The sequence below is a fragment of the Zea mays genome, chromosome 4 (assembly GCF_902167145.1).
Source record: "Zea mays cultivar B73 chromosome 4, Zm-B73-REFERENCE-NAM-5.0, whole genome shotgun sequence".
Taxonomy (NCBI): Eukaryota; Viridiplantae; Streptophyta; class Magnoliopsida; order Poales; family Poaceae; genus Zea; species Zea mays.
Window position 1 is genome coordinate 176,104,756 of NC_050099.1, and position 66,865 is coordinate 176,171,620.

At 51.7% G+C, this 66,865-nt stretch overlaps 3 protein-coding genes across 6 annotated transcripts; 2 read left to right on the forward strand and 1 right to left on the reverse strand.

Annotated features, from left to right (window-relative positions):
* Positions 1-6,859: 6,859 nt before the first annotated feature.
* LOC100279292 (uncharacterized) lies at positions 6,860-11,328 on the forward strand. 3 transcript variants are annotated; one of them, XM_008678857.4, is made up of 5 exons: positions 6,860-7,524; positions 7,878-8,248; positions 8,847-9,104; positions 9,290-9,412; positions 10,324-11,328. In XM_008678857.4, exons 2-5 carry the CDS (start codon positions 7,880-7,882, stop codon positions 10,852-10,854), a joined length of 1,281 nt encoding a protein of 426 aa, XP_008677079.1. In that variant the 5' UTR covers positions 6,860-7,524; positions 7,878-7,879; the 3' UTR covers positions 10,855-11,328. The 3 variants fall into 3 exon arrangements, with proteins under 3 accessions (XP_008677079.1, NP_001310985.1, NP_001145785.1); NM_001324056.1 differs by having other exon boundaries at positions 6,865-7,172; positions 10,324-10,907; NM_001152313.2 differs by having other exon boundaries at positions 7,011-7,172; positions 9,290-11,242.
* A 1,530-nt stretch (positions 11,329-12,858) lies between these two features.
* On the forward strand, positions 12,859-17,415 carry LOC100279125 (P-loop NTPase domain-containing protein LPA1 homolog 1). 2 transcript variants are annotated; one of them, XM_020551474.3, is made up of 7 exons: positions 12,859-13,692; positions 14,314-14,597; positions 14,851-14,932; positions 15,162-15,575; positions 15,687-16,433; positions 16,558-16,674; positions 16,783-17,415. In XM_020551474.3, exons 2-7 carry the CDS (start codon positions 14,338-14,340, stop codon positions 17,059-17,061), a joined length of 1,899 nt encoding a protein of 632 aa, XP_020407063.1. In that variant the 5' UTR covers positions 12,859-13,692; positions 14,314-14,337; the 3' UTR covers positions 17,062-17,415. The 2 variants fall into 2 exon arrangements, with proteins under 2 accessions (XP_020407063.1, NP_001145638.1); NM_001152166.1 differs by having other exon boundaries at positions 12,891-13,403; positions 16,783-17,272.
* A 436-nt stretch (positions 17,416-17,851) lies between these two features.
* LOC103654114 (pumilio homolog 3) lies at positions 17,852-23,786 on the reverse strand. The gene is made up of 11 exons (XM_008680937.4): positions 23,422-23,786; positions 22,228-22,926; positions 20,981-21,806; positions 20,330-20,888; positions 20,105-20,246; positions 19,872-19,979; positions 19,547-19,759; positions 19,360-19,470; positions 18,765-18,959; positions 18,463-18,637; positions 17,852-18,356 (listed from the first exon to the last, which is right to left on the reverse strand). The coding sequence occupies exons 2-11, from the start codon at positions 22,873-22,875 to the stop codon at positions 18,325-18,327; spliced, it is 3,009 nt and encodes a 1,002-aa protein (XP_008679159.1). The 5' UTR covers positions 22,876-22,926; positions 23,422-23,786; the 3' UTR covers positions 17,852-18,324.
* Positions 23,787-66,865: the final 43,079 nt, after the last annotated feature.

The window sequence follows — 66,865 nt, forward strand, 5'->3', positions numbered from 1 at the left end:
AACATAGTGGAAGGCTCTATCTGTCATACTGACAGATCTGAGCAAACGGAGGAAGGAGTTGAAATAGACTCCAAGCCTAGGTGTGGCTAACTCCAACGAGGACTAGGCAAGTATTTCAGGCTTGGCCGAACCTCGGGATAAATTCTTGCGTCTGTGTGCTTCGCTCTGTATTGTGTGCTGACTCTCTGTCTTACTCACTTTTTATATCTGCACTTCAACACTTATCTGTGGTACAAGTTATATTTGAAGTGCAGGGCATTTTGAGACAGGATCTTCTATTCCGCTGCAACCTACTCGAAGGATCTTTCATTCCACTGCGATCTGGTCTTTGAGTAGAGTAAGAACTAAAGTTTTAAAGTGATAAATTTTTATTCGCCTATTCACCCCCCTCTAGGCGACATCCAGATCCTGTTCCCGGGCAAAGGGAACTTTCAGGACTCCACGCAAAAACCTCGGCGTTTGCGCGGAGAAAGTCGACGAGCACTGCTTCCTATTTGGGGTCGAGCTCGGAGCCGATCCGGACTTGCTTGGAGGCGTCGTTGCTAGGGTCGAGAGGGACGGACTTAACCACCTCTGCTGGCTCGAAGTTGCTGGCGTGGCGTTTCGCATCTGGCACCTCCTTGGAGAGGCTCTCCAGGTCGGCGACGAGGGCCTCAGACTCGGCGAGGGCCTCAGCGTACTCCACACACTCCATGTCGCATTCGTACGCGTGTCGGTATGTGGATCCGACGGTGATGACCCCGTTGGGGCCCGGCATCTTGAGCTTGAGGTAGGTGTAGTTGGGGACGGCCATGAACTTGGCGTAGCATGGTCTCCCCAGCACTACGTGGTAGGTTCCTCGGAACCCGACCACCTCGAACGTGAGGGTTTCCTTTCAGAAGTTGGAGGGAGTCCCAAAGCAGACGGGCAGATCGAGTTGTCCAAGGGGCAGGACGCGCTTCCCGGGAATGATCCCGTGAAAGGGCGCCGCACCGGCCCGGATCGTGGACAGATCGACCTGCAAGAGCCCGAGGGTCTCGGCGTAGATGATGTTGAGGCTGCTGCCTCCGTCCATGAGGACCTTGGTAAGCCTGACGTTGCCGATGACGGGATCGACAACGAGCGGGTACTTCCCTGGGCTCGGCACGCGGTCGGGGTGGTCACCTTGGTCGAAGGTGATGGGCTTGTCGGACCAGTCTAGGTAGACTGGCGCCGCCACCTTCACCGAGCAGACCTCCCAGCGCTCCTGCTTGCGGTGCCGAGCCGAGGCGTTCGCCACCTGCCCACCGTAGATCATGAAGCAGTCATGGACCTCGGGGAACTCTTCTACCTTGTGGCCCTCCTTGTTGTCGTGGGCTTTGCCACCTTCCGCCGGTGGCCCGGCCTTGTGGAAGTAGCGCCAAAGCATGACGCATTCCTCAAGGGTGTGCTTGACGGGACCCTGATGATAGGGGCACGACTCCTTGAGCATCTTGTCGAACAGGTTGGCCCCTCCGGGAGGCTTCCGGGGGTTCCTGTGTTCGGCAGCGGCGACAAGATCTGCGTCGGCGGCATCGCGTTTCGTTTGCGACTTCTTCTTGCCCTTCTTCTTCGTGCTGCGCTGAGTGGACGCCTCGGGGACGTCTTCCTGCTGGCGCCCTTGAGGCTGCTTGTCCTTCCGGAAGATGGCCTCGACCGCCTCCTGGCAAGAGGCGAACTTGGTGGCGATGTCCATCAGCTCGCTCGCCCTGGTGGGAGTCTTGCGACCCAGCTTGCTCACCAGGTCGCGGCAAGTGGTGCCGGTGAGGAACGCGCCGATGACATCTAAGTCGGTGATGTTGGGCAGCTCGGTGCGCTGCTTCGAGAATCGCCGGATGTAGTCCCGCAGGGATTCTCCTAGCTGCTGGCGGCAGCTTCAGAGATCCCAGGAGTTCCCAGGGCGCACGTATGTGCCCTGGAAGTTGCCGGCGAAGGCTTTGACCAGGTCGTCCCAGTTGGAGATCTGCGCAGGAGGCAGATGCTCCAGCCAGGCTCGGGCAGAGTCGGAGAGGAACAGGGGGAGGTTGCGGATGATGAGGTTGTCATCGTCTGTTCCACCTAGCTGGCAGGCCAGCCGGTAGTCCGCGAGCCACAGTTCTAGCCTTGTTTCCCCCGAGTACTTGGTGATGGTAGTCAGGGTTCGGAACCGGGTCAGGAACGGCGCCCGTCGTATGGCCCGGCTGAAAGCTTTGCAGACCGGGTGGTTCGGGCGAGGGACTCTGATCCTCCCCGTTGTTGTAGCTTCCCCCACGCCTGGGGTGGTAGCCTCGGTGCACCTTCTCGTCGAGATGGGCTCGACGGTCGCGGCGGCGGTGCTCGTGGCCGAGGCGGCCCGGGGCTGCAGGCATTGCGTCCCGCATGCACCCGGTGTGGACCGAGGCTTCCCGCATGAATCGGGAAGTCGTGGCGCGATGCTCCGGGGGGTATCCCTGCCTTCAGGAGGCAGAGCTTTCGGCCCGTCGGACCGCGGCATCCTCCAGGAGATTCTTGAGTTCTCCCTGGATACGTCGCCCCTCGGTGGTGGATGGCTCCGACATCGCTCGAAGTAGTATTGTTGCTGCAGCCAGGTTCTGGCCGACCCCACTGAAAGTCGGGGGCAGCCTTGCCCTGGCATCGTCAGCGATGCGGTGCTGGACGTCCTGGGGCAGATGACGCGCTTCTCCGGCCGGTGCTCGGCCTGCCCACTCCTGCCCGATGTTCTGCCGGAGCTGCACAAGTTGTCCTGCTTCCTCGTCGAGCCTGGCCTGCATCTCGCGGATTTGCTCGAGCTGTGCATCCTGACCCCCCGTAGGGACTGGGACCATAGCTAGCTCCCGAAGGATGTCAACGCGAGGCGCAGGCCTAGGGGGATCGCCGTCCTCCGGCATACCAAGGTGGTTGCCTTCGTCGAGACCCCCTAGATCAACGTGGAAACATTCGCGACTTGGATCACAGTCCTCGTCGCCGAGGCTGTGGCTACCATCGGAGCAATCGGAGAGGCAGTAGTCATATGCGGTCATGAAGTCCCGCATGGCACCAGGGTTATCGAGCCCGGAGAAATCCTAACCATAGTTGGGCTCGTCATCTTCCTCGGAACCTGGGGGCCCGTAGGTTGAGACGGCCGTCAGTCGGTCCCAGGTTGACCACATATGGTACCCCGGAAGGTTTGGATATGCCTTTATGAAAGCATCCACCGAAGCGGGGTTGCTTGGTGGATCGAAGCTGAATCTAAAAGGCACAGGGTGGAAAACGGACGGTACCTCTTGATCGACGGATGGTGACGGAGTCGTGTAGGGGATGGACTGCACCGTTATCTCAGGTACGAGGCTAACGCCCAGCAGGTCCTTCGCGAGCGTCCTGGCATCATCCGTCCGCTTGGGGTTGGCGTGTTGCGGGGAAACGACGCCCGTCTTCGTCTCAGACGCGAGGTCGACGCCCGACGTGTCCCCGCTGGGGCGCCGGCATCGTCGACTCGCTCGACAACCGACGAGGTGCCGCCTCCTGCTTGGCCATGGTTGCCCCGCCTCCTCCTCCGTCGGCAGGGAAGGTGACGGGACAGGCCCGGATGCTGCTCTTCCGCCACGGGGGGAAGACGTCGTCGATTCCGCCACCGGCGGGCGGGCTGAAGGCCGCCATTGTCGTTGTCACACGACGGAGGAAGGAGTACCATGTCATAGCTGCCGTCGAGGGACATGAACTCGAGACTCCCGAAATGGAGCATTGTCCCGGGCTGGAGAGGTTGCTGGAGACTACCCATCTGGAGCTTGATGGGAAGCTGTTCGTCAACACGCAGCAGGCCCCTACCTGGCGCGCCAACTGTCGGCGTTTCGACCCCGGGGGGTCCCTAGACCGACGAGTAAATTGTCGCTGCGTGTCCCAGCCCAGATGGGTCGGCGCGAGATGGAACACAAGGGGGAAAACCGCGGCTTCGTGTTGTCCTGCGCCCAGGGCGGATGCGCTTGCAGTAGGGGGTTACAAGCGTTCGCGTGGGAGAGAGAGAGTGAGCCTGTCCGTCAGCCCGTCCTCCCGCGCGGCCACCTTCTCGTACGAGGGCCCTGGACCTTCCTTTTATAGTCGTAAGGAAAGGGCCCAGGTGTACAATGGGGGGTGTAGCAGTATGCTAACGTGTTTAGCAGAGAGGAGCCAGAGTCCTATGTACATGCCGACATGGCTGTCGGAGAGGTGTTGGAGCCCTGTTCATGTGATGTCGTGGCCGTCGAAGGAGCGCTTGAGCACTGTAGAAGCACAGCTGTTGGGGCTGACGGGACCTTGCTGACGTCCCCTTGCTTCCGTAGGGGGCTGAGAACCGTCGTCATCATAGAGCACGCGAGGTGTCATCATTAATTATTTTACCGGGGTGAGCCAGATGGGACGCCGGTCTTGTTCCCCGTAGCCTGAGCTAGCTAGGGGTAGGGTAATGATGTACCCCCCTGCGACGTGGTCGGTCTGAGCCCAAGGTCGGGCGAGGCGGAGGCTCCTCCGAGGTCGAGGCTGAGTCCGAGCCCTGGGGTCGAGCGAGGCGGAGACCGTCGTCCGAGGTCGAGGTTGAGTCCGAGCCCTGGGGTCGGGCGAGGCGGAGACCGTCGTCCGAGGTCGAGGTTGAGTCCGAGCCCTGGGGTCGGGCGAGGCGGAGTCCGTCGTTCGAGGTCGAGGTTGAGTCCGAGCCCTGGGGTCGGACGAGGCGGAGTCCGTCGTCCGAGGTCGAGGTTGAGTCCGAGCCCTAGGGTCGGGCGAGGCGGAGCTTCCTATGGCGCCTGAGGCCGAACTTGGCGGCTGTCAGCCTCACCCTGACGGGTGGCACAACAGTCAGAGCAGGGCAGGCGACACTGTTTTCCTGCCAGGTCAGTCAGTGGAGGGGCGAAGTGACTGAGGTCACTTCGGCCTTGTCGACTGAGGAGCGCGCGTCAGGATAAGGTGTCAGGCGATTCCTGCATTGAATGCTCCTGCGATTTGGTCGGTTGGCGAGGCGATCTGGCCAAGGTCGCTTCTCCGTGAAGCCTGCCCGAACTGGGCCTCGGGCGAATCGAGGGTGCGCCTGTTGCTTGAGGGGGCCCTCGGACGAGGCGTGGATCCACCTAGGTCTGCTGTTCCTGTCCGAGGCCAGGCTCGGGCGAGGCGAGATCGCGTCCCTTGAGTGGACGGAGCTTTGACCTGTAATGCGCCCATCAGGCCTTTGCAGCTTTGTGCTGATGGTGATTACCAGCCGAGTTTAGGAGTCTTGGGGGTACCCCTAATTATGGTCCCCGACAAATGTATTATTTTGATATATGTTTAATCTTTATGGATAATGGTAACTCGATGTGTGACCCATATCCATATGAGTATAGATATGTGGGTAAATACATAGCCATCAGTAAATATGGGTGATTCAACAGTTTTTTTTATCGCGGGTATAGATATAAGATAGTAATAACCGATGAATATTTACTCATTACTATTTTTAACTGCAGACTTATTATTTACTAGTCGGTTGCCCGTGCGTTGCAACGGCTTACAATAATACCCACGTAAACTATCCACTAAAAACATCTCAAGATTTTTTATTGATTGTCTCCGCTCTCCGTATAATAATTTTTTTTGATTTGGCTAACTAATGTTATTGTTTGCTACATCCAATATGTCTTGATACAACACGACCAATAAAGTGAGCGATTAGAAGAGAGTTCACAATGACTAACTTAACAAACAGAGGTTATAGAATGACATAATTCCACCATACAGATACCAAATAAGAGAAAGTTTGTGAGCTCAAGTTTCTAAAATAAGTCACATGAATTCAAACTTATAAGAAAAGATAGATTAAAATATGGAGTGGTTGCTAAAGTAAGGCATCAATAAAAATTGGATGCGCTCCATATAAATTATGCTACTTTGTAGCAATTACTAACGTTTAAAACCAACAAATAACCTTTCATTTTACTGTTAGTGTAACAGATCATTGTTGCTCCATCCAATTCAGCAACCTCAAACACCATGGAGTACATTGCGCCAATGTGGTCTCAGAAACGACCTAATGCTTGCAAGAGCCAAGAACGCGGTGCCGTGCTTGAGCTGTAGCCTTGGCCCGTAGTGTTGGCCCGGTCCGACACGATTATATATTTTTATTTTACAAAAAACGTAAATACATATATTCAATTCATATTCCATATTAAAAACATTTGAACATGATGTTCTACTGGTTAGACAACTTCACCCAGTGTCTCTCGCCCTTTTTTCATCAGGACATGGGTTCAAACCCCACCTCCTGCACTATTTTTTTAATATTTTACGTTGATTTAATCAAATGGACCGACGGGCTAACGGGCTGGCCCGACACAGTCGGCATGACGTGTCTGGGCCAGAGTTGTGGCCCGTGCCGGGTCGCCGTTTGGCCATCTATAGGCGTGCATCGGATTAATTTGAAATAGCTGTGAGTGGTTATTTGTAAAACATTACGCTGATTTAATCAAATGGACCGACGGGCTAACGGGCTGGCTCGACACAGTCGGCATGACGTGTTTGGGCCAGAGTTGTGACCCATGGGCGTTTGGCCCGTGTCGGGTCGCCGTTTGGCCATCTATAGACGTGCAGCGGATTAATTTGAAATAGCTGTGAGGGGCTATTTGTAAAAAATACGCTGATTTAATTAAATGGACCGACGGGCTAACGGGCTAGCCCGACACAGTAGGCATGACGTGTCTGGGCCAGAGTTGTGGCCCGAGGGCGTCTGTCCCGTGCCGGGTCGTCGTTTGACCATCTATAGCGGATTCATTTGAAATAGCTGTGAGAGGTTATTTGTAAAAAAAATGACGTATGACGACCGTTGAAACTGGTGCTTTAAGTATACTATATATATATAGACTATAGATATAGATATTAGGTGTGTCCCGGTTTTCTAGCTATGCTGGATGGATCAGACCTATCTAGGCCGAGCTTCATCTGGCTGTGCCGGACCGGCGGCGTTTGAACATCACTATCCGGAGCCCGAGCCTCAGTCTCACAGGAGGGAGAGGGACAGCGGAGGAGAAATCGCCCTTCTTCCAGTTTCATTCAGACAAATTCCTTCCCAGTTTTGACTGTCGTTGCTCCTGCTGCTTCCGTGCGCTCCCTGAATCCCAGTCTCCTCCCCCGTCGCGTCCCGGATCGGAGCTCCCCTCCGGCACGGGCGTCTCCACTCCCCTCGGATCGGCCAGCCCCGTCGCCGCAAGATAAGCAAGGTCTGTTGCTGCTGTAAAGGCCTCCTCCCTTTTCCTCCACGCTTCCCTTCCCTGCTCCAGTTCTCCTCGTGCTTCCTCGTGCCCTCTCCGTTCTCACCGGTTTTCGTGGAGATCAAGCGCAGGCTCCAGGCTTGGGGCTAGTTAAGGTTGATTCGGTGGGATTTAAGGCTGCTCGTAGTTCCTGGTTTGACTCTTAGGGTTGTTTCATGACGGATGCTATTGCGCTCCCCTCGTGCCTGCTGTCTTGCGCTGCTCTCCCCTCTTCACGGTTGCACAACTCCTGCGCATAGATTCTGCTACTTCAGTCCAAATCAAAGGCGTGTTTTTGGGCTCGGCGCTGTCTGAATTTGAGGTTTGTTTGGGCTTTGTACTGATTATTAGAGGCTCCTTTTTTCTTATCAAATATGTTATAGCTGAACAGCCATGGGTCGCTGGCTACAGAGCCAGTTAGGTTCTCACTTCAGCTTTCGTTCAATTGCGAATCACTAATCATGTTAATTTGTCTCCACTTGCTGCATCTAAAAATTTCCATGCATGTTTATCATCTGGGGGGGGGGGGGGGGGGGGGAATCTGCACTTGGTTGCCTGTTCTTGTCCCACAACACCTGTTACCAAAACATTATTTTGCATGACCCCAATTATGTAATCTGCATTTGCGTTTTATGCCTGGTTTTGTTTCCCTAATTGGTCCCCACTGCATTGCAGCTATGAGGTGCCTGCCTTTCTTGCATGGAGACGTCAGTGAGAAGGATCCTGTCACTAAGTCGGCCTCTGTACGGTCCATGAGCACAACATCGCGCTCCCGCTCCGGTTCAGACTTCACCTCCTTGAATGTTTCCGACATGAGCGCCGAGTCAATAAGGAGGACACAGTACCCCAGCTTCACTGACTGCCCGTCTAACCTGAGGGTGTTCTCCTTTGCTGAATTGAAGAGTGCCACACGCAACTTCAGCCGATCTCTCATGCTTGGCGAGGGTGGCTTTGGCTGTGTGTTCAGCGGCATCATCAAGACCTCTGACAAACCTAATGAACGAATTGAGATTGCTGTTAAGCAATTGAACCGTAAAGGACTTCAGGCAAGTGATTCTCGCCATGTTTCCTTTTTTTTGTCCGACAATATGTATGAGAGCTCGACATCTTTGTATTCGGTAGAAAATAATTAACAAAAGCTGCATTACTGCATGCCAGTTCTCAAATCTTTCCATTCCCTACCATTTCAAATTAGCAAGCTAGTCTGGTTGCTGTTGAATGTTCTTAAAGTTATTAAATTATATCTATACCCAAATGCTATTGTTGGTGTCATTCCATAGAAGGTCTAACAGCAATCTTATTTAGACCTATTTATGGATTGTCAAACTTGGCATAGCGAAAATAAACCAATTTTGTCAGTCATCCATTTCTTCAGAAAAGAAACCATCCAGTAGGTTTAGCTGTTTCAGGGAATGCACAATAATTTATTTTACTTTTCTTGCATTTACAGTTCCATTCTTTTGTTCTAGGTTTGGTGAGTCAAATAGTTGCCATATAGAAAACACTAGTAGAAAAAAAATAAAGCCAAGCATACCTCGAAATCCTTTTAACCCCACATGCTCGGTGAGTCATTTTGAAGTCACGTGTGCTGGAATATAGATCTAGCTACCTGTATTGATTATAATAATATTGATCTTTTTCCAGGGGCAGAAGGAGTGGTTGACAGAGATGAATGTGCTTGGAATTGTGGACCATCCAAACCTAGTTAAACTAATAGGCTACTGTGCTGAAGATGATGAGAGGGGAGTACAACGCCTTCTAGTGTATGAATATATGCCTAATGGAAGTGTGGATGATCACTTATCAAGTAGGTCAACTACTCTGTCATGGCCAATGAGACTAAAAGTAGCTCTTGATTCTGCTCGGGGACTGAAGTATCTGCATGAAGAAATGGAATTCCAGGTAACTCATTAGCTTCATGATCACCGAGACCATCACACTTGTACGACTTGAAACATCTGTGGGGCAATAGCATCCCTCTGCATCTGTACCTCACACGACAAATAAATGGAATATCAAAGTATCAAACGCTGCAGTATGCTTTAGTTGTTCTATATCTCCCCTCTAAATTTAAGGTATGCATGCAGGTTATTTTCCGAGACCTAAAAACATCCAACATTCTGCTGGATGAAAACTGGAATGCTAAGTTGTCAGACTTTGGTTTGGCTAGGCATGGGCCAACAGAAGGTCTCACCCATGTCTCCACCGCGGTATGCACAATTACAAGCCGACTGTTAGTTTATTACATTAGTGTGTTTAGATTGAATAGTGTTTTGTATCCTTTTGGAAAGTAGATACTAGTATCCTGACAGTATTCAAGTGATGAAAGGCATATTACTTGAACAAAAAGAGAATTATGGTGAAGAAAAAATAGACAATTAGTGAGCTCTTTTAGCTGTACTTCTATAACATTATTGACTTTTTATGCCATTGAATTTGGATACTGAGTTGCTAGGCCTCCAGAAACAGAATTATTTTTGTTTACTACTTGCACAAGTAACCTCTTAATGCATATGTTTAGTTTCAGTACCAGACATGAAGAACAGAGTCAAAAATTGAGAATGGGAATTGAAGTAATGGAGAGGTTTGACTACTTGAAAACATTGCAAGTGATATTCATTTCCTGACCAGCTTCAGAATGTAGCATGCCACTGTATTCTAGCCAAAATATTCGAGGAAAAAAAAACCCAGAAGTCACCTCTTTTCCTGATCGCAGGTGACAGGAGGGGTTGCCCCCTACTGATTGTATGTTTAAAAGGAGTTGTGTGCAGCCAAAAAGGAAAATAAAAGCCCAAGATTACACAAAAACCTTTATCCATCATTTTGTAGCAGGAAAGTTGGATTTCATTGCTCAATGGGTGATCAGAGCAATAGTATTTCTAGGAAGCTCTCTGCATCGTCAAACTTTCAAAGACATGGCACACCTCTTAATAACAAATAGAGAAGGACACTATTAAGTACTTTTTTTTTGCTAAGTTACCAGCTGCCATATGAATTTGCCACAGACAGTTTTACATCTATGTCCTCTCCATGCCATCTCACTAGTTCGTTCCTAGAGCAGTCTGAAGTTACCATTCCATGTAACTACGACCCTCTTTTTGTTATGTTTCATTTTGAACAGGTGGTTGGAACTCTAGGCTACACAGCTCCAGAATACATGCAGACTGGACACCTCACGGCGAAGAGCGACATATGGAGCTACGGAGTCGTCCTGTACGAGCTCATCACAGGCCGCCGCCCCATCGACCAGAACCGTCCAAAGAGCGAGCAGAAGCTTCTGGACTGGGTGAAGCCATACATCTCGGACGTGAAGCGGTTCCCCGTGATCATCGACCCGCGGCTGGAGGGGCACTACAACCTCAAGTCCGCGACGAAGCTGGCGAGCGTCGCGAACCGGTGCATGGTCCGGCTGCCCAAGTCCCGCCCCAAGATGAGCGAGGTGTACGGCATGGTCCAGAGGATCGTGGACGGCGTCGGGACCGGCCCGCCGCAGCCCCCGCTGCTGCACTACCACCATGGCTCGGCCTCCGAGCCGGGTGCCAAGCGCGCCGAGAAAGGGTCGCTGAGGAGGAGGTTCCGGGAATTCAGGTCCGGCTGCCGGCACGTTGTCCTGCGGCGGGGCAGGAAGCCTGAGGTCGTGAAGGACCTCTGAGGGAGGGAGGCGGTGGTGGATCCGGTGCTGCAAGTATATGGTAGTAGTAGGTGTTCATAGAGACGGTGGTATCAGTTCCACCGTGTAGTGCTTGGGTTGGTATAGGGTGAGTTCATGCATGCATACCAGTCTTGAAGAAGAAAGAAAGAAAGAAAAAAAGAAAGAAAGACAAGGTGCACCGTTGAGCGGTGGCGTTCGTGTAGAGTAGTGCTAGCTGTGGTTTTGACCTCCTGTGTGGTTTACACAATGTGTGAGCTGCGATAAGGTGATCTACAGCATAGGGACCCCTTTGTGTTTACAGTGCAACTTCTGCTGGCTCTTTCGTCTTGTTGAGAATCCTTTCAGTAGAGTTAGAAATTATAGGAGTGGTCTTCGGGAAAGCCTGCTTCCGTTCTGTTCCATTGATTCAGATTCTCACTCCCTTCTTCGAGTGTTTATTTGATTTTTTATATTAAAGTTGAGATTCTTCGAAAAGTAAGAATGAACAAAAGGGTGAAAATATGTGCTGTCCTCTCAATATAATGCAAGGAACCGGTGCCGGGGCGGCGACCGTTGTGTTTTGGCGCGCCACTGACGCCGTCGGTTACTGCCGGCGCCGGGTGGGCTGGGCTGGGCAGGACGGGAGGGGTGGGGTGGGGACTGGGGACCCCGCCAAGCATCCACCACTTGTAGCCGCCCGGCTCCACCTCCATCGTCCATTACTCGATGCCACGCACCGCAGAAAGCAAATGGAAACAGTTACAACCATGATGAAACAAAACATTCATGAATCATCTGTCCCTATTGTTGTATTAAACTAGGCTGGGAAACAAACAAGGGTGATCGCCACGTTGTGCTGCCGCCTCCTAAGCCTCCATCTGTACCACTAAGCCTCACATGACAGTTGATTGCCAACATAAAATTCTATGCAGTGCCTTGGGAGTTTAGCCAAAGCAAACAAAAAAAAACCTTGTTATATTTACTTAAAGTAGAAATGAGACAGCCGCGAAACTAGCTATGCCTTCCTTGTATGTATGCATAAGGTTAAACATCTACTTTTCCTAAACTATGCACCATATGGATAACCGTACGGGTATGGAGGAGAATACGAATGATCAGCCCAACGTTGAAGAGAAGGAGCATCGGTGGCAGGAGATTCAATGAAAATAGAGAGAAGCGTCAATAGTACAAGGTTTAGTGGTACAATAAGGATATGATCGAATATGGATACGAAGCTGGAGTATATGAATATGAAAACAGAGGTCTTGTCTCTTGAACCTTTGAAACTTGTCAGCAAGACTAATACTATTCTCTAAAAAAAGCTTCAAGCCGTGTCGATTATCTCTCTCTTTTACTTAGCCGTGTTGGTTAGTATTATTTAAAGAGGCCTTGTCTCTTGTCCCTATCGTTGTATTAAACTAGGGTGGTGGTCAGCTGCACTGCAGTCGCCACGTCCTAAGCCTATGCTCCATCTGTCCACGCGTGTTGACCTCAGATTGCCAACATACAATTCTATGCAGTGTTCCTTGGGAGTTTAGCCAAACCAAAACCTGCGAAACTATCTAACCTTGTCTCTTTGCCTGTTTGTACGTATGCATAAGGTTAAACATCTACTTTGCAGAGTAGTTCCTCTGTTATAATTTTCAAAACTTTGCTTTTAAGAAAAATTAAACCTAACATCTAGTAAAAGTGCTACTAAGATTTTTTTTGTAACCACTAACCTAACTTCTAATAAGAAGATGCTACTAAAGATTTTGTAACCACTGATATTATACTAGCTAATCGAAGAAATTTGTTCTCTTTTCTACGTTCAAACCTTGTACGAATTCCTGAATTCCAAAGGCGAAGTACAAACATATAACAACCGAATACGATTCATCGATTTTATGAGACCAGGTCTCTCATAGTCGTTGCGTTTTTTTCAGCAACGAAAAGACGACGTACCAAAAATCACGTGCCTTGCAAGTACATCCGCCTAACCAGCTGTATATATATAGGTGTGGCAGAAATTCGAAGAACCTGAGAAAAAAGAAAAGCAATTCCCGTTCCCGTCCTTCCTGAGACGAGAAGGCTAGGCTAGCTAGAGAAAGGGGGGGGGGAGGGGGCGACACCGAGGCGGGGGCAACGGGAGCAAGCAAGGCAAGGCAAGGCAGCAGCATGGGGGAGAAGCGAACAAGACCGCGGGGCGCGCGGACGCCCATGTGGACGCCATGCGCGGACGCGGCGCGGACGTCGTGACACCTGCAGCCCCCCGGCACCCGGCCTGCACCGCCATGGCCCTGCCGCCGCCGCCGCATTGCGCCTCAAAACCCCCCTCCGCGCCTCCCGCCCTCTAGGCTCCCCGCTCGCCAAGGCCAAACCCCCCACCGTTCGGTTCCTGATCCGGCCTCTCGGCCTCTCCGCTGGAGGTAGGGGACATGGCGGAAGAGGCATCGCCTCCGCCTCCGCCGCCCAAGCTGCTCTACATTGCCGTCGCCGACGGCGGGGGCCGCCGGGCGTTCCGGTACACGCGCCCCGTGCTGCAGAGCACCCTGCATCTCATGGGATGCAAGCCTCGCCATGCCTTCAAGGTCCCTCTCTTCCTCCCTCTCCCCGCTCGCTCTTGCGTGTCATCCTGCTTTGCTCCTATAGCTTTGTTATAAATAAATAAATAAAAAGAAGCTCGGGTTGCTATATTATGATCGAGGGAGGCGGGCTGTCTGGTCCTCTAGCGCGGTGCGGTAGATCCCTGCATCGAAAGCTTAGCTTTCCGCTCAATTTCTGCGGGGGCTTGGGCGTGAATCACCTCCTCCGGCTGCATGTCTGCTGTGTTGGCTGGCATGTGTGTGGTTTGTGATCGCCGATTTTGACAAGAAAAAGGTGAGCTTCCTGCCGCCGATGCGCAGATTTGTTCCCGGCTCGACCCAAAATCCCCACCTCCAAACGCCCTATCCTTTTCGTCTTTGATGAGGGGCCTCTTTCAGGCTTGAGCTGAACTCCCATCCCAAGGCTTCCGAATTCCGCGTTCTTTGGAAACCCGAAAAAGATTCCACCTTCAGTTCTTGTTCTTGTTTACCACCAAGTAAGTGATACCACTTGCTTGTTTGTGGGGTCGCTATCATCATACCACTGTTGCCTGTTACTTACTTCGGCTGGTGTGAATTACTATTGCTTTCTCGGGATTATTATGTTCGGTTGACAAAGACAACGCCATGTTACGTGATGTAGAGTTGTAGACGCGTTTTTCTTTGATGGGTACACGATTCTAGACAGTATCTGGCAATTGACTTGAACGAGTATCAGGTTCCCACTCGATGGTGCCCCCCCCTATTTTTACTCTGATTTGGTCATGGTTGACATCTTCTGTTCCTGACGGTCCAATTGGGCTGAGTGTGAGACCAATTACAAGACTTGTCATACCTACTGGTCTGCAGAGCATGTTCCTTTCTAGACTTGCGTTGGTAATAATCTTTTTTTTCCCGATCCTTGTTGCCACAACAGATTAGCAAGAGAGTATTCGATGTAATGAAGAGTGAATTCTTGGCTCAATCAAAGTCAGACGGGGCAGGCAAACAAGAAAATTATCCTGCTCTTGGCCTTGGAGATGGAACAGATACTCAAAAAATGCTGGAGAGAAGCGATAGCAGCATACCGTTTGAATTATACAAGAACCAGACTACCGTTGTTATCTCAAGAGAGGAGTTTGTAAGTGTTGTATGCGATGCCCTCTCTTTGTACAAGTATGTTGGACCCAACCAGAAAGCAGACCTGCTCCTCGCTTGCAGGTAAAATAAACTTGCTTATCACTGTATTTCTTAATCCGCACGAATTTAAACGATAACATATATCTGTCCATTTAATGCACATGTCCATCACATCAATTTCCATGCATGTTTGGCATGCCTTATTTAAGTGAAAGTTATCTGTTGTAACAGAATTGATGTATTTAACCATCAACAATTTATCACAGCCACTCCCAAAACAGCTTGAAAGGAATTGATAACATTTCCTTTTTGCCTTCCCATATGTTCCGATCAGAATTAAAGAGAGAAAGGAATCGGTGACAATACTCTTGTGTGGGACAAGCGGATGCGGCAAGTCCACTTTATCATCTTTGCTGGTATGTTTAATATAATCTAGAATAGTTGTCCATTTCTGGATTAGCAGTTTCTGTGCCATATCAGCAATCCAGTAAATCTGCTATGAGTCGCTCGTGTTGGGTTTCAAATCTAGCCTGCCTGTCCCATCTTGCTTGGAACTAAAATGCTTTGTTGTTGTATTTTTCATCAAATAAATGGGCGAAGTGAACAATTGCTGAATCCTTGGTTTATTATTTTTTTGTTCACCAGGGTAGTAGGCTGGGTATCACGACAGTGGTTTCTACTGATTCCATACGCCATATGATGAGAGGCTTCGCAGATCAAAAACAGAATCCTCTTCTCTATGCCTCGACCTACCATGCAGGCGAATATCTAGATCCTATTGCAGTTGCTCAGGCGAAGGCAAAGCACAAGGCGAATAAACCCACGGTTGTTTCTCATCCAAATACCTGTGGAGGCACTTCTTCAGACGACAAATCACAGCAAGGGTCCTCGGAACTACCTCCTAGAGCCGAACTGATTGGCAGCAAGCAGATGGCGGTAGAAGGCTACAAGGCGCAGAGCGAGATGGTGATCGACAGCCTGGACAGATTAATTACCTCCTGGGAAGAGCAGAAAGAATCCGTGATCGTCGAAGGAGTGCATCTAAGCCTTAACTTCGTGGTACGTATCAGTCAAGAAACGAAAATGAGATTGTTCGTTTAGCCTATGCTTTTTTTTTTTTTTTTTTGCAGATGGCACTGACTATACGCTACTTCTACTGTTGACCGACAGATGGGATTAATGAAGAAGCATCCTTCCATAATACCATTCATGGTATACATCACAAACGAGGAGAAACACATGGAACGGTTTGCTGTGCGTGCGAAGTACATGACACTAGACCCAGCGAAGAACAGGTACATCAAGTACATCCGAAACATCAGAGCCATCCAGGAATACCTGTGCAACCGCGCTGACAAGCACCTCGTGCCGAAGATCAACAACACCAACGTCGACCAGAGCGTGGCCGCCATACACGCCACGGCCTTCAGCTGCCTCCGCCGGCGAGCGGCCGGGGAGCAGCTGTACGACCTCAACACGAACACTGCTGCCGTAGTGGACGAGGAGTACAGGAACCAGCGTGCGGCCAACACCTTGGGTTCCAAGGGCATGTTCCAGCTGATCCAGAGGCAGGGGTCTTCGAGGAACCTTATGGCGCTCCTCAACACCGACGGCTCAGTCACCAAAGCCTGGCATGTAGGTGCCACTGACGGCGGTGGGGAAAATCTTGGTGGTAATACAAGCAGCGGCAAGAAGCCCGATGAAAATCGTGTGCTGGATGCCTCGCAGATTGGGAAGGCAGAGGCGGTCAACCTCCAGTTCGGTCCTTTCGGGATCAGCGCCTGGATGAGCGACACGGGTGGAACCAGCCATGCTGGAAGTGTGGAAGACCTGAGGGCTGATGGCGTGGAGACTGGTGGTAGGAATTACTCGTCGTGCTGCAGTTCGCCGAAGACGTCGGATTCCACTTCGAAGGAGGTGTGCCCTGATCTACCAGCGTTATGATTTGAGTATTCTGTTGCTTAATTGCTGTAGAGGACTTCAGATTGTTTGCATGTTATGGCATATACCTGCATGCTAACAGATGCTTTCACCTCGCCAGCTTATGGAGGACTATTCGGTCTATGTCAGCGAAGAAGAGGAAGAGGAGGAAGCTGACGACCCTTGTGATGCTGAAACTGATGAAGATCTATCCGATGAAGAAAGAGACATGCACGAGGTACGGACGATCTATCTCAAATGTTCGACAACCTGGTTTGGTTTTGTTTTGCTTTCCTTGTCTAGAGAAGGCACTGAATGTTCTTCCGCGTCACGGGGATACTTGCAGATAGATGCAGGCTCTGTGGACGAGCACTCGACCAAGTCAGACGAGGAGTATGAGGACCTAGCCATGCGCGATGTGATGGAGAGTGGCGACTGGTCCGACGATGAGCAGCAAGGCGTCAGCAAAACCAAGAACTCACCTACCCTGGAGTGCAGCATTCATGGGAGTGGGGCAGCTGAAGATGATGGCATAAATGGCCGGTACCACCACAACCTGGACCTGTTCCTGAAGATGTCCAAGGAGGTGGTAGCCAGCAACAGAATGCCTTGCGCGTCGTCATAGCCCCACCGGCCGGCGACACGCTGCCCTGGTCCCGGCGGGTGATACGTTTCTTGGGCTGGTGCTGTAGAGTGGTGGCTGTGTCTTTGTAGCGTGTACCTGTGCAAACTACAAGATGCCCTCACCTGGATGTAAAGAGAGACCCTGATGCTTTGTCCAGGCAACCATGTTCATCCATACCATGTAGTAGTAGGAGTATTAGGGGGTGTTTGGGAACAAAGTTTTTCTGCAGTTTTGGAAGAATACTGCAGTATTCTCAAATACTGCAGTATTATATACATAATGGTGTTTGGTAAGCTGGGTAAAATCTCTGTTTTCAAAACTGAAGTATTGCAAATACTATAGTTGTTTTAAGGCATTCTAAACTTAGCTCTGGACCTCAGTTTTCAAAACTGCGGTATTATAAACTACGGTATTGTCATAACTAAAGTATAGTATAGTATTTCAAAAACTGTGGTTTTCAAAAACTTTGTTCCCAAACAGGGCCTTATCTTCGGCAATAATGTTCCGGCCAAGGGCAAATATGTATTCTATCCCTGTGGGGGAAAAAATAAAATCCCTGCTGTCAATAAAGTCACCTCTCGTGGCTAACACACATGTCCTTCGGTTTGACCAACATAGTGACACGGACGAAAAAAAATGCACCAAGTTCTGAACGTATTCTAAGCATGAACTACTCTTTTCTTGGTCCATGATGCATCACATATCAAGGTCAGTAGTAGCTACAAACATTTTATGAACATTATACGAAAGTTGAGTGGTTGGAAACAAGTAATATTTGAAGAACTGCTCAGATGCTGGCACTTGGCAGGCACCAGAAGAGAAAAAAAAGATTCAGTAAACTGAAGGCAGTCTTACAGAGATTAACATCAGCATGGACATTAGTACTTATACACTGACTGATGAAACCCAAGGAAAAAAGGAGAATCTACAGCAGTCCTTCCCATCATCTATGATCCTAAAACCTTTATCCTTCTAGTAACTGCTTTGCTTCTCGACAAAATATTTAAAACTTCTTTATCCTGCTGCTTGCAAGAGGGGGGAAAAACAATACAAATATACAAGTCTTTCCTCGAGGACAAGTAAAATCTCATCTTTTCTCATTCTTATTTATTTCCAGAGGCTCTCCTTTATTTACAAAGGATTTGGGAGCCTTTCTTTTTTAACTTCTGCGGTTGTACTTGCTCAATATTAACGACTACTGGTAATGGTAAAAAGCTAGGCCTCGCTATCTTCTGCTGTACAGGTGACCTAACCATTGCCATCTCAGCAGGAGGGTAGTGCGCCAATGCGCCGTTCTGAAAAGGATGATAAGAAACACAAACAAAATGCAAACGCTCAGTGGTCAAATGACAAGGATAAATGGTTTTCAGTATATAGCTTTGGGTCTTGGGATCTATTTACCTCCTGCGGCAATAAGCTTCTCAACACGTGTCACAATATGCTTCCCATAGGTGTACCTTTTCAGTGCATTCAAGTGGACCTTGATACGGGAAAGAATCAATTCACGGTTCTGGTCATCACATGTCTCCAGAACCTTCTGCACAACATAGTTTGCGAACTGGTCTTTCATCATTGCCTGGAGGACATAAGTTTACATTACAAGTGTTGCTAGAATGCATCGAGTCCAATCCTGCAGCAGCAGACCATCGAACTACCGATTCTAAAAGAAAAAGGCAAGATGAGACTGAATGTTGAAAACAAACCTGTAACGGCTCGTTCTCATCAGTTGTGCCAAGCATTTCATTGATTAGAATCTGCCGTTGCTCAGGAGAACCAAAAGTAAGACACTTCTCAACAACATTGGATGCAAATTTCTGCTGGCTCATCTTCACTATCTGTCCAGCGAGTTGTGCAATTATAGTAGAACGCTCTTCTGGTTTCCCATATTGCAGGACATGCTGAAAAACAAGAAAAGGGATTATAGAGGTGTTTTTCTCAAAACAATGGGATGGACAAACATGAAGGTATAGGGAACAGTTAAGTCAATGCAGAACATTGTAACATGATACAACACTTAGAATACAATAAATGAATGAAAGCCAAATGCCACTTGTGAAACAATAACAAAGCCACTTCCAAGTATCATACATATTCTCAACAAGAAGCTAGAAAACTTGGTCATGATAGACAAGATTTAAACCACTAGTTGTGAGATGCTTAAGCAGGCACCGAACAATAGATAGTGCTACAATGGATGATTGACAGAAGAATGATTCAGTGCCTTCAACACGGAAGGCATATGGCTGGAGTTGAGGTCTAACTCACAGAGTACATCAGAAAAGAACAGGAACCAGTTACCTGGATTACATAATTACCATACTGGTCCTCCGTTAAAGTAACCACGGACTGCATGATCTCTTCCATCATGGCATTTTGAGTGCTTTCATCGTCACAATGCTCCAAGATCCTCTGTGATATCCAAGAACACATTTAGGAAAATCTATATAAAAAAGACGGCAAAACCATAGGAAGGTTGATGTAGCACCTGAATAACACGACAACCATAAGGATGCATAGAAAGCTCCACGACATGTCCGTAAAATGCAGAAATGATAAATCGTATCCTCTCCTGAGGGATGCATTCTATACATTTTTGGATGACATGGTTGCCATTCTGATCACGAACACATCTCATGATAGATCCATCAAGCTCCAAAGCCATTTGTGTTTGTTGTTCCACTTCAACAACTTCCAAAGCCTACAGAAAAAAACAAGTACCCTCCTAAGCGTCCACAGAAATTATTTAGATCACTAGATGATCGGGATCTAAACTAATAGGGAGGAAACGCTGCTTGTAGCAGTGTACAAACCTTCTGAATCACCCGGCAGCCATACATTTGAAGACTCAGCTGTAACACAAAACCCTTAAGCAGGGTTGCCAGTTGCTTCGTTTGCGTTTCAGTTCCGTATTCAAAGAACTGCCAAAACCCAAGCAATCACTAATTTAAAAACTGAGCTCCCATAAGCTCTCAATTATAAAATGAATACGCAAATCATTAAAAAACAAACCAGATTTGTTCTAATGTAAATGAGGGTTTCTCACCTTCTGTATAACATAGTTTCCAAAAACATCAGTCATCAAAGTACGTGCCTGGGGAAGGATCTCAGGAAAAATCATATTCTTCTGTTCAGTAGAAGCAGTTTCTAGTTTCTGCTGTATAAAGCGACTCCCATACTGATCCGAACTGAAAGGTAAGAGAGAGAACCATAGTAGATTCATACCAAAATAAATGAACTTGACTACGTTAGAATTTCAAGGAAATAATACCTGAACTCTACCACATGGCCTACAATATCTAACAGCTCAAAAGATCTAGTTTTGTTACTTTTGAATTCCTCCAGCAAGGAGGACCCATAACCATTATCCATCAGACCATTCTCTGAATTCCACGATCCCATGGATCCTCCAGCGGTGTTCCTCACCACTGCTGGAAGTCGAGTCAGACGGTTTCCTTGCCCAACATGGCCTTGGGGAGATGAGATATATGGAGTAGATGGCGGGCTTGTTAGATAAGTCATTCCAATGCCAAAGGCAGAATCATTGCCATAGATATTTTGATTAAGAGCACCAGAATTGCCCAGGTATGGCATCCCATATTGTAGCTTTTGCTGGCCAAATAATGACCCAAGGTAAGCTTTTTGGTATCCAGGACTATCCAAGTGTCCTGAACCAGTAAAACCCCTCCCTTGGAAAGGGCTCATGCTTGCAGCTGCGCCAAGGGGTGAATCAGGGTTTGCCTGCAAGCATTGTGCGTACATCGTCTCTGTTGGTTGGCCCTGATAACTCGATCCACCATGATTCGAAAGAACATTGCCATAGTCACCATCTGGAATGAAAACATGGTTCAAAAGGTGAGTGAGTGAACAACAGACAGGTAGTGGGGAGAGGAAGAAAGATGGGGAAGGGGATTAAGGATACCAGGATTCAGTTGATTGTTCAGCATGGATGAAGTAAAACCACCTGTATGAGTATGCCATCCAGATACATCAATGTCATGGCTATCACCATTCAAGTGCTGGTACTGAGAAACTGATCCAGCTGAGCTCATCAAAGATCCTTTCTTGTTGGCATTACCGTGTGGTGATTGCATAGGGAACTTGCTATTGCTATGAGATGCCACCTTACTAGCATGCAAATTACTGAAGTTACTCCCCCCATTTGGGAAAACTGCATATTCAGGGGCATTAAGCAAGTCTTCATCAGTTTTTTGAGTTAAATTCCGTGGTGAAAATTGCCTATGTTCCTTTGGTACATTAAACAACACATCAGCCTGATCACCAAAGTTCTGGTAAGCATGAGTCTGAACTTCATTTTCCACATTCGACATCTTATTTCCAGATAGGCTTAAGCTAGACAGAGTTGCCACAATGTCAGCACCATCATGATTAAGTGAAGAAACAGAAGCTTCAACTTTTTTATCAGAACTCCCCATCCGAACTCCAACTGGAGGAAGGCAAGGACTAGGAGTTCTCCGTATCAGCTGGGGGTCAGGGGTGGTGCTTCTTGAGATAGATGAACCAACAGCAGAAGCGAAGGTATGAGACATCGAAGAACCAAGACTTTGGACCCTGACCAGACTCGGTGAAGTGGATCCAGATCGCAGGCCATTCATGGATTCTGACCTATTCTGCAGTTGTGGCTTGCGTGAATCAGATGACCTGATTGGAGTTGGGCCCTCAAGAACATTACGGCTATTAGAACGTGAAAGATGACCGGCTATAACAGCAGGACGGCTAATATTTTCCTGCCATTGAAACAATTGCAGATGAGAATAAAAAACAAAACAAAATGAAAAACGCAGTAACAAATATTTTGGGGATAAATTATAGCAGTAGCCTATCAATATCTGTGCACGAAGTTTCATATGGTAATGTCAGGCACCAAAAAAAATATCACCATACCAGCCATCAAGTTCAGCAGTGAAGATACCTCTGGTGGATTTTATGTTACTAAAAGTATGATTTGCAGGCAAAGTGAATAATCTGCTAATTTCATATAAGCATTCCATCCCAAAGAGTTCAGAAGAGAATTTCACTTAATCCAAATGTTTGGTTATACTGAAGATGGGTAATATAATTTCATTCAACTACAATGTTTGCTTCTACTGAAAATGTAACTGCAGCGACAAAATGAAATCAAAATCAACAGTGAAATATGCTACAAACCTGCAATGCATCAGCAAAGCTCTTGCGCGGAGACCCAAGGGCACTGGCATCTGACAAGCCGATGAGCCCATCGGAGCCTCTCCCAAGCCACTCTGAAGACTGCTGTCGTGCGAGCCCATTCCTTCCACTCCTCTCCATTCTATCACTCAGCAGCGCCTTCTCTCCACCAACCTCGTTTGCCCCTGGCTGCACCGAGAACAGGGAGTTTCCACTCCCGACCTCCGCAGGCCTCCTCCTCCTATCCCCAATACCTCCAGACACAGCCTGGAACCACTGCGCTGCACGCCAGTCCTCTTTGGAAACCATTGGTGGCGGAAGCCTTGGGTTGAGGTGCTCATTAGAATAGTAGTACGACAGATACGCTGGGTGTGACCGTATCTCCTCATCAGTGAGCACGTCAAGGCCAGAAGCAGTCCCACCGCTGCCGCCGCCGGCGCCAAGGCTGTTGGCGTGAAGCGGTGGACCAGAGAAGAGTGCGCCAATGGCCGTGCGAGATCCCTCGACGGTGGGGGGAGCGCTGCCGCTGCGAAACATGCCGAGGTCGTCCACTGGGGACATGTGGTTTTGGTCCATGAGAACTGCCTGCAGGTCGCGCTCGAGGTCCTCAAAGGTGGGGCCAGCCGCTGCCGCCGCTTGAGATGGAGCCATCGTTGCAGTGCCTGTCTTTATTCCAATCTCCTTCCTTCCTTCTTGGTTTCCCTAAACCAGTAAGCAAATGGTGTTCAGTACTGTCCCCCCCCCCCCCCCAAAAAAAAAACTTGCATAGAGTCGAGTTGTAATCTGAAATTATGCATGAAAATTCAATTGGAAGAATGATCGGACGCATCTTTGTTATGATGAGAAAAACTTGATTACAGAACACACGAAATCGTTTCGATCCCGAGTTTCCGCGGATGATAAGTCCCGCCTTTAAGGGAAGCATAAAGAGCTGGCGCATCAAGTTACATCGGACTGAATATACAAACCAAACACTAAGCCACTGGAAACCTAACTTGCAGGGGACTAACCGACAAAACTTGACGGGAAAACATCCTAATCCGCGGACGAAACAACCAAACATTAATTCCATATCGCAACTAAGATATAGATAGGCAGGTAAAGGGAACAGAGGAAAATAAAAACGCGGCAGTCCTACCCGGCTACCCCTACCGAGGAGTCGATCGTGAACCTAAACGACACCTGCAAAAATCTCACCTCTAGAAGCGGGCGCCACCCGGCAGCCGAACCGCGGCCCCCGCGAACCGAGCGCCTCCAATCCGCTACGGAGCCGCCGGCCGCGGTCCCATCCGTTGATTCCCGCGCGCGGCCGATCGAGGATTTATTTAGGGTTCGGGGATGATGGATTGGGTAATTTTGCGGATGGAGGGCGGAGGCGGCTGCTGCGGCCGGAGCGAGGAGACGCGAAGGGAAGGCGGCAGGCGAGAGCGAGACGAGACGAATGGGAAAGGAAGGGAGCGGAGGCGGAGGCTGAAAGCGACGTGTGGCCTTTTCTTCCTTTCTCGAGACCGGTAGCCCGCCTCCCCAGCTGCTCCCATCCGTCAGATCCCGCACCTCCCCGAATCTCAAAGCGCCATGCTGCATTACTAGAGATTCTATATATTAGAGTTTCTATATATTACATGAATATAATTTGTTTCACATAAAAAATATGTATATTTTGTTGGTTAGATGAGTATGAATATGGAGACAACAAGGTTCTTGACCCTTACTTATACATAATTTTACTTTATTTTTATATCAAACGGAAAGTAGAAGGTAATACAATGTAGAAATGTTGCTTTGTATAGTAGAGACAGAGATAAAGATAAATAAAAACAATAATAAATAATATAATAACAATATGTGAGGGAGCTCCACCATCAAGACGCTGGTTAATAATGGGCTTTCGTACCAGTTGTTCTCAACAGAGCCGAACTCTACTCTTCTGTTTTGATTGAGAACACAATAAAATTATAATTTTGTGGTTTTCTTTCATACCACGTACATATATAGATAGAAGTTCGACACGTGAACCAATATTCGTCGTATTTCTCTCTCTCATACACCTCTAGAGAGATATATCTTCTATGTGATGAATAAGTAGAAAGATTGATATAATAACGCCTCTGTGTGTGGAGCCACTTGCACATCTAGTGGCTAAAGTTCGAGTACACTATACTATAATAATCTAACAATGGTACCGAAGTAAGTTTGGTGTTTGGACCTTAACCCTATATATATGTTTAATCCTTTAGAGTTAGGGTGAACCCAAGTAAACCCTCCCAAAAAACCTTGAATTTACCCATTAAAAGGTAAAGAGAAAAATGGAGAAGAGAGAAACCTCATCAAGTTTTCCTGAACTAGAACCCTAACCCTAACTATCCCCAAGCAAGCATGGATAGAAGAAATAAGGGTAAGAGCTTACATGTTTACCGACAACTAGGGTATACAACGTGTAGACAAAGTTGTTGTTGTTGTCCTAAAGCACGACACCGTGAACAGGGGCACTAGGGAAACACTGTGAGGCTGCTCGACGGCGACACACTCACTCTAAAGGGGAGCACACACAATGGCAAGGACCCCCGCAAGCGACGATATGACTTCATTGTGTTCACTCTCACTTGTTCACCGAAGTTAGGGGAGAGGACAAAGAAAAGGGAGGATCTTGGGAGAGAGGGAGAGGAGAGCAAAGGACGCGTGCGCCAGGATAAGAAAATGACTTGGGGTTTCCCCCGTGGATTAAAAAAAGATGGCTCATAAACCTAGCCCAGACGAACTCGGGTGAGCGTTGACCGTCTAATTTTTGATCCAAGGGCGCAGGGAGGATGGATTAGTTTTAGCCCATTCGCGGTCTAGGCCCTAAGTTGCGGCTCACTGCACATGCGTGGGGAGAAAGGCCTCGCACCCTAACCGGAGTGAGACAGTCCATGTGACAGAACCGACCATTTTATACGAGCACAAGTATAATAGCAATCACTTAAGTGATCAAACCATCACACATGAGCCAATATAAACCCGGTAGTCCGCCGAACCTCGATAGATTTGGATGGAGCAACATATTCAATCAAGACCGTATATGATTCAATGAACCAACCACATGTTACACATAGTCTGAAAACACTTTCAAATATTACATAACATCGGAGTACATGGTTATTACAAACCAAAATAAGCAGCGAAAGATAAAGTAGTTTCCAAAAGTCATCTTAGTTTAAACACATAGCCAGTCTGATGATTGCATCCCACAAAAGCATCCTTGAGAGAGAGGGGGCTAATAAGAGCGCCATTGCCCGTGGCTTAATAACTTAGTCATCATCCACAGCTGGATCCAGGCACAACTTGCAATAACCATGGTACATCACATCACGTGCAACAATTGGAAATAAAACCCTGAGTACGAGGATGTACTCAACTAGACTTACCCGTCCAAAACCAGAAAAATAAGAAATTAAAAGACACCAAGGATCATGCAAGGCTTTGTATGGAGTTGACTCTTTATTTTGGAAGAGTACAAGAATTAATGTGGTTATTAGCAACTTAAGGGGTATCATGACTATTAATCATCTTTTAGCAATTCGTTTTTACTTATTATGCTGCAAAGACAGGTTAGCACCTAATTAGCTAGATGACATTTGTCGGTTCACTATAAGTCTAGTTATAACTTTAGTGATGAATCAAGTTGATCAATTCTCTTAATTACTAGACAGGCAAGAGTAACCCAGACCCTTGACTATAATTATTAATGACATCCTTCATCAATATCCTCAATATCATGGTGTAGTTCTTACTACGATGAGATAGCAAGAGTCAAGTACTCACTGTCCAGGAGCGATGGCGATTCGAATCGATTACTAACTAGCTGGCGGGGTATTCCTAACATAAACCTAATGTACCCTTACACCGGCCGACGCAAGAGCAACATGGGTCACCTTTCGAATAATTCTGCAGCTAGGTCCGTCCCACTGCCATCTCATGGGTATTCAACGGTAGCTAGGATGTCCAACCATATAACCCAAGGTCGTCGCTAGGTCAACTAACCATGCACTTGCCCTTGGTCTAATCATCTGCAACCACCATGGATGCACACCCGGTCGCGCTGCTCGGCCAAACTTGAACTACTCGACTTCATGGTCGGAACGAGTTATCCGGCCAGCTAAGTGATTAGACATAAGTTCAACATGACTCGAGGGACCCCAATGGTACGGTCCTGAATCGACACAAACATGGATAAGTAGACACCCAAGACCTCCATGCCTTGTTGTTTCCCTATTTGCATCTCGTCTGGTCTCATATTAACTTTCATACTATTCGTTGATATTTTTTAATGACCTTTTCCAAATCAAGCATAAGGTAATCACCTATATCTCACAGGTAACAGGAAATCACCTGACTTCTACTGGTCTAAGCAGACCTAAGCATTTAAGTGTACCTAACTTAACCAGGTGACAAGGCTAAGAATATACAAGAGTAATCAAGGATAAAAGAAAATTGCAGCAGTTGTTTTCAAACAACTCCTACCACCTAATGCAACAACCATAGGCAGGTAGGTAAATAAATTACCATTTATTGCAAATCATGGAATTAGATGCCGAGGCTTGCCTTTTAGGAAAGATGGTCGGTGATTAGGCTACTCAGGGAAATCTTCTGGAATTCCTCCTCCAGTTGCAACTGTAGGCTCCTTAGAAAATTCTTGTTTCACAGGTTCAAACTCAAGCAGTGTGATTCTTCTGGAACGCCATGCAAATGCATAGTATGAGCATCAAGAATGCATAAGAATGTTGAATGTGATATACCATGGAATAACCTAAGATAGATCGGTTCATCATCAGTGAGATCTTTGCAACCTGAAATTAACAACTAATTACGTTATTACTAACTCACTAACTTTACCTTTCTTCTAAGCACCCATCTTATTTCAATTAGCTACTATTTATCACATAGCATAAGGAAACCACCAAACCCTACAACTTGTTTCATTCAAATCATAAGACTATAACTTAAGGTATTATTTTGAGACCGCAGAAAAATCTACAACAATTACAATAGCATTATGATTATACTACTAGCCTACTGTGAAATTCTCATAGCATATTATGCAGTACATCTTCCTACACAAAAATGACAAGCTAACAGGCTGAATTATACTTGAAAATGCTTATCACGGTGAAAAGAACCAAACAATAGAACCAGTACTTTTATTAGGTGCTTCTACTAAAAAAATAATATGATAATATTATGCCCACAGAAAAATATTCATATCCAGTTTCATCATATTATTTTTATAATGAATTTTACAAGAAAACATCAAAACAACACTTTCAATCATAACATCAATATTTTCCACAAAAGCTACCAAATATAGATTTTTCTCAGATACTGCACAACAAGACCTACTCAACAAAACTAGAATCACATTTTGCTCACTTTCTTATAATTAGTTATGAATTTACTTAGTTCACTGCAGTTTCACAAAATAATTAAAACGACTCAATAAAGTCTGTTTAAACTAACATTTCGTAATTTAAAAACATAGAAGAGTTCACCAGAAAACTAACAAACCTTGTTTCATCTTATTTGGACCAAAAACGAGCAAGTTATGATCTTTCAAAGCACAACAACAGATTTATCACCACATTTAAAAAGAAAGGGAAAACCCATTTGCGCATAGAACCCTGGAACAAAACTTAAACTAACCTTCACAAACCAGCCCTTTCTACACTATTCACATGAGTCTATGGTTATTCACATAGCTCCCTGAACTTTGTTGAATTCATGCAAGAAGGGTTTCTACTACCTCATGTATACATGTCCAAATGGGTGTGCCGGTGAAAGTCGCCTAGAGGGGGGGTGGATAGGTGGAATCTGAAATTTACAAACTTAAGCACACACTACAAGTCGGGGTTAGCGTTAGAATTAAATTCGAGTTCGAAAGAGAGGGTGAAAACAAATCACAAGCAAATGAAGAGAGTGACATATTGATTTGTTTTACCGAGGTTCGGTTCTTGCAAACCTAATCCCCGTTGAGGTGGTCACAAAGACCGGGTCTCTTTCAACCCTTTCCCTCTCTCAAACGGTCACTTAGACCGAGTGAGCTTTCCCTTTAATCAAATGGGTCACTTAGACCCCTACAAGGACCACCACAACTTGGTGTCTCTTGCTTTGATTACAAGTCACTTGAGAATAAGAATGGGAAGAGAAGAAAGCCAACCAAGCAACAATAGCAACAAAAGAACACAAGTCGATCTTCTCACAAGTCCTAAAAACTAGAGTTGAATTGTGGACTTTGATTTGATCGGAGGCTTTGATTTGTGTCTTGGAGTGTTATGTATTGCTCTTGTATTGAATGAGGAGAAGTGAATGCTTGGATGCCTTGAAGAGTGGTGGTTGGGGGGTATTTATAGTGAAAGGGAAATAGGGTCAAACCTTTTCCTAAATAATTTTGGTGGTTGAAATGCCCAACACAAATAATTGGACTAACTAGTTTGCTCTAGATTATATGTTCTACAGGTGCCAAAGGTTCAACACAAACCAATAAAAAGATCCAACTTAGGGTTCAAAAGAAAGGAGCAAAAGAAATCGAAGAGAACCCAGGTCTGGTGCACCACCGGACAGTGTCCGGTGCCCCAGGGATCGTATATTTTGAACTCCTCGGCTTCGGGTTTCTCCAGGCGCACTCCGCTATAATTCACCGGACTGTCCGATGTGCCACCGGACTGTCCGGTGCACCAAGCGGAGCAACGGCTATCAGCAGAACGGTCGACTGCACAGTGCCCTAGCAGAGCTACAGTTCGCGGCAAAAGTCAGAGCGGGCGCCAGAGGCACACCGGATAGTGAACAGTGCATGTCCGGTGCGGTACCGGACTGTCCGGTGCCCCAAGATGTCAGAGCTCCAATGGTCGAAACTGTTAGAACCCTAACGGTTGGGTGACGTGGCTGGCGCACCGGACTGTCCGGTGCGCCCATCGATAGCAACCCTCCCCAACGCTGTTTTGGTGGTTGAGGCTATAAATACCCCCCAACCACCACTCTTCAAGGCATCCAAGCATTCACTTCTCCTCATTCAATACAAGAGCAATACGCAACACTCCAAGACACAAATCAAAGCCTCCGATCAAATCAAAGTCCACAATTCAACTCTAGTTTTTAGGACTTGTGAGAAGATCGACTTGTGTTCTTTTGTTGCTCTTGTTGCTTGGTTGGCTTTCTTCTCTTCCCATTCTTATTCTCAAGTGATTTGTAATCAAAGCAAGAGACACCAAGTTGTGGTGGTCCTTGTAGGGGTCTAAGTGACCCGTTTGATTAAAGGGAAAGCTCACTCGGTCTAAGTGATCGTTTGAGAGAGGGAAAGGGTTGAAAGAGACCCGGTCTTTGTGACCACCTCAACGGGGATTAGGTTTGCAAGAATCGAACCTCGGTAAAACAAATCACCGTGTTACTCTCTTCATTTGCTTGTGATTTGTTTTCACACTCTCTTTCTGTCAGTACCCTGAAACTAGGGTTACTGTGTAAAGACGCAGTACCCACGCGGCTATCTCTTAGTTGCGTGGTAAAGGTGCTGTGTGTGGGACCAAGCCATGACTCGCCCCGGCCTCGAGCGACTACTCTGGTCCACAACAGCGCCTGACCCCACCACATGGGCAGGTCCGGAGCCGCCACGTGTCTAGAGAAAATGATATACTCCAAGATATCAACAGTGAACCCGGACCCCCATGGGAGAGTGCCGGACCCCTGGATATACAGTCCGGACCTCCAAGGTTGGTCCAGGACCTCCACATGTGCAAGCCGGACCCCTAGAATGGGAGCCGGACCCCCCCAGTATGGGGTCCGGACCGCCCACAATGGGGCCCCAAGGTTCCAGGACAAGACATGCTCAGGCCTTGAACAGGACCCAGGCGGGGGTCCGGTGCCGACACATGTCTAGACCCGATCTGGTTATCACGTACACTCCTGCTCTGTGCTCTGGCAGAGCCACATGGCATACTACGCGCGGCATAAGCCAATGGGCGGAACCTAGCATGACGCCTCTATGCTACGCGCGCCTCCACATTCATTGCAGATAAGATGTGCGTCTGTCTATTCTACTAACAGGCGGCATGCTCAGTCAATGATACGTGGGCCGAGCTATTATTCACCATTACTCGCACGTTTCGGCTATCAATGTTGCATGGACTGCGGTCATCAAGACTCCCGGTGATTGCTCATGCATTACTAGCATTAGTTACTCACATAATGTATTCCTTCCATTATGCTCCTGGGCCCGCATGTCAGGGCTCAACATCCTTGTATGTGCCTCCCTTAAACTATAAAAGGGAAGGCACACAGCGTTACATGGGACAAACTCATTCACACGCTCAATACTACTTACACACAGTGGAGGTAGGGTATTACGCTCTGGCGGCCTGAACCACTATAATCCCTTGTGTCCTCGTGTGTCCATCCACCATCACTAGACAGGCAAAACGCTTAGGCCCCTTCCTCATCTTAGGATTAGGGCGGGTGCGTTCCGCCACCCGGCCAGAGGATTTTCTCTCCGACATTTGGCGCACCAGGTAGGGGGTCTTGGCTTTAGGTTTTTCCCTGTTTCCTTGCTCGGCACGATGGTTCAGATCGTCGAGCACCGCGGCTTGTCCCCCGTGGATTTCCTGATGGAGGAAGAGGCTGCGTCTTTCATGCCACGGGGCTCCAACCGTCCTACGCCTGGTGCTGCTGTTGTGTGCGTTGTGCAGCAGCACACACCTACACAGACATCCTGGGCTCCGTCAAGGGCTGCTCCTGGGGTGTTGTCTGCAGCCAGGGAGTTGTTACACCACCCTCCAAGTTCCACGGCCTCGCTGGGGGCCATGAAGCAGTGGCGTGACGATGTCGACCGTCTCCTCGGCATGGCGCATTCTGGCCCGGCTAGACCCAGGCCTCGGTCATTCCGGCGTCAACATGAGGCGTCGGCGTCAGTACGCTCACCCTCAGTTATGGCCGCACCGACTGAGGACCTGCGGGTGGAGCTCAACCGCAAGCGTGCGGGTGAGGATGCACCAATATCTCTGGAGAGGCCTGATGACCTGTGGACAGAACTCAACCGTAGGCATGCGGGCGAGGACGCATGAGTCTCTCTGGAGAGGGCGCGTGAGCACCGGCTAAACTTCGAGGGTCGCAACCTCGACCAGGACTTCGCTCCGCTTGCGCCACAAACTTCAAGGGGTGCCCGAATCCACACGGGTGTCCCATTGGTCGACGTGGGTTGTGCCATGCTAGAGGATCACCTCCGCGCGGCGACCTGGCCGCCCAAGTTCCGGTCGCACCTGCCGGAGAAGTACGACGATACGTCAAACCCGTCGGAATTCTTGCAGGTCTACGTCACCGCCATTACGGCAGCCGGTGGAAACACTGCCGCAATGTTGAATTACTTCCATGTAGCCTTAATCGGGCCGGCCTGGACCTGGCTCATGAATCTCACCCCGGGGTCCATCTACTCCTGGGAAGAGCTCTGTGCACGGTTCACAGCGAACTTTGCCAGTGCTTATCAGCAGCATGGCGTGGAGGCTCATCTCCATGCCGTAAGGCAAGAACCCGGGGAGACCCTCCGGGCTTTCATCGCCCGCTTCACCAAGGTACAAGGGACTATACCTCGTGTCTCTGATGCCTCCATTATCACTGCTTTCCGATAGGGGGGTGCGGGATGAGAAGATGTTGGAAAAGCTGGCAACGCATGACGTGGAAACCGTCACCACGCTCTTCGCTCTGGCCAACAAATGTGCCAGAGCTGCCGAGGGCCGTGCATGGCACTCGGCACCACAGACTGGAGTTACCCAGATGGGTGGCTCGGGTGTCGTCACCTAGGGTGGCAACAACAACAAGAAGAACCGCGACCATGAGAGGCCACAGTCTGCTGCTCCGGTCGTCGCAGCTGCGACTGGGGGCCAGAACGAGCGCGACAAGCGCCCACGACCACATGGAGGCAACAGTGGGTCATGCCCTGTGCACCCCAACAGTCGCCACAGCGCCTCGGAATGCCATGATATCATCAAGCTCGCGAAGCGCGTCAGCGAGCAGCGTGAGCAGGCTTCCAAGGATGGCTCGCCGCCTTGTCGCCGACCTGGCAAGGAGAAGGTCGACGAAGGTGATGTGGCCGTGGGAGAACGTGACCTCGGGTATCAGTCACCTGAGGGGGTCCTCAAGGACGTTTTCACTAGAGACTCTGACTCTGGTGACGACGACGACCACCGCAAGAAGCTGTACGTGATGTACGGCGGGAGATGGGAGCTCACCTCCCATAGGAACGTCAAGTCCCTGCGCCGAGAGGTCCTTTCGGTGGTCCTAGGGGTCCCGAAGGCTGCTCCACATCAATAGTGGAGGAGCACCACAATCTCCTTCGGGGCATCCGACTGCCCCGAAAACATGGCAGGGCCGGTATACTACCGCTCATCACCGCCCCTGTCGTCGCCAACATGCGGCTGCATCATGTCTTGATTGGCGGTGGGGTTGGGCTCAACATCATCAGCCACGCTGCATTCAAGGAGCTGTAGATCCTAGGGTCTCGACTGGGACCCTCTCGTCCATTCTTCGGAGTGGACCCACAACCGGTGTATCCCCTTGGGAGCATTGCACTCCTGTTTACATCGGGACCGAGGAAAACTTACGCACAGAGAACGTCCAGTTCGACGTCACGGAGGTTAACCACCCCTTCAACGCCATCATTGGCAGGCCGACCCTGTACCGGTTCATGGCCATTGCGCATTACGGGCATTTGGTCCTCAAGATGCCGTCCCCTGCTGGGGTCCTCACCGTGCGGGGCGACCGCGCCGCTGCGCTTGCGGCTGTCAAGAAGCTGCATGCCCTGGCAGCAGAAACTGCTGGCCCGGACGACGGAGGGAGGGACCCCTCAACTTCTGGTACCAAGGCGCCTGCCAAGGTGCCAAAGGTGCAGCCATTTGGAGCAGACGGCGGTCCCGTCAAGGCCATCTAGGTCGGCGTGGACTCCTCCCAGACCACCCGCATCGCGGGCAATCTGGAGGAGAAATAGGAACTCGCGCTCGTCGCCTTCCTCCAGGCAAATGTCGACGTGTTCGCATGGGAACCGTCGCAGATGCCTGGGATCCCCAGGGAGGTGATTGAGCACCATCTGAAGATCCACCCTGACGCCAAACAGGTGAGTCAGAAGCCTCGGAGACAGTCCGTTGAGCAGCAGGACTTCATCCGTGAGGAGGTCCGGAAGCTGCTACACGCTGGCTTCATTGAAGAGGTTCATCACCCAGTGGGGCTAGCCAACCCAGTCATCGTCCCAAAGGCAAACGGGAAGCTTCGGATGTGCATCGACTACACCAGCCTTAATACGGCTTGTCCCAAGGACCCGTATCCACTTCCACACATAGATTAAATCGTGGATTCTACCTTCGGGTGTGACCTCTTGTCCTTCTTAGATGCTTACTCTGGTTTCCATCAGATCCAGATGTCTAGGGAAGATAGGAAGCATACCGCTTTTGTAACAGTGGATGGGCTTTACTGTTATGTTGTAATGCCTTACGATCTGAAGAACGCCTTGTCGACATTGTGGGGGATAGATATCCCCTGGGTCCACTAAAGAAGTAAAAGGCCTCACGAAAAGCCCAAGGGCCCAAATAATTCGTGAGGTCATTCTTTCGTGGGCCTAGGGAAAGACAACCAATAAAGAAGACGTGGGACTGATTAGTGCAAGCACAGGCGGCCCACAACGTCAAACGAATGAGTCACAAACAGAGACCCGACTTTCCCGCGCTGAAGCCCCCATGCAACGGAGCCATGCGAGGATAAGTCGGCGGAGGTTACGTAAGGATAAACTCAAGAGGTTTACTATCTTTCCGCTATTTGTTGTTATCGTATCACATGTAATGCTCCACGGCCGAGTATATAAGGCCTAGGGGGCACCCCTTCAGAACGATCGACCCTATTCTACTTAGCCACCCACAAACATTCTCTGTGCCTTCTACCCAGAGAATCCTCTTGTAACCGCGCTCATATACTCACCAGGACGTAGGGTGTTACGCACTTCTAAGCGGCCCGAACCTGCAAACCTTGTCCATTGTCTCTCGTGCGATCGGCACGAACCATTTTGCTACAGTCGTTGACACCGTCCTACTCCTAAAAGCACCTAGAGGGGCAACCCCGGGTGTGCGGTCGGACCCAAAACTCCGACAGCTGGCGCGCCAGGTAGGGGGTGTGTCGACGATCCAAGCTAGCTCAATGGCCGTCACCTTCCATAGCAAGATTACCATGCGCCCCGGATCCACCTTCTGCTTCGGAACAATCTCATCCGTGGCGGACGAAGAAGGAATTCTACACCGCCTCGCGGATCTACCGGAACAGAAGTCTCCTCCAACAAACTCCGAGGATGCTGGGAAAGCACTACCTCCGGCTCTTCGGAACAAGATCGCCTCCGGGAAGGCTGGAGCTAGAAGCTCGCTGACCCGGAAGACTCCACTGTCTACTTCCCCAACGAAAGAATGGACACGAGTCATAAGGAAGAAGGAGATCAGAGGGAGGCCAATCATTCTTCCCGTTCCTCCAACCTCAAAGGAGAACGGAAAGAAATCCGCCGCGGCAACAATACCGTTCTACCCCGACATCCTCTTCATTGGGAGGGCAGAATCGCTCGCCGTCTCCGACGATGAACCGACTGCACCCGGAGAAGAACCGCCTCAGCGAGAGTCCCGCCGACGAAGGAACCGACGCAGGAACATCCGACGGCATCACGCAGCTGGAGAACGGGATCCGGAGCAGCTTGTCTCGCGAGACGAGGTCTCAGAGATAGGGGAAACTCCGGAAGAACGCGTCTTTAGGGAACGAAGGAACTCCCGACGACGAGATCGCCGTCGGACTCAGGAGCAAGCCGAGCAAGACGCAAGGCAACGACGCGAGAATCCGCTCTTCGGGCGCAACCTGAACCCCGACTTCGCCCAAGCTCTGAATACGCCGAGCGAAGTCGGAGGCGTTCTGGCCCGGATAGCTGACGGACTTCCTCGGACCCCCGATGCCGAGGGATACCGGCACCTGCTCACTCAGGCAGCCAATCATCTTCTACCGCTCGCCCATCCGCCGAACGATCTGCGACATGCCATCAACAGTCGCCGAGACGCGCGAAGCTCTATCAATGCTTCGCGCGAACGGCGGCACGAGAACGAAATTCGCCGCCGGGAGGAGTATGACCGAGATCATGGCTTCCCGACTCAAAGCCAGGCCACCCGAACTGAGTCAGCAACGGTTTCAACCGGTGGAACCTCCCGGGAACGGTCGAGAGACCGCCACCACCACTCCCCTCCCCGGGACAGGCGCCATCCTCGACGACAGGAGGACATGTGCGGAGTATCTGCTCTTACTCCGCGCCTTAGGGCCATCCAATGGCCTCCAAACTTCAAGGTATCCAACGTCGACAAATATGAACCTAAGCAGGACCCAGGGGGCTGGTTAGCCGTCTACACCACTGCCGCTCGGGCTGCCGGGGCATCTGAGGACGTCATGACTGCGTATCTGCCCATTGTCCTCGGGCAAGACGCACTGCAGTGGCTACGGCATCTACCCCGACACTGCATCGACGACTGGGGAGACTTCAGCCGACGTTTCATCGCCAACTTCCAATCTCTCTCCGACAAGCCGGCGCAACCATGGGACCTCAAATCCATCAAGCGCCGGGGGGATGAGACTCTCCGGTCATACCTTAAAAGGTTCCAGACCATGAGAAACCGCATCCCCGAGGTCACGGAGGCGGCCGTGATCGAGGACTTCTACAGAGGATCTAATGACTCGGCTTTCGTCCGAACCATACTACAAAAGGCGCCAACCACCTCCGAGGAGCTGTTCCGGGAAGCCGACCTCTACATCACCGCTGACGAGCGGGCCCAGGACCTCATCGGAGGAACAAAACCCGTACTAGCGGCACCACGACGCGACGCGAACCAGCCGCCCGACAAGCGCTGGGAGAAGAGGCCTCGCGAAGAGGTACACGCCGCCGGACCACCCGCCTCTCGCGCCCGAGGAGGACCTCGCGGAGGCGAACGCACGCTGGACGACATCCTCGACGCCCAGTGCCCGTACCACAAGGACATGCGCCACACTCTCCGCAACTGCCGGGACTTCAAGCACTCCGTCGGGCATGGCCGACCCTTCCAACCTCTACCACCTCCTCCTCCGAGGGGAGGACCAGACGAACCACGACAACCCCATCGGCCGGAGGAAGGGGGAGGCGGAGCTTTCCCGCGCGTTGACAGGGAGGTCAACGTCATCTTCGGCGGACATGGGTCGCAGGAGAACAAGAGACAACAAAAGCTCAACGACCGCCAGATACTGGTGGCGACCACCGGCCCTCCCGCCCCGTACCGGTGGTCGGAGCACCCAATCACGTTCACCCGGGAGGATCAATGGCTCAACTTCGACCACCCAGGCAAATACCCACTCCTCGTCGATCCGGTGATCCGAGAGAGCCGGGTGAAGAAGGTGCTAGTGGACGGGGGGAGCAGCATCAACGTCACCTTCCCCCGCACACTTCAAGGCTTGGGGGTTCACCTCAAAGAGCTCCACGAGTCAGACACCCCTTTCTTCGGCATCGTGCCGACGGAAGGGGAGTATCCGCTGGGCCACATCTACATGCCGGTCACCTTCGGGACTCCGGATAATTACAGAACCGAGTTCCTGAGGTTCGAGGTGGCGAACTTCGACTGCGGGTACAACGCCATCGTCGGGAGGCCAGGGCTGGCCAAGTTCATGGCCATTCCACACTACACGTACATGATACTGAAGATGCCAGGACCACGAGGAATCATAACTGTACGCGCCGACTTCCAAGGCGCCGCAGAGTGTTTCCGAGTGGCCATCCAGGCGGCCCTTACCACCAAGCCATCAGCGATTTCTTCTACACCGGCGAACTCTAAGCCAGACGAAGACCTCGCCGTGCCGGCAAACGAAGCTCAGACCGCGACCTCTATGCGGCCGACTGAAGACACCAAGCGGATCAACCTGGGTTTCGCTGATGAGCGCAAGACGGCCATCATCAGCTCCAGTTTGAGTGACAAATAGGAAAGCGCGCTCGTCCAGTTCCTGCAAGATAACCGAGACGTATTCGCATGGCAACCTGCGGATATGCCGGGAGTCCCAAGAGAACTGGCCGAGCACAAATTGAAGGTCTATCCCCAGGCGAGGCCAATTCGGCAAAAGCTGCGTCGTTTCACGCCCGACAAGAGAGAGGCTATTCGTGCCGAGTTAGCTCGCTTGGTCACGGCCGGATTTATTAGAGAAGTATTACACCCCGAGTGGTTAGCCAACCCTGTTCTTGTACTCAAAAAGAATAAAGTGGATTGGCGCATGTGCGTCGACTATACCGATCTCAACAAACACTGTCCGAAGGATCCCTTCGGGCTCCCAAGGATAGATCAAGTGGTGGATTCCACCGCTGGATGTTCGATGCTGTCTTTCTTAGATTGCTATTCCGGGTATCATCAGATCAGTTTGGCAAAAGAAGACGAGGAAAAAACGGCATTTATCACCCCATTCGGTGCTTTCTGTTATACCTCCATGCCGTTTGGCCTCAAAAACGCTGGAGCGACTTATCAGAGAGCTATTCAAACATGCTTAGCCGATCACTGGGGCAAGCGTGTGGAAGCTTATGTGGACGATGTGGTGATCAAAACGGAGAATCCAGAAAACTTCATTGAAGACTTACAGCTGGTTTTCAACAGTTTGAGAAGATATAGATGGAAGCTCAATCCTGAAAAATGTGTCTTCGGGGTACCAGCAGGGAAGTTACTCGGATTTATTGTCAGCCACCGGGGAATTGAAGCTAATCCAGATAAGATCGAAGCTATCATGAAGATGGAAGCTCCTCGGTCACAGAAGAAGGTTCAGCGACTCACCGGATGTATGGCAGCCCTGAGCAGATTCATATCAGGACTGGGAGAAAAAGGTCTGCCATTTTATAAACTGCTGAAAAAGGTGGATAAGTTTCAATGGACTTCAGAAGCACAAGAAGCTCTAGACACACTGAAGAAATTCCTGACAACACCGCCAGTATTGAAACCGCCCCGGCGAGCTACGCCGACTCAGCCGGCTGAAGATCTGCTGTTATATATCTCTTGCACGACTCACGTGGTAAGCACTGCGTTGGTAGTCGAACGAGTGGAAGAAGGGCATGCCTACCCGGTTCAACACCCCGTCTATTTCATCAGTGAGGTTCTAGGCCCATCGAAGAAAAAGTATCCTCAAGTTCAGAAGCTATTGTATGCAGTACTTCTAACTGCCCGCAAGTTGCGTCACTACTTTGACGACCACAAAGTCATAGTAGTTACTGGTTTTCCAATAGGGGACATTCTTCACAACAAGGAAGCCGTTGGCCGAATAGCCAAATGGGCTTGCGAGTTGGGGTCCCATGATATCGAGTTCCGACCTCGCACTGCCATCAAAACTCAAGCACTGGTCGACTTCGTATCAGAATGGACAGAACAGCAAGTGCCGGATAATCCAGAAACCGCAGAAGTATGGCGAATGTATTTTGATGGCTCGCTGAAGCTGCAGGGAGCAGGAGCAGGAATTCTCTTCACTGCACCGGGAGGCGAACACCTCAAGTACGCTCTCCAATTGCTATTCCCGGCCTCTAACAACGCAGCCGAGTATGAAGCCTTGATACACGGATTAAACATCGCCGTATCACTGGGTGTCAAGAGACTGATGGTATATGGGGATTCTCTGGTAGTCATCAGTCAGATAAACAAGGAATGGGATTGTTCGAATGATTCAATGGGGAGATACTGCGCTGCCGTCCGAAAGCTAGAAGATAAATTCGAAGGTCTGGAGTTTCATCATATAGAAAGAGATCGGAACACGGCGGCTGATATACTGTCGAAGCTCGGATCTGGTCGAGCTCAAGTCCCGCCCGGGGTCTTCGTGCAAGAAATCCTTCAGCCGAGCATCTCGATAGATCAAAGGGAAGAGTGCAACATCATAGACCAACCCGAGCCAGACTCTGATGACTGGAGGCAACCGATTATTAAGTATATAAAGAATGAAGAAGAGCCGGATGACAAGAACTCAGCAGAGCGCATTGCCAGACAATCAGCTCACTACACACTCATTGGGGAGGTATTATATCGGAGGGGCGCGTCAGGCGTCCTTATGAAGTGCGTTCTCCCGTCCACCGGGAAGCAACTTCTGGAGGAAGTCCATGCAGGGCAGTGCGGAATACATGCAGCATCCAGAACATTAGTTGGGAAGGTTTTCAGGTCGGGATTCTATTGGCCAACAGCGAAGAGTGATGCAGCCGAGCTAGTTCAGAGATGCGAAGCTTGCCAGTACCTGTCAAAACAACAGCACCTGCCAGCACAGCAACTGCAAACCATACCAGTAACTTGGCCTTTTGCATGCTGGGGTTTGGATATGATTGGGCCTTTCAAGAAAGCTCAAGGAGGATACACCCATGTATTGGTGGCAATTGACAAGTTCACTAAATGGATAGAGTTTCAGCCCATTGCCTCTTTAACTTCTGCTAAAGCCGTGGAATTCATACAGAGCATAATATTCAGATTTGGGATACCAAACAGTATCATCACTGACTTGGGATCCAACTTTACCAGCTCAGAATTCTTTGACTTCTGCGAGCAGAAAAGCATTCAGATCAAGTATGCATCTGTAGCCCATCCGAGAGCCAATGGGCAGGTTGAGCGAGCCAACGGAATGATATTGGAGGCACTCAGAAAGAGGGTCTTTGATAAAAATGAAAAATTCGCAGGAAAATGGATAAGAGAATTGCCTTATGTTGTTTGGAGCTTGAGAACTCAACCTAGCCGGGCCCTACATGGAAACACTCCTTTTTTCATGGTCTATGGATCAGAAGCAGTGCTACCCGCTGATCTCAAGTTTGGGGCGCCAAGATTGATTTTCGAAAGCATAGCGGAAGCTGAGGCCACCAGGCTGGAAGATATCGATATACTTGAGGAAGAACGACTGAATGCAGTAATACAGTCAGCGCGATACCAGCAGACTTTAAGGCGCTATCACGATAAGGCTGTGCGGCAAAGGTTCTTTTCAGTAGGGGACCTCGTCCTCCGCCGAATTCTAACGGGGGAGGGACGACACAAGCTATCACCCTTATGGGAAGGACCCTTCATAGTGGCAGAGGTCACTCGACCCGGATCGTATCGTCTCACCCAGATGGATGGTACAGAAGTCGGGAACTCTTGGAACATAGAACACCTCAGAAAGTTTTACCCCTAGCTGTACTTCAAAACAGCCGGAGCGGCCATGTACTCTGTAAAGTGGAAATATGTCATCAATAAAGAGAAATTTCAAAGATACTTGATTCATTTATGATTGACCTGCACGCTTACTTAACTCGGGGTGACCACTATGCCCTACAAACGGAGCAATCGGCTTAAGTCGACAACGACTTAAGGCGGTGTAACATGCTCACGCTTACTTAACTCGGGGTGACCACTATGCCCTACAAACGGAGCAATCGGCTTAAGTCGACAACGACTTAAGGCGGTGTAACATGCTCACGCTTACTTAACTCGGGGTGACCACTATGCCCTACAAACGGAGCAATCGGCTTAAGTCGACAACGACTTAAGGCGGTGTAACATGCTCACGCTTACTTAACTCGGGGTGACCACTATGCCCTACAAACGGAGCAATCGGCTTAAGTCGGCAACGACTTAAGGCGGTGCAACATGCTCACGCTTACTTAATTCAGGGTGACCACTATGCCCTACAAACGGAGCAATCGGCTTAAGTCGGCAACGACTTAAGGCGGTGCAACACGCTCACGATTACTTAACTCAGGGGTGACCACTATGCCCTACTAACGGAAGTTACCGGCTAAAAGTAATTGATGGTTCAAACCAGTATAACATACTCACGCTTATGCAGTTCAAAGGATGATCTCCATATCCCACAAACAGACTTCATAATTATCACGTAGCATACCACAAACTTGCAAACTAATAAATTCTGATACGATAGGAAAGGAATCATAACATTCGAGTGATAAGCTGATGTCCTCTAAATAAATACTCGCTCATGCTAACTGCGTGCTCAGAGCACGCGAACTGTTTCTTTATCTTCCAATGTCTCTTTCAGGAACGACTGACGAAGAAGGGCGATTCGAGGAATCAGGGGCAGCAACCACATCGGCTCTTATATCCTCGGGGACAACCACGCCAGGTCTTCTCATCAAGATTCGTCCCGCCCGAATGGCCTTGTCCAGGGCCTTATCGCGCTGGGTTTTGAAAGTGACAGCAGCCTCTTCAGCAACTTTAACAGCCTGCTGAGCAGTTTCCAACTCCCGGGCAATGGTTTTCTTGGAAGCTCGGAGTTCCTTGATGGAGGCATCCTTTGCTGATAGCAACTGTGTAAGGCGGGCCACTTCATCCGAAGATTCTTGAAGTTGACGGCGCTGATTGTCAAGTTCCTCCATCGTAAAGCGGTGGCTCCTCTCCAAGATGGTCAGCGAATTACTGGAATCCCGGTACAGTCTGTCCAAGTTGTCGCGAGAAGCAGCAAGGCTACGTTTCTCTTCCTGCAAGCAAAAATCAAGCTCATTCAGAATCCAAGATCGTGATAAGGCGAAGCACAGGTTCGTAAGCTACCTTCTCAGAGTTAAGCTGAGCATGAAGAGAAGAACTCAGAGCGTTAGCATCATCCAAAGCCGCAGAGACCTGACTCAACTCGATCTGACTTTGAGAATACTTCTCCTCGAAGTCAGCGCATCGTTGAGTCATCTCGGCTTGATCTTGAGAATGTTTTTCTTCAAGAACTATGATCTGCCGAGTCATCCCTATCAAGAAGTATTCAAACAAAGCGATATGAGAAGGTAAAACAACCTACGGACAAGAGTAAAGAAGAAGAAGAAAGGACACTGACCAGCATTGATGGCCTCCAACTCAGATACACGACGGCGAAGCAACACTGGATTCCAACACTCGAGAGATGATGCCACTTCTGGGGTAGAAGCACCCTGTGATTTCAGTTGACTGACCAATCCATTCACCAAAGCCTGACGAGAAGAACAGATGAGTATAATGACAGCAATTCATGCAACATAGAGATCAAATTAAAGCACGGCACAGCACCTGGAGGTTGGAAAAGAACGAAGAGATCCCCAGGTCAGGAGAAATCAGCTGGTAATCAGGTATCAGACCACCACCCGAGGCAGCTCGTAGTAGGCCAGCAGGAACAAGCTCAGTACATTCAGCAGAGTTCAACTTCAGACCAGTGGGGATGCTGCCCTCCAAAGCGACCTCCTGATCTGAAGTTCGAGCCATCGTCATGCCGCCAGAATGTGGAGGTGAACCCACATGAACATCCATAGAAGTGCAGGAGGGAGACCCCACTCGGACACCCTCGGGGGCTGGGTCAAGGTTGGCACTGCCCACTTGAGCCGGGTTACCCCCGGCGACACCCTCGGGGGCTGGGAAGTGGTCTACACTCTTCACCTGAGTTGAGTCCTCCCCGGCGACACCCTCGGGGGCTGGGCACATGTCAGCACCATTCAAAGGATCCAAGCTCTCTGCCGTGACCACCTCCAAGGTCGACGGACCTTCAGCTGTTTCCACAGGATCAGGACGGTCCAAGTCATTATCCCGGCCTTCAAGATCGCGCTCTAAGGTCGACGAGGCACGGGACGACCTCAACCCTGCATCTGGCACGGCTGCGCAAATTTCTGTTGCATCAACGTCTGCAGGTTCCAACAGCAAGTTCTCAGGGACCATATCCTCTAGAGCTTGATCAAAATTGGTCATGGACAGTTCTTGCAGACCAATAAGAGCAGACAAGGCAGGAGAAGGAACCCCACTACTACCACCGCTAGCGACGAGCTGCCGACTGTTTTTCCGAATTAGTGGAGTTTCATTCTCTTCTTCCTCATCTTCCACAGCAGTAGCACAGACAGCATCCTCGTTAAGGTCAGCAGCAGGCGGAGCACACCCATTGGGATCAACGTCAGCTAGACCAGTTGCAGTCATTTCTTCAACAGTAGGAGCTAAGGTGCTGGCGTCCTCATCAAAGCTAGACACTCGCCGGAGGCGTCTTCTTTTCCTTTTCTGCTCATCAGCAGAAGGCTCGGGCTGACTGGTTCGGCTAGGACGCCTCGGGCGAGCATTGACAGGTTTCGAGACACCCAAGGTCGCATCAACCTCCGGAGGCGGCACCACTGCCAGTGTACCATCAGGAACAGTATCAGACGAATCCTCAGCTAGCAGATCGAGCATGTCATTTATGTCTGCGTCACTAGGGTTCAGGGGAACCTCAAAATAAATCTGTCGCTCATCATCAGGTATCTCCCCGAGCGAAGCAACTAAGGAGCGGACATCTTCAGCAGAAGGTCGAACTCTAAGACCCAAATTGCTATCTGTCGCGGGCGGATTGGACACAAAAAGAGTGAAATCTTTGGGAGAAGGCAGATTCCAAGCCGAGTATGCCACTGGAGCTCCAACGTTTGAAACCTTACCCCTGAGAATCATCTCGAGTCGGCTCACCAAATCAACAGAAGGAATTCTCCTATTAGTAACTCGAGTTGGGTCGGCCAGCCCTCGGTAAAGATATGCTGGATAGGCCCTGTCCTTCAGCGGCTGAATGTTTTTGAAAACAAAATCCGTGACCACAGCTTCGGCAGTCAGACCTCTCTCTTTCAGTAATCCAACCTCAGTAAGCAGCACGCCTGCCTCGGCTACTTCTTGGTCCGTGGGAGATTCAGTCCAACTCGGAGTGCGAACGTCTGCCTGTCTCCCTGAGCGAGGAGGAAGAGAGTTTCCATAATTGTCCATTATAAACCACTCCAGACGCCAGCCTTTAATGCTATCCTTGAGGGGTATCTCGAGATACTCGGTCTTCCGCCCCCGGCGCATCTCTAAACTGGCACCTCCGACCAATTGATGTTGCCCCCCGGCCATCCCAGGACGGCAGTGATACAAATATTTCCATAAGCCAAAATGCGGCAGCACGCCAAGAAAAGCTTCGCAAAGGTGAACGAAAATAGAGATTTGGAGAATGGAGTTAGGGTTTAAGTGAGTCAGGTTGATGTGATAAAAATCAAGGATTCCACGGAAAAAAGGAGATATGGGAAGGCCGAGGCCGCGAAGAAGGAAAGGAGTATAGACCACTGATTCGTGGGTATCTTCGGTTGGGACAGTAGTCCCATGGCAAGAACGCCAAGAACAGAGTTCCCGTGGAGGGAGAACCCCGACGGAAACAAGGCGGAGAAGCTCAACTTCAGAAATCACAGACATATGGTTACCTGCGAAGGGTAACTGACTGTTGGGATCGATGGCGGGGATCGCTGCAGCAGACGAGTTCGTGGTTTTCCTCTTGGGTGCCATTCTTGCTTCTCGCTAGCGAAACAGAGTGGGAGGCGAGTGGCAGAGAAGATTCGGATGCGGAAATGCAAGAACTAGGGCACGGAAAGCAAAGGCGGCTGAAAGCGCGACACTTAAGGGATATTCTTGAGCCAGATACCTTTTGAAAAAGTGCCCAGTCATCACCCAGCGGTCATCTCCGAAATCTCAGCACGCCACGTGGATATCTAACAGTTATTTCCAAGAGAGCCGATGTGCCACCTCATCACTCGGCCATTTTCCTCAAAGAAACTCGAAGAAGCTGGCTATCACTCGGCGTTGCCTCTAAAACGCCGACCATGGGTTCAATCGCTCGGCGTTACTTCTAAAATGTCGACGCCGACTTTCAACCACTCGGCGCTGCCTCTAAAACGCCGACCACGTGTTCAATCGCTCGGCATTGCTTCTAAAATGCCGACGCCGACTTTCAACCACTCGGCGCTGTCTCTAAACACCGACCATGTGTTCAATCGCTTGGCATTGCTTCTAAAATGCCGACGCCGACATTCAATCACTCGGCGCTGCCTCTACAACGCCGACCACGTGTTCACACGCCCAGCATTACTTCTAAAATGCTGATGCCGGTATTCTATCACTCGGCGTTATTTCTAAAATGCTGGTCTTGTGTTCGATTGCTCAGTGTTACTTCTAAAACGCTGGTGTCAATCTTCACAACTGCTCGACGTTATTTCTACTAAATCAAAAGAATCGATTCAACATTTAGCAAAACCAGTGAAGAGTCATCAAAAAGAGGAAATAAAACGTCAACTTTCATTGAAGGGAAGTTAACAAGTTACAAACCAACTCTTTATGAGTTGATACTTCCCTAATTCTACTCTACACTACTACTACTACTGAACTACACTATACTACTACTACTACTAAATTACACTAATTACTACTACATTATATACTAAACTATACTAAAATCTAAAAAGACCAGTGGCACCTAGCCACTGGCCCTGCCCCTGCCGCCACCGCCGCCGCGGGTGCTGCCCCTGCTGCTGCCCCTGGTGCTATCTCCGCTGCCGCCGCTGCCGCCCTTGGTGCCGCCTCTGCCGTCGCCGTCGCCCCCGCCACCGCTGCCGCCGTCGTCGTCATCGTCGTCGTCGTCGTCGTCGTCGTCTTCACCCTCCTCGCCGCCGTCCGAGTCCTCCTCATCCGAGGAGTACTCCGACTCATCCGAGCCTTCGAGCCCGGAGCGCTCGACGGCCCGGATGTATGTCCAGACCTCCGCGGCTATCCCCTGGGAGTCGTCCGAGTCATCGGACGACGCCGGGGGAGAGACGGGAGCCGGAGACCCCTCGGGCTCGGAGGAGAACTCCTCTTCCGAGTACTCCGAGTCGCCGAACTCCTCTGATGGAGGAGTCGGCTCACGCTTACGCTTGTTGTTCTTGCCCATGGTTGAGAGCTTTGGGAGAGAAGAAGGAGAAGAGGCAGTAAGAAGCAACGAAGAGATGCGAAGAAACCAGAGGAGCAAAAGGGTTATTTATAGAAGGGAAAGGCAACCGCTCACTTCTAACCGCGGTCACTGAACAGTCGCAAGGCATTCAATAAGCACTTCCACCCACCCGAAGACACGTCAGGCGGCGGACGCCGTTTCATGCAACACTACACCCATTGGGACTCCAGTCAACAGCGCAAAGGATATGATTACACTAGCCGTCCCATCGCATTACTACTCAGAGGCAACCAGGCTAAAACACTCAGCGTACCAAGTCATCTCTTGCCCACACCCATTGGGGGGGGGACGCCCAGGAATTATCAGTATATTTTTCAAACGGTCACATCCGTGCAGGGCGTGCAGTGAATACCTCAAGACAAAAATGAGATACCAACAAGAGTTAGAGGGAAGCCAAATATAGCCAGTGGAGTGCAAAATATGGTCGACAGAAATGACTTGAAGACTAGACAGAGAACGTCCATCAAATGTCCAATCAGTCACAGAGCAAATAAATTACACTACCTAGCGAGATATGGATGGATTGCGAACTCGGCTGCAAAAGACAGAAAACATGCTGACCTCTGAAGCATAAAAACTGATGACATAGCGCGGATGACATCATGCCAATTTTTTACAGGCAGAATGGATAATTCTCAGCAAAAGGACACAGAAGGAAGACCTTCGAGTGGATTATCCTCAAAAATCCACTTGAAGGTCGGGGGCTACACCCATTGGGTGCACCTTCGGTGCACCCCATGGATTATCATTCTAAATCAATATAGTGCCGACCTCTAAGGCATAGAACAAGATTGGAAGGGTCAATCCTCAACTGAGATACAGGAACGCGAATGGAGATAATCTTTGGAGAAGACCTTTGAGTAGATTATCTTGTAAAATCTACTCAAAGGTCGGGGGCTACACCCATTGGGTGCACCTCCGGTGCACCCAATGAAGTCCAGAGTCTTACAATCCAAAATGCCGACCTCTAAGGCACAAGCACAAAACCAGACTTTGGTCGAACGAGTGGTCAGAGTCAGAGAAAACAGCAGGAAGTCATTTTCCGGACCTTGGATCTTTGAGTTGATTACCTCTAAATTAACTCAAAGATCGGGGGCTTGTGGGGGATAGATATCCCCTGGGTCCACTAAAGAAGTAAAAGGCCTCACGAAAAGCCCAAGGGCCCAAATAATTCGTGAGGTCATTCTTTCGTGGGCCTAGGGAAAGACAACCAATAAAGAAGACGTGGGACTGATTAGTGCAAGCACAGGCGGCCCACAACGTCAAACGAATGAGTCACAAACAGAGACCCGACTTTCCCGCGCTGAAGCCCCCATGCAACGGAGCCATGCGAGGATAAGTCGGCGGAGGTTACGTAAGGATAAACTCAAGAGGTTTACTATCTTTCCGCTATTTGTTGTTATCGTATCACATGTAATGCTCCACGGCCGAGTATATAAGGCCTAGGGGGCACCCCTTCAGAACGATCGACCCTATTCTACTTAGCCACCCACAAACATTCTCTGTGCCTTCTACCCAGAGAATCCTCTTGTAACCGCGCTCATATACTCACCAGGACGTAGGGTGTTACGCACTTCTAAGCGGCCCGAACCTGCAAACCTTGTCCATTGTCTCTCGTGCGATCGGCACGAACCATTTTGCTACAGTCGTTGACACCGTCCTACTCCTAAAAGCACCTAGAGGGGCAACCCCGGGTGTGCGGTCGGACCCAAAACTCCGACAGACATTTGTATGGGCGATGAATAAGACCTTTGGGGACCTGATTAGGGACAGGATAGAGATATACGTCGATGACATCATGGTCAAGACTAAGAGAGGGTCGACTCTAGTGGAAGACTTGACTCTGGTCTTTGATAAACTGCGGGCAACGCGCACGAAGCTGAACCTGGAGAAGTGCGTCTTTGGTGTCTCTGCAGGGAAGTTGCTGGGATTCCTGGTTTCGCATCGGGGCATTGAAGCGAACCTGGAGAAAATCAGGACAATTGAGGCAATGAGGCCTCCGGCCCAGATCAAGGACGTCCAGAAGCTCACGGGGTCCCTGCCCGCCCTTAGCCGCTTCATCTCACGGCTGGCTGCGAGGGCGCCCCTTCTTCAAACTCTTATGGAAGTCCGGCCCATTCTCTTGGACCAAGGAGGCAGAGCAAGCCTTCCTAGAGTTGAAGCAGCACCTTGTGTCTCTACCAATACTGGTAGCTCTGGAGCCAGGGGAGTTGCTGTACTTGTACATTGCAGCAGCTACAGAGGCGGTGAGCACGGTGCTGGTCATCGAAAGGACGGAGCAACATTCCCAGGGGAGTCAGGAGGTTCCCCTAGGAGAAGGTGGTGGTCCGACCACCATGGACCTTAAGGGCCCGGGGTCAACCGTAGGGGTCTGGACCATATAGAAGTCGGTCTACTACGTCAATGAGGTCCTCCATGAGGTGAAGTCCAGGTACCTTGAGACGCACAAGCTTATCTATGTTGTGCTTGTTGCGTCTAGGAAGCTGCACCACTATTTTTAGGCACACAGGGTCGTGGTGGTGACCTCCTTCCCGTTAAGGGCCATCCTCCACAACTCTAACGCCACAGGCAACATCGCCAAGTGGGCAGCGGAACTTGCTGAGTTCCAGCTGGACTTCCAGCCTCGCCACACTGTCAAGAGCCAAGTCCTAGCTGACTTCATCATGGAGTGGACCCCTCCCCCGAGTACTCCTGGGGGTCCGGATCCCGATTTGGACCCCACACCTGCGGAGCCTAGGGTCCTTGTCTTCACCAAGCCCCACTGGACACTCTTCTTCGACGGATCTGCCCGCTAGCAGGGTGGCGGTGCTGGAGTGGTCCTCATCGACCCAAGCGGAGATCAAGTGAAGTACATGGTGCACCTTGAGTTCAAGGCCACCAACAACATGGCAGAGTACGAGGCACTGATCTTCGGCTTGTCTATGGCCCTATCCCTAGGGATCCGCCAACTCCTCATGAAGGGGGACTCCCAACTGATTATCAAACAGGTCCGCGGGGAATGTAGCTGCAACAAGCCCAGGCTCGCAGCTTACCTCCTCCACGTAAGGAAGCTGGAAAAGGACTTCATGGCCCTAGAACTGCAACATGTTCCTCGGGCTAACAAATCAGCGGCAGATGAACTCTCCACGAGGGCATCAACTTGAGCACCCGTGCCCGAGGGCATCTTTGAAAGACAGCTGCTGAGACCTACCGCCCAGCCTGCCGAACCGAGGGAAGGGGACGAGACTAGCACCTCGAAGCTAGCAGTCCCGGTGCTGTACCATCTACAGAACCCACCAAAAATTGTGTGCGCTACACGGGGTCCTACCAACCTCTTAGCGCCACAGCCAGTATCTCAGAGTGGTCCTGATGCATGGATCTCCGAGATCCGGGACTACCTGAAGGAAAATATCCTTCCTGAAGATCATGTGTCCGCGAAGCGCATAATTCGGTTGGCTAAACGATACACGGTAATAGAAGGAGATCTCTACCGCCGTGGTGGCAATGGCATTCTCATGCGGTGCATCACCCAGGAGGAGGGTCGTGAGTTGCTCGCGGAGATCCATGGAGGTGAGTGCAGAAGTCATTCATCATCCGCACATTGGTCGGTAAGGCCTTCTGGCACGGCTTCTACTGGCCAACCGCTCTCCAGGATGCAACTGAAATGGTAAAGTTCTGCAAGGCATATCAGTTCCATGCAAAGCAGATACACACACCAGCTCAGGCTCTGCAGATGATTCCACCCTCCTGGACATTCGCTGTATGGGGGGTTGATATCCTGGGACCATTCCCCAGGGCCGTCGGCGGGTACCGTTTCCTCTTCGTCGCCATCGACAAGTTCACAAAGTGGCCAGAGGCCACCCCTGTGGTCAATATCACCCAGGGTGCTACTGTTGCTTTCCTCAGGTCGATTGTTTGTAGACTTGGGGTCCCAAGCCGTATCATTACGGACAACGGGACCCAGTTTACAAGTCGGCTCTTCCAAGAGTATTGCGAGGGCATCGGCACCTAGCTCTGCTTTGCGTCTGTGGCTCATCTCAGGAGCAACGGCCAAGCTGAGAGGGCGAACGCAGAAATCCTCAGGGGGCTCAAGACACGCACCTATGACTGCTTGAAAAAGCATGGTGCAAATTGGGTCAACGAACTTCCATCTGTACTATGGGGGAACCGGACCACACCTAGCCGAGCTACCGAGGAGACCCCGTTCTTCCTGGTCTATGGGGCCGAAGCATGTCTTCCCCCGGAAATTATTATGGGCTCCCCACGGGTCCAATCTTTCGATGAGTCTATGCAGGAACAGCTACGGCGTGAGGACGTGGACTTCATCGACGAGCGCAGATGGCGAGCGGTGATCCGAAATGCACGGTACAACCAAGCGCTCAGGCGCTACCACCAACGGTTCGTGCATAGTAGGGAGCTCAGGGTCAGGGACCTAGTCCTAAGGCGAGTACTAAACCAAGAAGGGCTCCACAAACTCTCCCCTAGATGGGAAGGACCTTTCAAGGTGACAGAAATATGTCAACCCGGGTGTGTCTGCCTTTCCACAACTGAAGGAGTGCCTCTTCCCAATCCCTGGAACATAGAGCATCTCCGTAAGTTCTACCCATAGAAGCAAAACCGGGGGATTGAGTTTTTCTTCCTTTGTAACTGGGTTGCGCATATGTGTACGTCAATCCGGTGAGGTCCGCCCTCGTAAACCCGGCCAGTTGGTCTACACCCATGTATATCAAGTTATAAGGAAGAGATTTACCCCCTAGATATGCTTTTGTGATGGTTTTATTCTGCTACAGTTTTCAGACATTATTTTTTATCTAACCCACCCATACAGTTCCTACCCTTGCTGGTATGATGACATCCGAATTGAGTAAGCCAGGCTTGCAGTTCAGGACCCCTCTACTGCTACAGGGGGTCCGGCAACCTGTGGGTCCGGTTCTAGAGAATGGGCGCTCGTTTCTTGGAGTGGTCCAGAGCTGTGTAGCCGCTTAGCCTGGTTCCGTACCCTAAGCCTGCACCTCCACCACTCTGCAACGGGTACTCTAGTATCTGGACCTGTGATCCTGTGGGTCCGGGCATACGACTTGGCTTCCCAGGCTAAATCCTGCAGGTCCTGTTGCATGAATCAAAGATGGCAGATACCAGACGATGGGTCCTATGGGTGTGCCCCTAACACTTCAGAACCGAAGCTGTGTGCAGGTCTAGGTCCCAATCCAGACGCAGGTAGTCTCAAATCGTAGAGACTACCTCCTAGGGACCGGGCAACCAATTTTCTCTTAGGTATACTGGTATCCAGCCTCGACACGTCGAGCCTAAATCCCATGGGGGCCAAGTACCAGGGAGAGGTTGGTAACGCTACACACAGCGAGGACAAATAACATACAAGATAAGTGCTAATATTGCTTGATTAATGGTTCTCAAAAGTATGTTACACCACCAAAGGTTATTACAAACCGCTCCCCAGCGGGACCCTTGCCTTATCTATGCAGATTCGGCTACTCGTCATCAGCAGGGTCGTGCTGGAAGCGCTCGGCCACCAGCTCCATGGCGTTTTGTACGCTCTCTCGGGCGGCGTCTTCAGTGGCGGCCTCCGGACCAGCGATCACCGACTCCAAAGATATGGCCGGGTCATGACTCCGGAAGCATGTCAAGACGTATTCAATCACCGCCCGGTAGAGCTTGCCACCCTTTGCCTCCAAGCGGGCACCAAGAATTTGGTCCAGGCGTCGGAGGCGATCAGCGGCGAAGTCTAGCACCGGAAGCATGTCGGAGATAGACGTCGGCAACTCCGACACCGGAATAGGGCTCATCCCTAGCGGCACTAGTGCCGTGCTCGCCTCGCCGGCCATGCGGCGATGCGATGGACCCCGGCGCGGTGCTCCGACTGAAGATCCTCGAGGGCCTTCCTGGTGGCCTCCACCGCCTGGGGGTCCGGTGCCGCCTATGCTGCCTGGAACTGCCAGATCCGCTCCTCTAGCTTCTTCTCTTTCTCCTCCGCCTCAAGCTCGTGCTCGACCAACAGCTTGCCCCGCCGAGTGAGCATTTCTTCCCTGAAGACGAGATCCGTCTCTCGCCTGGAGAGGTCCGTCTCCCGCCTGTCCAAGGACTGCTCCTTCGCCTTGAGGTTCTCCTCGGTGAGGGCGGCGTCACTGGCCTTGCCCTCGAGCTCCTGCTGCCACTTTTGCAGCCTCTCCACAGCCTGGGTCTGATGGACCCGCTGGGCTTCTAGGGTCTGGTCCAGGGCACTCAGCTTGGCCCAGAACTCTGTTGCGAGGACCTCCCGCTGAGACACGGCCTCCTCCCTCCTGGTCACCTTCTTCTCCCTCCGGGACGCCTCCAGCTCCCTGGCGCACACCTTCTGGAGGTCCCTCTTGTACTCCTTACAGTCCCGCTCGAGTTGGGACCGCTCGGAGAGGAACTGTCAGGACGCCGACTGTCACACCCGGTTTTAGAAGGTAAACCGAATGCGAACCATGTATGTGCCAGGATAAGCAATTCACGTACACAGCAGTTGCATAACTGGACATCATCACACAGTGCTCAAATAATGACATAAAAGAAGGTATAATAGTCGATTACATCATGATGTCCGAGACATCCACATAGTCTTTAACAATAATCAAAGTGCGGAAAAGAAATGTAGATACACACGGCCTACATAGGTAACCGACTGGGGGTTTGCCGCTAACCCACGCCTAGAACTCATCGTACTCTTGGAACTCCTAGAAGTCCTCCTCCACAACTTCATCTTCACCTGAGCAGTGGTTGCAACGCGGACAACCTTGGGGGGTTTGGAGTGTAAAGCAAGGGTGAGTACACATCAACATACTCAGCAAAATGTCCCGTTTGGCTGTAGTGGACTAGCTTTATGTGGAGTTAAGTCAAGCAGTTGCTTTTAGTTGGTCAGGTTATTATTTACTAGTAGAAAGCCAGGTTTTAGCATTAACCCAATGTACCCTTTCCAAACGGAAAGAATACCACTTACCATTACCATAGTCATAACCAAAACCATCATCCTCATCACCACCTGTAAACCATACATCTCTGATCAAGTATCTCTAATCAATGGAGCTCCCTTGGCCGCTCATAACTGCGAGCATGGCTGATATATCAGTTTCATAACATTCTGCAGAGGTTGCGCACTTTACCCACAAGCCGTGATTCCCTCTTGCCTCAGGTCGATCAAACCCTTAAACACTACCAAGGTGAATAGGCAAGGTCTCACTACGTAGCCTTTACAAAGATTCCCTGGGGCTGTAGCCGCCCGTTAGGTTTCCTAAATGCACCGCACTCCTCCCCAAGGGGCAAACCAACCTTGGTAGAGCGAGCCGCATACACCGAGCCCCATTAACGGCACGACGGTGAAGCGAACTACACCCCATTTCCTCTAATTACTCAGCTAAGGGCGTCTGTCAGAGAGGAATTCTCCGGCCGGGTGGCGAAATGCACCTGCCCTAAGTCCTAAGATGAGGAGGGGCCTAAGTGTTTTGCCTGTTAGGTGGAAACGGGAAGAACTCGAGAACACACAAGGATTTAGAGTGGTTCGGGCCACCGGAGCGTAATACCCTACTCCACTGTGTGATGTATTGAGCTTGAGAGCTTGTATGAACTTGTGAGTCTGAGTGAGTGTCTAAGTGTGTCCCCCCTTTGTAACGTTGTGTGCCTCCCCTTTTATAGCTCAAGGGGGCACGTACAAGGGTGCTGAGCCCTGACATGCGGGCCCAGGAACATAACAAATGTAATACTTGGAGCAACTAATGCTAGTCGCCAGTGCAATCTCCTTGCGCCCTGATATCTGCGGTCTGCGTAGCATTGGCGTGCAGTAGAAGCTTCCCTGGCAACATACGAGTGATGATGAGCATAGTGCACTCCGACGTACGGGCGTACTGCCTACCAACAGAATGGACAGGCACGTCGCCTGCAAGATGGTTTGGTCACCGTCCGTCAGCGGAGTGGACATGGCACATTTAATGCTGAGGCAGCACATCGTCTGCCTGCGGAGTGGCAGGGCTCATTAAATGCCGAGGTGGCACATCACCTGCCAGTGGAATAGACAGGCGGCGCGCCCTATTCGCAATAAATGCAGCGTCGCGCGGCCCAGAGGCCTTACGTCAGGTTCCGCCCGTTGGCTCACGTCACAGGCAGTAGGCCACGTGGCTTCATCGGGTCTCCGCCTGGGTGGGGAGCAGAAGCGTACATGGTATGGTCCGGACACGTGTTGGCTCCGGACCCCCGTGTGGCCTTGATTAAGGCCTAGGTATTCTTTGTCCCAGAATCCCGGGACCCTGCTGAGAGTGGCTCGGACCCCATACAGGGAGGTCGGAGACCCGTCTCGGGGGTCCCGTCTGAACCCATGGAGGTCCTGGACCCTGCCTGGAGGTCCGGTTCGTATATGCAGGGATCCGACACTTTCCCATGGGGGTCCAGACCCATCGTTGATACCTTGGAGTGTATCATCTTTTTCGGCCACGTGGCAGCCCCGGAGCCGTCCACGTGGTGGGGTCGGGTGCTGTTTACCATGCGACTAGAGATAGCCGCTTGGGCACCGTGTCTTCTCATTGTAATAAGGGGTACCCCTATTTCAGGGTACCGACAGTGGCCCCCGGGCCCACCTCAGGGGATGATACGAGCCTGTAGGTGGGGCCAAAGCTTGATTGGCGCGCTGCTTTCGTGCGCTTGCTGACGTAATCACTGCCAGCCCGCCCTTGGTCACGCCAACTGCCATGCCTGTCCCCATGGCTGACTGACCCGTGGCCTCCGCACTTGATGGTTTCGCCGGGTCACGCGCGGGGTGCCTCGATACCGCTGCATTGGTTTTGAAATTTTACCTTCTCTGTCCTCTGCGGTGGCCCCGAGGAGGCGTGGCACTGGCGCGAGCGGCAGTTCGACTTCTCTGCACCTAGGAACCAACGCCTAAGGAGGATGACTCGTGGGCCCGGGCCCCCGCGTCAGAGACTGAGCCGTTGGTTTCGGCGGAGGTGAAGAGGCGCGGCGGTTCGCCTTCTTCGCACCCGGAGACCGATTCCCCAGGAGAATGACTCGTGGACTCGGGCCCCCGTGTCAGAGGCTGGGCCGCTGCTTTCGGCAGAGATGAAGAGGCGAGGCGGTTCGCTCCTTGCGTGACAGTTCGCCATCTTTGCACACGGAGGCCGACGCCCAAGGAGCATGACTCATGGACCCGGGCCCCCGTATCAGAGGCTGGGCCGCTGCTTTCGGCAGAGATGAAGAGGCGAGGCGGTTCGCTCCTCGTGTTTGGGTTTCGCCTTCTTCGAACACGGAGGCCGATGCCCAAGAAGTATGACTCGTGGACCCGGGCCCCCGTGTCAGAGGCTGGGCCACTGCTTTCGGCGGAGATGAAGAGGCGTGGCGGTTCGCTCCTCGCGTGGCAGTTCGCCTTCTTCGCACATGGAGGCCGACGCCCAAGGAGTATGACTCGTGGGCCCGGGACCCCATGTCAGAGGCTGGGTCGCCTTGGTGCGCATCGGGCGAGATTTTCTGTGGCGTCTTGGGGCGTGAACGGGAGAGTCCTCCTTAAAATGGGATTCCCCCGAGTGCGATAGTCATTCTTTTCACTTGCAGCTCCCTTTCGCCACCGAGCTCTCCGCGCTCTTCTGCCGCCGTAGATGCCATGGCCTTGCTAGACCCTCCCGAGTGCTTCCAGTCCGAGGTGGCACTCAACTTGGTGCGCAACCTGCTCGGATGGGGTGCGCTAGCGCTCGCCGGAAGGATCCGTGTCGGTGCCTCTCCCCTCGGCGATCTCGCCGCCAGGGAGTTCGTCCTCTTCGTCTCCAACTTCCCCTGTGGGTTGGTGCTGCCGATCTCGTCCTTCTTCGTGCTGCTGCTGGAGGAGCTCGGCCTCCAACCTCAGCACTTCACGCCCTGCTTCATCCTCCAAGCAGCCGTCTTCGCCTACCTCTGCGAGATGTCCGTGGGAGCGACGCTCCTTCCGCTAGCATTCGGACGAAAGGGTGCTGTGCAGCGACCTTCCAGGGGTGGAAAGCAAGCTGAGCTGTGGCTCCATCTTTTGCGCCTCCATCTCTTTGGCTCTAATGGCCTCGATGTCACCTCCAATGGTGACCGTTGGTCCGATTGCCGATACGGAAGACGCCGTCCGGGAGGTCATACAAGATGTCGTGGAGACGGAGGCCACGCGCTTCCAGCGTGACCCTACTGATGTCGAGTAGCTCATACCTGTAGAAATGAGGCTAGGGCCCTGCTTGAAGGCAGATGTAATAACTTTTGTTTTTGTAAGATACTTTTGGGAACTATCAATTAAATAGCTCTTATCTGTGCAATATTTGTTCTTGCTTGTGTGTGGCTTTACCAACTCTTCTCCTGGTGCTTGGCCCCTCCTGGGATGTAGGCTCGACGTGTCGAGGCTAGGTACCAGCATACCCAAGAAAGAGTTGGTGACCCAGTTTCCAGGAGGTAGCCTCGACTTGGACCTGGACCTGTACACAACTTCAGCTAGGGAACGTTAGTAGCACACCCATAGGGTCCATAGTCTGGTATCAGCCATCCTTTGATTCATCCAACGGGACCTGCAGAGTTTAACCCGGGAAGCCAAGTCATGTGTCCCGACCCCCTGGGTCACAGCTCTAGATACTAAGACACTCATCGCAGAGTGGAGCGTGCAGGCTTACGGTACGGAACCAGGCTAAGCGGCTACACGGCTCCGGACCACTCCAGGAGACGTGCGTCCATTCTCCAGAACTAGACCCCTAGTTCCCGGACCCACAGGGCTATAGTTCCAAATACTAGGATACCCATCATAGGGTGGCGGAGCGTGTAGGCTTACGGTATGGAACCAGGCTAAGCGGCTACAGCTCTGGACCACCCCAGGAGACAAGTACCCATTCTCTAGAACTGGCCCCCAGGCCACCAGACCCCTCTACTAAGGGATCCCAAACTACAAGCTTGGCTACTCAATTCGGATGTCATCATACCAGCAAGGATGGGAAACTGTATGGGTGGGTTAGATAAGAGATAATATCTGGAATCTGTAGCAGAATAAAACCATCACAAGAGCACATCTGGGGGGTAAATTTTTTCTTTCATAACTCAATATGCATGGGTGCAGACCAATCGATCAGGCTTACGAGGGCGGACCTCACCCGGCTGGCATACACATATGCACAACCTAGTTACAAAAAGAAGAAACCCCAACCCCTCAGACTTGCTCCTATGTATAGAACTTTCGAAGATGCTCTATGTTCCAAAGGTTGGGAAGAGGCACTCCTTCAGTTGTAGTAAGGCGGATACACCCGGGTCGGCCTATTTTCATCACCTTGAAGGGTCCTTCCCAGCTGGGGAGAGTTTGTGGAGCCATTCTCGGTTCAGTACTCGCCGTAGGAGCAGGTCCCGGACCCTGAGCTCCCTACTATGCACGATCCGCTAGTGGTAGCGCCCGAGCGCTTGGTTGTAACATGCATTTTGGGTCGCCGCTTGCCATCTGCATTCGTTGATGAAGTCCACGTCCTCACGCCGCAGCCGTTCCTGTATAGACTCATTAGAAGACTAGGCCCGTGGGGAGCCCATAAGGGTCTCCGGGGGAAGGCAGGCTTCGGCCCCGTAGACCAGGAAGGACGGGGTCCGACTAGATGTCGTCACCAGAGTCGGAGTCTCTGGTGAAAACATCCTTCAGGACCCCCTCGGGTGACTGATACCCGAGGTCCCGTTCTCTCGTGGCCACCTCGCCACTGTCGACCCTTTCCTTGCCAGGGCGGCGAGGAGGTGGGGAGTCATCTCTGGAGGTTGGCTCGCTCCGCTCGCTGACGCGCTTCGCGAGTTCGATGATCTCGCGACACTCCGCGGCGCTATGACGACTGTTGGGGTGTACAGGACATGAGCCGCTATTACCCCTCTGTGGCCATGGGCGCTTGTTGCGCTCGTTCCGGCCCCCACTCGCGGCTGCTACGACTAGAGCGGCAGACGACGGCTTCTCGTGGCCGCGGTTCTTTTTCTTCTTCTTTTTGCCGTCTTGAGCGACGGCACCCGAGCCACCCGTATGAATAGCCCCGGTCTGTGGCGCTGAGTGCCATGCACGGCCCTCGGTGGCTCTGGCGCACTTGTCAGCCAGAGCAAAGAGCGTGGTGACAGTTTCCACGTCATGCGTGGCCAACTTCTCCAGCATCTTTTCATCACGTACCCCCTGGCAGAAAGCAATGATGATGGAAGCATCGGAAATACGAGGTATAGTGCCTCGTACCTTGGTGAAGCGAGATATGAAGGTCCGGAGAGTTCCCCCGGGCTCCTGCCTCACTGCGTGGAGGTGGCCTCCACGCCATGCTGCTGATAAGCACTGGCGAAGTTCGCTACAAACCTCACACAGAGCTCTTCCTAGGAGTAGATCGATCCTGGGGAAAGGTTCATGAGCCAAATCCGGGCCGGCCCAGACAAGGCAACATGGAAGTATGTCGCCATTACGGTGGTGTCACCACCGGCTGCCGTAATGGCGGTGATGTAAACCTGCAAGAATTCCGACGGATTTGTCGTACCGTCGTACTTCTCTGGCAGGTGTGGCTAGAACTTGGATGGCCAGGCTGTCGCGCGGAGATGATCCGCTAGTGCGGCGCAGCCCACTCCGGCCAACGGGACACCCGCTTGGATCCAGGTGCCCGTTGGAGTCTGCAGTGCTACCGTAGCAAAGTCGCAGTCGAGGTTGCAACCCTTGACGTTCTGTCGGCGCTCACGCGCCCTCTCCAGAGAGATGCGGGCATCCTCGCCTGCACGCCTGCGGTTGAGTTCTGTCCGCAGGTCATTAGACCTCCCTAGAGAGACTGGAGCTTCCTCTCCCGTATGCCAGCGGTTGAGCTCTGCCCACAGGTCCTCGGTCGATGCGACCCTCATCGAGGGAGAGCGCACTGATGCCGATGCCTCATGTTGGCGCCAGGATGACCGAGGCCTCGGCCTGGTTGAGCCAGAGTGCGCCATGCCGAGCAGGCGGTCGATGTCATCGCGCCACTGCTTCATGGCCCCGGGGAGGCCGTGGAGCTAGGAGGGTGGCACAGCAACTCTCTGGCCGCTGACAGCGCCCCAGGCGCAGCCCTAGACGTCTTGGACGTTTACGCGGGAGTGTGCTGCCGCACAGAGTGCACAGCAGCGGCCGCACCAGGCGTCGGGAGGTTGGTGGCCCGCGGTGTGGAAGAGGCAGCCGCCTCCTCCACCATGAAGTCCCCGGGCAAGAAATCATGGTGCTCGACAATGTGGATCATGGCGTCGAGCAGAAGAACAAGCGAAAACCTAAAGCCTAGGCCCCTACCTGGCGCACCAAATGTCGGAGAGGAATTCTCCGGCCGGGTGGCGGAATGCACCCGCCCTAAGTCCTAAGATGTGGAGGGGCCTAAGCGTTTTGCCTGTTAGGTGGAAACGGGAAGAACACAAGAACACACAAGGATTTAGAGTGGTTCGGGCCGCTGAAGCGTAATACCCTACTCCACTGTGTGATGTATTGAGCTTGACAGCTTGTATGAACTTGTGCGTCTGAGTGAGTGTCTAAGTGTGCCCCCCTTTGTAACGTTGCGTGCCTCCCCTTTTATAGCTCAAGGGGGCACGTACAAGGGTGCTGAGGCCCGACATGCGGGCCCAGGAACATAACGGATTAATACTTGGAGCAACTAATGCTAGTCGCCAGTGCAATCTACTTGCGCCCTGATATCTGCGGTCTGTGTAGCATTGGCGTGCAGCGGAAGCTTTCCTGGCAACGTACGAGTGATGATGAGCACAATGCACTCCGTAGTTCGGGCGTACTGCTTGCCAACGGAATGGACAGGCACGCCGCCTGCAAGATGGTTTGGTCACCGTCCGTAAGCGGAGTGGATAGGGCACATTTAATGCTGAGGCAGCACATCATCTGTCTGTGGAGTGGCAGGGCTCATTAAATGCTGAGGCGGCACATCACCTGCCAGTGGAATAGACAGGCGGCGCGCCCTATCCGCAATAAATGCAGCGCCGCACGGCCCAGAGGCCTTACGTCAGGCTCCGCCCGCTGGCTCACGTCACAGGCAGTAGGCCACGTGGCAGCATCGGGTCTCCGCCTGGGCGGGGAGCAGAAGCGTACATGGTATGGTCCGGACACGTGTCGGCTCCGGACCCCCGCGTGGCCTTGATTAAGGCCTGGGTATTCTTTGTCCCAGAATCCCGGGACCATGCTGAGAGTGGCCCAAACCCCATAAAGGGAGGTTGGGGACCCGTCCTGGGGGTCCGGTCTGTACCCGCGGAGGTCCTAGACCCTACCTGGAGGTCCGGTCCGTATATGCAGGGATCCGACACTTTCCCATGGGGTTCGGACCCATCGTTGATACCTTGGAGTGTATCATCTTTTCCGGCCACGTGGCGGCCCCGGAGCCGTCGACGTGGTGGGGTCGGGTGCTATTTACCACACGACTAGAGATAGCCGCGTGGGCACCGTGCCTTCTCACTGTAGTAAGGGGTACCCCTGTTTCAGGGTACCGACAACGTCCCACTCCACCCTCATGGTTGCACTATTTTCCTGGGCGGTCATCCAACGAACAGGTCCTTACAGAGAGGCACCCGAGAAACAGCTCGAGTCCCCTTAAGGGCCACAAGTACCATCTTCATAATCAAAAGGGGAAACAACGTATCATAGATAATCTCATCATGTTCATTGATTAATGTGAAGCACTAGCATAAAGCTAAACTATAATAACCCAACCAAAATAGGTAAACAAAGACAAGATAAACAAAAGCTAGTCAATCCTTAGGTATAAACAATGTAAATGCGGGGAATGAATTATAAGAATGAGTAGGACATAGATGGGTCAAGGGACACTTGCATTCACCAACCAACTGCTGCGCAGGGTCTTCACCTACAACTCCTTCGGACTCCGCCAACTGACCGTTATCTATATGAGTTTCAAACATACATTCCACAAGTTTTAATACAAAAGAACAGTACACCAAACAATATAATGCAATAAATAGACAAGCGTTCGACGCAGGGCTCACACCTACGACTAAGCGAGAAAGAGAAAGTAACGGTCGAGGCTACGGTCGAAGAGCGATCACATCACACGATTATAAATTAAAATACTCGCCTAAACAGAATGGTATTAATTTAGCCATCGTGTTAAGCATAAGGTAAAGTCATGTTCCATGTTTAATTATTATAAGCAGATAAAGGTAAATTAAAGGATTGTCGTGCGGCGAGACGCGCGACACAGCATTTAAATTAAATTAAGAAATAAACGACTCGTCGCGCGATGGGGCGCGCCACGAGACTCTTGCATTAATTATAAATAAACGTTAAGCGTCGCTCGACGAAACACACGACAGTATACAACATCTGAACTGAATTTAAAATGAAACGTCGCGTGACGAAGCGCGAGACGCAGCTCATTAATAAAGATGAATTTAAAATGAATCGTCGCGCGACGCAGCACATCGACTAAACTAAAATTAAAAATGGATTAAACTGAAAATTAAACGCCGCGCCACAAAGTCGCGCAGGCGCGAACACGCTGCGCGTGCCGGGGCACGCGAGCGCGGGGTCGCGGGGCGCACAGGCGCGCGGGGCGCGGGGCCGAGCCATCGCCGGAGCAGGGGCGCGGGGCCGCGGGGCGCTAGGCCGCCGGTGGAGAGCGGGCGCGGGGCCGCGCGACAGGGCCGCAGGGGGGGCGCGACGGGGCTACAGGGGGCGCGCATGGAGGAAGAACAGGGAGAGGGAGGGAAAGAGAGAGAGGGAGAGGGGAGGGGGAGCTCACCTCGGGGTCCAAATCCGGCGATCACTGTCTCCAAAACCTAGGGCACCACGGGGAGAGAGAGAGAGGTGGAGGAGAGGAGGTTGCTGCGTGGGAGAATTGAATGAGGGAAAGAGACCAGGGGAGGGGGCGCAGTATAGGGAGGGGCAGGGCGCCAGGGGCGCGCAGGCCAAGCTGGGCTGGGCCGCACCGCGGGTCAAAACCTCGTGGCACGCACAACCACAGATCGAAATCCAATCCGCGAAGCAAAATCCGAAACGAGACTAAGCAACACACGCGACTAAACACGACATCAGACAAAAGAAATATGATTCGGCATGTTGCAACACCCATGTCAACTTAGGTTTTGTTTACACACGATATGGACGCCAGTCGCTATACTGCTTTGAAGTTGGGAAGAATGGGCGAAACGGGAAGAGAAAAGAGAGTAACGCCTGAATTTGGTGAGTAAAAAGAAGAAAAATTCTACCCCCAAATTCAGGGTGTTACACCGACTTGGTGCGCTCCTCCAGTTGGGTGCGCTAGTCGCTGAGGCGTTGGTGCTCATCCTCTAGCGCCTCCCACTCCCGCAAGATTGCCACCCCAGTGTCACTAAGGACCTGGTGGGCACGGGACAACATGCGAGGGAGCGGGACTGGTGCCGCTTCTTGCTCGGCACCTGACTGGAGGCGCCGCCCGAACACCACCTCCATCTCCTCCGGAGCAGGCGGAGGGTTGGAGCTGGACGCGCCTCCTACATCGCCCTCAGCGTCCGGAGGTGGCGTGGACCCCCAACTAGGGCCTCCTCCGCCGCTGCGACGCTGCCCGACACTGGCGCCGCTGCCACCGGACCCCCGGCTGGAGCATGGGAAGCTGCTGGCGTTGTCTTGGCAGCAGCTGGGGGTAGATCGCTGGCACCACTTCCAGCAGATGCCTGCTGCTGAGAGCCAGACCCGTCGGTGGGCCTGGAAACCGGCGGAGGAGGTATGGCCTTGGGAGTTGAGGGGGAGGAAGCCCTGAAAAACAGGCGATGGGTTAAGACTTGTCGGCATGACGATTAAGCTCAAAGAGAAAGGGACTACACTTACTTGGGGCCCTAGACCTTCCAGTGACCCTGGAAGCAAGATCGCCGCTCTTGCTGCTATTGTTGTTGTTGCTGTTGGTGCCCCTGGGGGAGATCACCCCCAGATGGTGGTGGTGGTGGCGGCGGGACCGATGGTGGTGGTGGTGGTGGTGGTGGCGGGCCCGATGGTGGTGGTAGCGGCGGGACTGGAGGACTGACGCGCCTCTGCGTGCCATGGTCCTGGGAGCTCGCCTCCTCGGCCCCGCCTGCGGTCCTCTGGCGCTTCTGGGGAGGCTCTGAAACGAGCGACCCGTCAGCGCGACGCAGGCGGCGTCGCCTCTCTTCCTCCGACCCCCCGATGCCACCTGGGCGGAGGCATTGCTTGCAGCCCCTTTACCCTTATCCAAGGGGCTGGGGGCCACAGCGGGGGCGCTGGGAGCCGCACTAGAGGGCTGGGGACCTCCAGCCGGTGCATCGGAGATCCGGATCCTGTAGTGGGGGTCCCGGCCTCCAGTTTGGCGGACCGCTATGCCGCTCTCGTCGAGGGTCGGCAACATGGCCAAGATCGCCGTCCTTAGCCCTAGGTCGTCGCAAAGCGCTGGGATGTTCTGGGGGAGGATCAGGGACTCAGGGACAAAGGTTTCTCCGGTAATCCCTCCCACCAGGACCGCCAGCTCGTCCCAGGATAGGTTGGTGCCCGGCCCACGCTGGATCCTACCGATGTCGTTCGCGCCGGTCAACCAGCAACATAGGCGCGCCCTCCTCTGCATCGGCGCGATCCGGTGCTTTAGAAAGTCGCCGACCACGTGCATCGACGTCAGGCCGCCTGTAGCCAAGCCCTTGATCTTGTCCAGTACGGGCAGGAACTTCGGCGCCAGGGACGGCTTGGTCCTTCACAGCTTGTGGTCAAGCGCCGGCCCATCGCTCGGTAGGACGAGGCGGTCGTTGGCCTCGGCGCTGGCAATCACCCATTCGCTGCGCCAGTTTTCCCATCTCGTGCCGCCTAGGGTGGGGATGTAGACGACGGCTGGATCCGGCCTCGTCTGGAAGTAGTAGGCACCAATGTGGTCCCTAGTCTTCCCGGACTTGACCAGCACGAAGAAGTTGCGGAAGAGAGAAGTGTAGGGAGCCACACCTACGAACATCTCGCAGAGGTGGACGAAGATGGCCACCTGGAGGACAGAGTGGGGCGTGAGGTGCTGAAGCTGAAGCCCGAACTCCTTCAGCAGCAGCAAGAAGAAGGGCGAGATCGACAGCGCCAACCCGCAGGAGATGTAGGAGGTGAACAAAATGAACTCCCCGACGGCGAGATTGCCGAGGGGGACGGCGCCGGCGCGGATTCTTCCGGCGAGCCCTGGCGCGCTCCACCCAAGCAAGTCGCGCACCAGATTGAGCGCCTCCTCAGACTGAAAGCGGTCGGGATGGCCAAGCAAAGTCATGGCTTGTGCGGCGGCGCGAGCGTAGAGCAGAGGAGCACGAAGGCAAAGAGGCGCAGTCGATTGGAAGAGAATGCGAAAGGGTAATTGCTGCATGTGGGGTGAATCCTTTTTCAAGGAAACCTGAGTCCTCGTTCAGGGAAACCCTTTTGCGCGCCCCTCAATCGCCGCAGGAGATCACGTGTGACAGGCACCTAGGATCCAGGCAGCCCAGTCTATGACACAGGGGCTCGGGTCCACGAGTCATGCAGCGTGGGTGCCAGATTTCGGGTGCGGGAACCGCCGCACGCGGTAGCGCGCCCCCTCATTACCGCCGCAAGAGACAACAGCCTAGTCTATGACACGGGGGCCCGGGCCCATGGGTCATACACCTTGGGTGCCGGATCCCGGGTGCGGAAAGAGCGAACCGCCGCACGCGCCGGTAGTGCGCCTCCTCGGGGCCACGACAGAAGATAGAAGGTAATTTTTTAAACCAATGCAGCGGTAATGAGGCGTCCCGCGCATGGTCCGACAAAACCACCAGGCGTGGGGGACATGGGTCAGTCAGCCGCGGGGACATATATGGTAGTCGGCGTGACCGAAGGAGATTGACAGAGGGTACGACAGCAAACGCGCTGAAATGGCGCGCCAATCACCAATCAGGCCATGAGGAAGCAAAGTACAAGTTTTGGCCCCACCTGCAGGCTCGCATCCTCCCCTAAGGTGGGCCCGAGGGCCACTATCGGTACCCTGAAACTAGGGTACCCCTTACTACTGTGTAAAGACACAGTACCCACGCGACTATCTCTTAGTCGCGTGGTAAAGGTGCTGTGTGTGCGACCAAGCCATGACTCGCCCCGGCCTCGGGCGACTACTCTGGGTCCACAATAGCGCCTGACCCCACCACATGGGCGGGTCCGGAGCCGCCACGTGTCCAGAGAAAATGATATACTCCAAGACATCAACAGTGAACCCGGACCCCCATGGGAGAGTGCCGGACCCCTGGATATACAGTCTGGACCTCCAAGGTTGGTCCAGGACCTCCATGTGTGCAAGCCGAACCCCTGGAATGGGAGCCGGACCCCCCCAGTATGGGGTCCGGGCCACCCACAATGGGGCCTCAAGGTTCCAGGACAAGACATGCTCAGGCCTTGAACCGGACCTAGGCGGGGGTCCGGTGCCGACACGTGTCTAGACCCGATCTGGTTATCACGTACACTCCTGCTCCCCGCTCAGGCAGAGCCACATGGCATACTGTGCACGACATAAGCCAACGGGCGGAACCTAGCATGACGCCTCTAGGCTACGCGCGCCTCCGCATTCATTGCGGATAAGATGTGTGCCTGTCTATTCTACCGACAGGCGGCGTGCTCAGTCCACGATACGTGGGCTGAGCTGTTATTCACCATTACTCGCACGTTTCGGCTTTCAATGCTGCATGGACTGCGGTCATCAAGACTCCCAGTGATTGCTCTGGCGTTACTAGCATTAGTTACTCACATAATGTATTCCTTCCATTATGCTCCTGGGCCCGCATGTCGGGACTCAGCATCCTTGTATGTGCCTCCCTTAAACTATAAAAGGGAAGGCACACAACGTTACAAGGAACAGACTCATTCACACGCTCAATACTACTTACACACAGTGGAGGTAGGGTATTACGCTCCGGCGGCCTGAACCACTATTATCCCTCGTGTCCTCGTGTGTTGATCCACCATCACTAGACAGGCAAAACGATTAGGGCGGGTGCGTTCCGCCACCCGGCCAGAGGATTTTCTCTCCGACACTTTTGGACACGGATTTAATTCTAACGCTAACCCCGGCTTGTAGTGTGTGCTTAAGTTTGTAAATTTCAGATTCCGCCTATCCACCCCCCTCTAGGCGACTTTCATATAGCCCCAACCACCAAAACAACCATTGGGGAGGGTATTTATTGCTCTTGTATTGAATGAGATGTGAATGCTTGGATTCCTTGAAGAGTGGTGGTTGGGAGGTATTTATAGCCCCAACCACCAAAACAGTCGTTGGGGAGGGCTGCTGTCGATGGGTGCACCGGACAGTCCTGTGCGCCAGCCACGTCACCCAACCGTTAGGGTTCTGACGGTTTCGACCGTTGGAGCTCTGATATCTTGGGGCACCGGACAGTCCGGTGCCGCATCGGACATGAACTGTTCACTGTCCGGTGTGCCTCTGGCGCCTGCTCTGACTTCTACCGCGAACTGTAGCTCTGTCAGGGCACTGTGCATTCGACTGTTGCGCTGATAGCCGTTGCTCCGCTTGGTGCACCGGACAGTCCGGTATCACACCGGACAGTCCGGTGAATTATAGTAGAATGCGCCTGGAGAAACCTGAAGCCGAGGAGTTCAGACTATACGGTCCCTGGTGCACCAGACACTGTCCGGTGGCACACCGGACAGTCCGGTGCGCCAGACCAGGGTTCTCTTCGGTTTCTTTTGCTCCTTTCTTTTGAACCCTAACTTGGATCTTTTTATTGGTTTGTGTTGAACCTTTGGCACCTGTAGAACATGTAATCTAGAGCAAATTAGTTAGTCCAATTATTTTGTGTTGGGCATTTCAACCACCAAAATCATTTAGTAAAAGGTTTGACCCTATTTCCCTTTCAATCTCCCCTTTTTGGTGATTGATGCCAACACAAACCAAAGCAATATATAAGTGCAAAATTGAACTAGTTTGCATAAGGTAAGTGC

Coding starts and splice junctions, on each gene's coding strand:
- LOC100279292 (XM_008678857.4), top strand. CDS start 7,880: ATGAGGTGCCTGCCTTTCTTGCATGGAGACGTCAGTGAGAAGGATCCT. Junction 8,249..8,846: donor TGAACCGTAAAGGACTTCAG/GCAAGTGATTCT, acceptor ATCTTTTTCCAG/GGGCAGAAGGAGTGGTTGAC. Junction 9,413..10,323: donor TCACCCATGTCTCCACCGCG/GTATGCACAATT, acceptor CATTTTGAACAG/GTGGTTGGAACTCTAGGCTA.
- LOC100279125 (NM_001152166.1), top strand. CDS start 13,251: ATGGCGGAAGAGGCATCGCCTCCGCCTCCGCCGCCCAAGCTGCTCTAC. Junction 14,933..15,161: donor CCACTTTATCATCTTTGCTG/GTATGTTTAATA, acceptor TTTGTTCACCAG/GGTAGTAGGCTGGGTATCAC. Junction 16,675..16,782: donor AAGAAAGAGACATGCACGAG/GTACGGACGATC, acceptor GGATACTTGCAG/ATAGATGCAGGCTCTGTGGA.
- LOC103654114 (XM_008680937.4), bottom strand. CDS start 22,875: ATGGCTCCATCTCAAGCGGCGGCAGCGGCTGGCCCCACCTTTGAGGAC. Junction 19,471..19,546: donor ATGGTTGTCGTGTTATTCAG/GTGCTACATCAA, acceptor TGGATATCACAG/AGGATCTTGGAGCATTGTGA. Junction 18,357..18,462: donor GAAGCTTATTGCCGCAGGAG/GTAAATAGATCC, acceptor CATCCTTTTCAG/AACGGCGCATTGGCGCACTA.